Genomic DNA, 62,695 nt, shown 5'->3' on the forward strand with positions numbered 1-62,695 from the left:
AAGAAGAAAAATTATTCCGTATATGCAAGGGGCTGTCTCCTCCTCAACGCCTTGCTCCTTACGCTAAAGTTTGTATTGTTTTAAGAAGTAGAGTTGTGATAAATTTTCAAACTTTAGTGTAAAGAGCGAGGTGTTGAGGAGGGGACAACCCCTTTTATTTACGGAATAATTTCTGTTCGTTTCAAATTTCAATATCACTACTTACTTTCAGTTAAAAAAAGCTTATTTTTTAATTTAATTTATGTTAAAGCTACATCAAACTAAGTTGATTCATTGAGGCTTTAAAACTACGTACAGTGATGTAAAATAGTGAATAGTAAAATATTACATAATATTATATGTAAGATAGTTATATAATAGTAATATTCAAAATAGTAAAAGAGTTTGATAGTGAAGAAAAGATTTGAAAAATAGCGTTAAAAAGAGCATATCGCTTAGACTAGGAATAAATGAGGGTGACGAGGTGATGCTGGGCAACGAAAAAATTGATCAAACGGATAGCTTCACTTACCTAGGTAGTGTTATTAGCAAAGATGCGGTGAATTTATAAAAATTAAAAGGCGGTGGCGCGGATGTTTTTATCGAAGTTGAAAATAATTTCTGAACATTGAAAGATAAGACCGCCAACCAAGAATAGTATATTGGGAGCCCCCTCATATACTTTATAATTTCTATTTTTTTTTTTTTTTTTTTTGAAGTTATGATACTGCTCCTCACTTACAGTTGGAAAATCTTCTTTATTTAGTTTGCGATCGTTTGTTAAATAATACCAGGAGATCCAAATCCCCCTCTATGGAACATTCCTTCTCTACACGGAAAATTCCTCTATAGAAAGTTCCTCCAACGTAAAATACTCCACCACCCACGTCAGGAAAATTCCCTTGACAATTCTATTCTTGCTAAAAAATCCTCTCGAAAAATTTCTTGTGGGCAAGTCCAGCTGAAATTTTTTTCTTATCATTCGAAAAATTTATCCTTGATCATTGAAAACTTTCATTTTAAAAATATTTTGAGTTCTGATCGTTTCTCAAATCATAATGAAAATCCCCCCTCCTCTGTGAAAATTTTTCTCCTGGATCCGCCCCTCATAAAACATCCTTATGGGAAGGGTTGTCGTTTTTTCAATTGGAAATCAAAAGTTCTAATTCATTTTATAGGATTTAGGCTGCTTTTCAACCTGTTGCTACAGGGTGAGTTAAAACTTACTGAAGTGTTTTATAACAATTTCTTATTCAACGGCCCTTGTGTTTCAGCAGTCGTTTTTTAAGAATTGTTAACAAAAAACATCCAACTTTCGCGTAAGGACTGAGGTTTTGAGGAGGGGTTGGCCCCCTAATATACGTAATAATGTCTGTTTATATTAAGGTTTAACGTTGCTCTTCACTTATAGTTGAAAAAAAAATCCTATTTTTTTATTTAATCACATAATATACTGAATGAAAACTATCTAAAAATTATCTCGAAAAATGGAAGGATGCCGTCTGTTATGCTCAAAGCCCCCATCTCCTGCCCTTTGTTTTCCTCAAAGACATCGGACCAAAATTTTGAGACGGTCATATGATGCAGTATATTCAAACTCGTAGAATTTTTCCTGTGAAATTTCCTCCAGAAATCATTTTTAGAGTTTCGGTTACTATTGGACCGAGTTGATCACTGCTTACACTTCGTTGCCAAACATTATAATTGCAAATGATTCCGGATTGTTTTTGAGTGCGCCATCCCTAGTTGTTGAATACCATGTGTGCAAAAAAAAACAGTTTTCAGAAGAAGGAGAACAATGTTCACCAATTATTTTGTTGACCATGATTATGAATTTTTCTTAGAAAACCTGAAAAATTCACCAAGCTAAATGAAATTACATGCATGTGTTGAAGCTTCTCTTGAATGAATAAAGAGCTGAGTTTAACAAAAAAAAACTTTAAGGAGGTGGTTCCAGATAGACGCACAATGCTGAACAAAGCTGTTTCTAAATCTTTTTCCGATGGGTATCCTCCTTCATGTAGTAAGAGCGAGCAGTTTGCCTACGTTCTCATTTGAATTGCTTTAAGAACCGCTACCTCTTGAGGAGAAAACTGCTCAAGAGGAGGTGGGTTTACGTACTTTTATAAACATGTCATTAACATTAGCTGCAATATTCCCTTTAATTGCGTGCAAAAGTGCGTATTATTGGGCCTTGCTCTGGAATGTCTGTGAGTAAGGCAAATTAGTTTCCTGAGCCAAAGCATAAAGTGGGCAGGGTTACTTGGGTGACAGAGCTTAACCAAGACTTCTGGATTGGATGATCGAGCTAGATGGAACAAGGCTTCTGGAGAAAAAAATATCTACTCTCTAGTTACCAAAAGGGGGACAAAACTCAGATAAAATATTAGGTAAGCATAAGGACTGGGGAGTAGTAAGGTTAAATGATCATGGACCAAGCAGAAGCCAAATTGCGATCTGGTTCAATGAAAGACTAAACACGGACGGTTTTCCCCGTGTAATGGAAAAATTCAAACAAAAAGAACAGTCGGGTAAAGGATGATGAAATTCTGGCTAGCTCAGGTTAAGAGCACTTAAGCAAAATATTTGTTATGTTATCTAGGCAAGGGGATACAGTTGTGTCTAGGCTCCACTGTACGGGAGGTTTTGGTTATAAAATAATTTACTTGATGTTTCCATATGCCATGGGAAACAAGAGAATTCCTTATCCTCGTCATCGTTGTTGCAAAATTGATCAAATTTTTTTCCAGTGCCGAAATTTTCTCCGAAGAATCATGGACCTTATTTCCGTCAATTTTAAAAGAGGAAAATTTCTTGGCAAGTTCTAATAACTTTATAAAATTTCAGCGCTTCAGACCAAAGTAATTAAGACAAGATAAATTTTGCTTAAAAAATCTATACTAGCTCTACTAACTACTGACGGATATACCATGTCTACACCTCTTGGTCCTTTATAGCCCACCAGAATGCATTTTCTTAATCCGTTAGAATAAAAGCTTGACCTATTCTACAGAAATGACCTTCTATAGTAAACGATTGAAACGACATTCTATGGAAACGACGTGTATAGTTCTAATTGGTCAATGAGTTTCCTTGATTGAAATTGTCAAGAATCCTTGTTTTCATGTCTGAATAATCCAAAATATATAATTTTGGTTAGCTGTTTTAACAAGAACAGTGTAATGATTTTGCCATTATTATTTTTTTCACCAGCACAGAAGCATGAGTATTAGCCTTTTACATGTCAGTAAAAGTAATCCCTATACACCTTTCAGTACAATTTTATATTTCCCAATAGATAGCCAGAACATTTTTTAAGACTGGTCGATTGTTTACTTTCTAGATATACTGTCTGCCATTAGTTGCAAGACTTATTTATAGAATTTGTTTAACGAATGATGCTTGAACGTCTTGGGATGGTGTAAATAAGGAGGCTTTAAATATACTGGGAATGAGGAAGAGTGTGCGTAGCTGTGTAGGCCTCAGGTGGCTCGGTGCTGCAGTAATTTGTTAGTATTAGTAGTATTTGGAGTATTGATGGCTGAAAAAAGAGGGATATAATATTTATGCACATGGTGGTGTTCAGCAAGACTTCTTTCAATTAGGACAAAAGATTGAAGTGTCTTATATATTTTGTCAAAATGTAAATTTGTTTTCAGATTGACCTGATTGTCCTTATGAATAAAATCCTGATTTAGAAAAAATTCAAGAAAAAAAACATTCTGATGAAAAATCGGAAAACCAAGATTTATTTTGTTTCTGCATAAAATAAAAGTCTTCTGGAAAATCTCAATTAGAAAAGTTATAGGCGTAAAACTTCGTTATCAAACAGTTCGTGGTAACGAACTGGAGTAAGGACCGACCCCGGCTCAATAGTAACCAAAACTCTAAACACGGAATTTTTATGCTAATAGTTACATCAAAAGAATTATATTTTTATGCTGATTTTAAATATATAAGTTTTATAAAGTGTAGTTTTACCCATCAAAAGTTACGAGTCTGAGAATATTTGCCTTATTTTGGAAAATAGGGAAAAACACCCCCTAAAAGTCATAGAATCATAACGAAAATCACGTCGTCAGATTCAGCGCAGAGAACCCTACTGTAGAAGTTTCAAGCTCCTATCTGCAAAAAAGTGGAAAATCTATTTTTCAGAATACAGATCACGGATGTGTGTTCGTTTGTTTTTTTCTCCAGGGGGAATCGTATCGACCCAGTGGTCCTAGAATGTCGTAAGAGTGCTCATTTTAACGAGATTAAAAGTTCTAGTGCCCTTTTTAAGTGACCAAAAAAATTGGAGGGTACCTAGTCCCCCTCTCACGTTCATTTTTTCCCAAAGTCACTGGACCAAACATTGAGATATTCAATTTGATTAGCATAGTCAAAAACGTAATAACCATGTCTTTGGGGATAACTTGATCCCCCACAGTACCCGGGGGAGGGGCTTCAAGTTACAAAATTTCACCATTGTTTACATATAGTAATGGTAGTTGGGAAGTATATAAACTTTTCAGGGGACTTTTTCACGTTGAGGAGGGCGGGGGAAGGGGTTACGTGGGAGGATCTTTCCATGAAGGAATTTATCATGAGGGAAGAAAATTTCTGGGGCGTAGGATTTTATAGCCTTATTTAAAAAACAACGAGAAAATATATAAAAAAAAAGTGTGTTTTCAGCTGGAAGTAAGGAGCAGCATTTAAACTTAAAACGAACAGAAACTATTACATTTATAAAGGGCTTTCGTCTCCTCCTCAATACCTCACTCTTTACGCTAAAGTATTTTTAATAATATCAACTATTTATTCTACGGCCTTTGTGATTCAGGGGTCATTCTTAAAGAATTGGGACAAAATTCGAACTTTAGTGTAAAGAGCAAGGTATTGACGAGGGAGCGAACCCCCTCATATACGTAATAAAAATATACAAATATAGAAGTTCCTTACGTAATTTAATTCGTAAGTTTTATATTTAACGAGAGATTTCTTCATCCTTACCATATTTAAACATTCCCTATTATGTAGGCTTCCCCACTTGACTAGCGGACCTTAAGACCTAACCTATCATGCACGATTTCGTCATTCCCAATATATATATACCAAGTTACACAAGATTGCTTCACCCTCTCCATAAGTAAATATTCCTTATTATCTAGACTCCCCCTGCATGCCTAGTGGACCAATACCCTATTACGTAACATGCATCTGCGTCTTGAAGAAAATTTATAACAGCTGCGTCTTGAGGGGATAGGCGCTAAACTTTTTCGTCATCTTAAATCATTAAAAGAAGAAACGAGTAGTGGCTATGGCTGTCACAAAAACCATTGAGGCATTACTTCTTGCATGCAGGCTATCAAAAGGGTGTATCAACATTATCTCAGAGGCACCTGAGGCTATTACGTTGAATTTTTTCGAGACTGTTGAGGACGAGGTAGAATTAAGAAAAATAAACTGCAATATCTTGGGAATGGCTAAGGGTACTAAGCTGAAATTTGTAGGGCATGTTCATGGGGATTTTACACTACACGAATAGTCACTTTAGCCCCTAGACGACCCGATCAAAGGCACATTATTTCACTCATCGTATCTCAAGAATGGCTGGAGGGATCAAGTTAAAAAGTTCTGGGTATGCTTCGGGTTATGATGCTAACCACAAAGGTACTATTTTAATCCAGGTTTTCAAAAGAAGTTCAAGTTCAGACTTTTAGGAGATATTGAGAGGGATATTGAACTAAATCCAAATATTCCATATATACCAGGTTATGTAAAGGAAGTATGTGCAACATCTAAGGAATGGCTAAGGGTTATTAAGTTACAACTTTCCATCCATGTTAAGGGAGATTTAATACTAAAACAAAGGCACTAGATACCTAATAATTGATCTCAGATAAGACACCTTATCCCCCTCAATATATCTCAGAAACACCTAAGGGTATTAAGTAGAACCTTCCAGGACATGTTGAACTAAATCAAAGGACACTATGTAGATCCATGTTGTCAAAATAGCACTCTAGCCCCATTTCAGTCAAAATTACCGTTGGGTGAACAAAGTGCCAGAAATCACCCCTTTGGTGTTGCATGGTATTTTTTTTATTTTTTTTTTTTACTTAAAATTGCAACCAGATCTTTGAATTGTCCCTCAAACAAGCCCTTCTTCCAATAACTAACGACAACTGGTTTGTTATAATAACCCCTGGGAGAAAAAATGTAGAAATTTTATATTTTTGTAGGTAGTAGATTTATAGTTCTCATTAAAGTTGCTTTTGATGAAAAAATGTATGTCAAAAGCGATAGTAGATTTTAATGATTATAATTTAAAATTGATCAATTTGCATATTTAAAATCAGCACGAAGTGTAGAATCATGGATCACATATTGCAATAAAAAAAACTTTTTTTACCCTGATCCAAGGCTTGCTTGAACACGAGGAAGACTTCCGTCTCCTCCCTTTCCAACCATATTTTGAAGTCAAGTCTGACGTTCATATAAGAAATGATAATCATCTCTGAAAAACTGAACACCTAAAAATATTTCTTGGGCGGCTTCAAGATGTATTGGAAATGAATCACGGAGTGTTTCAAATAAATGTATGCACTAAGACTAATGCAGGGCTCCCATAGCCTCAATAAAGCTAATAAAGTTTTTCATGAAAGTGTGAACCATACAGTTTGTCCTACTCACACGAGGATTTCATCTATTTTACTTTAAAGCAATTTTTCATGGAAATTAGCTGAAATAATCAGACGTGGAGCTGAGAAAACAATCTTTTTGAGTACTTTTTTAATAATAAATGAAAATATATTTTTGAGTAACCCTTGTTCTTTTACCATTCAAAATATTTAAACAAGTATTCACTATTACTTACATAGACACTGATTTCTTTGTGGTTTATTGGGAATTTTCCCTCAAGTCTTTTGCTATTGGTTGAACTTTGCGAACTTTCTTGAAAAAGTTAAATAAAGTTCAACTCTTTTACGACAGCAATAAAGTTAACAAAGTTATGCGAGGAAAACGGTTTATTAGCATTGTGGACAGCCTTATTAACTTTATTGATGCCGTGATAGCCCTGCATTACAATGAAGCTATAATCCTAATCCAGGAAATAGATCATTTACCAGCAAAACCGTTACTGGTACTAGATATTGAAAGAAAATATTCTTTTCTGTGCATTCTTTACCTTTCTTCAGCTCCGTAGTGACCTTATCAGTCCATTGGATTCATTTCATCATGTGTATGTGATTGGTTGAATTATCAGCTCCGTTCAAATTATTTATAGCTCACGCCTACTGTAGCATTGAGATCTGATTTCAAGCCCTTAGTTGCGTGTCATTTTATATGGAACACCCCTCGTGATTCAGTTTGAGAATATCACCTGTTTGGACCTTCAAAAGACCTATAAAAATAATTTAGTTTTTGAGGTTTCTCCATTGGCTGCCGTTCTAGCTTTTGCTGAGTGATCAGACTAAGTTCTTGTAAGCTCCTGAAATCTTTCTCTCTCTCTTTTTCTGTCCCTCAATTGCCCCCTTCTCCCTCCCTTCCTTGCTTTTTCTTTTTTTATTTAGTGTTTTTGAGTTATTGTTTCAATAGCATTTATATCCCCCCTTGCTTACATTTCATAGAGCCTTTGTTGAGACCAGTGCATCACATTTGATTGAGGATTTTTTTATTAATTATTATTATTATTATTATTATTTCTTTGGACTGCATGTATCCTTTGGTACGAGTTCGCTCTCACTTTGCGGCCGCCTCTGAAACTGGGAAGCTGAATAGATCGCTGTGTTATCATTCTAAATCGGTCAGCTATCTCAAATTTCTCACTCGATAGCATTTGGTCCTGCTCGGGTTGCAATTATTTTTTATGCCACAAAATGGCAGAAAACGCAAATTTGGGGCTGTGCCATCTATTTTGTTTCTTGAAAGGGCACTACAACTTTTGATATCCTTTCCTTAATACTCAAGGACTCCTGGAGAAAAAAAATGAGATAAAATAAATGGGCACACGTGACCAAGTTTCTCACAAAACCGCAATATTTCTTATTTTGCGTCTTGGAATTTAAAAATTAAGACGGTGAATACGACAGTACAATTTTTATTAAGCCCTTTAAGTGGATACTTTTCCTCTTTTTCCAGAAATAAGCAGCTTTCCGCAATGATAACTTTGACAAGTAACTTTAAATTTAGTAAATTTTGTCTATTTAGAATCACCATAAAAAATCATTTGATGTATATATTGTTGTCAAATAGTTATTTTAATGATGCATTTACCATAAGCACGGGTCACTTTTTGCATACAGATCGTTGCCGCCAACTCCTGTGCCATGTATGATTACTTAATCTGGAGTTACGGGTTAATGTCAGACACCGTACGCGAACGAAATACCGTAAATAAAGTTGTTTTTTTTTCAAGCCTATACCACCTGAAAGATTCATAAAAGGGTAAGGGCAACTTTTACGACCACGTCAGGATCTAGAAAAAGTCTTTAAAAAAGTGACTTATATTTATTAATATTTAGGGAAATTCCAGTTGTGAAAAGAGAAGAGGCAACAAAACAAGAGAACAGGAAGCCCCTTTCGAATGCGACTAATTAGGAGATGTCATCCCATATCCTAAATGAGCGCTCTTCCATCTTTGTTGAAAAAAATGCTATAATAGTTCAATAAAAATCAATTTCATGCCTTATAGTTCTACTTCAAAATTGGCATATACGGTGTCATTCAAATAGTTCATGGTAATGAACTAAGGAGCGATATCTGTTATTAGTAACTAATACTCTAAAAAATAGTTTTGCTAATGCTAAATACAGGAAGTGGCTTTTTATGGTGACTCTAAGTATATAAAATTCTTGAAGTTTAAAAATACTTATGAAAAAGTTACGAGATGAGAAAACTTGCTGAGTTTTTTCGAAAAGACGAGAAGTAACTCCAAGAACAGGGGTGACCTCAATGAAAATTCCAGCACCAAATTAAGCCTTTAGGAGAATTCTAGTACAGGGTATCAAGCCCCTACATATAAAAATGCGAAGTTTTTATTTTTTGAGAAGGCTGGCTGTCAGCGTTAAATTATTTGTTTGTTTTTGAAAATGTATCTCCTCAGAAGATCAGTGTCCACGCTACGCGGGCGACTGATCTGCATGCAAAGAAGTTTTTTTTTTATTTTGTGTTTCTGCAATCATGGCAGAACATTGAGCACCAAATTAGAAACGATAAACTAATACCCGAGTGCCCCATCTATAGTTGACTTATCAATGGTGAGGACATACAAACCAAACGTCAGTCTATTTTGAACCATATGTTTTGGTGTTTGGACTTTTTTTTCTCACTATAATTTATTTCCATAAGTTGAAAATTTCAGAGTTTAGTCAAGATCAAATCCACCTTATGAACTTGTACATCATCTCTTGCATTTATAGAATCCAATGGTATCAGTTTTTGTCTAATTTATTTATAAGATCAAACTATAGCTGACATACTAATTCCCATGTGCCGAATACTTATTTGACTTGTCAGTAGTAAAGGCATGCAAACTAAAATGTCATCTATCTAGAACCAGCTTTACATTTTCACATCTTGTTTTGGTGTTTAGACTTGCTTTTTTCTCTCTAGAAATTATTTCTGTCAGTTCAGCCTTTTAGAGTCTAATTTAATATAGTCTGTTTTATAAATTTGTATATCTTTATAGATTCAAATGACATAGAATTATGAATAATTCATTTTCCAAAATCAAGCCACAATAGCTAAAATAATACCAAAAATTTTAAAATATTTTCAAAACTCTAGCACATAGGCTGAAGAAAGCTAGCTAAAGATTCTCGTAACTATTTCTCCGGATTAAGAAAAAGCCTGATTCTTTTATTGCCAAATTGTGAATCAAGCCTGATTCTTTTATTGCCAAAATTCGTTTTTCTGAAGATATCAGAACAAATATCATCTTTTTTCAAACTAGTGCTTATTTTATGGACTTCATCAAATGATAGCAAAGTTATTTCACATAATTGACATTTCCAACTAATATACTTTCCTTTTATTTTTCAGGGCCACATTGGACCTTATCAATACTGTTTGTATCTCTGGCTGCAGGTGTTCTCTCACGGTGACAGAATATGATTTAGTTTTCTTGAAAATAATCAGAACTGTCAGCATTCAAAATAAATTATATTTGTATAGCTGTATCATAAAAGACAACATTTTGAAAATAAAATGTTTATGTTTATAAATAAATTGTGATGTTTGGTACAAGGGCTAATGCGTTTGAAATTATTCTCTTCTTTACTTTATAACTACAACAAAGAGCTTTTTGTTGAATTTCTGATTGTTTTTTCTTTTTTCCTTTTTAGCGATAGCACCGAAAGCTTAGAGAGTAGAAAATAGCAAAAAAATATTGGAATCCAACAACTCAAAAGTATTGAAAATCTAGTAATTTTAAAGTTCAACAGCAAAGCTGTTGCTAAGAGCAAGCCCTATCTACTAACATAGTTGAATTTTCATTTTTATAAGGTTTTATTAGGATGAAAAAACATGTTGGATGTCTTCAACTGTTGTTGAATTTGCATTTGGCTGGGGTCAGATTCCGTCCATCTCTGTAACATTTTAATTTTTGTTGACCAGAAGGCATAGATAGATAGATACTTTATTTCGTGATTAAACCAAAAACAGGCATTTCACAGAAACAAGAACAAAAAAAAAACACTACAAAAAGAAAAAAAAATGAAAAGAAGAGTACACACTATCTAAAGCAAAACATAAACACTAACTAAAAGTCGAGTCTCTTTGTGCGGGATAAGAATCTGTTTACACTAGTCCGGACTCAATTATTTCTAATTATCAGCGATAAAGGAAACGGCACACTTATTTCATATTCACTTAATTCGAACTCCATTACTAAACGTGCTCTACAATAAACAGGGCAATCAAATAGAAGATGACTACATGTTTCCATTTGACCGCACAAACACAAAGGAGAGTCAGCTTTCCCGATCCTATTTAAAAAAATGAAGCAATCTACTATGACCTGTAATAAGCTGAGTTATTACAGGTATTTTGCAGGTATTTTGTGAATTTAAATCATGGTTGTAGCGACAGGTTTAACCTAATAAAAAATGATGCAGATAAGGAACTTCAGGTGCATGTCTCGGCATGAGGTTCAACATCAAGGAAATCCACAAACATTAAGGCTTAGGTCAGAGTATGGAGACTTATAAGAGTGAAAATCTGTGCTAGTGTCAAAAAGAAAAATCATCAATGACATCTAGCGTTCGGCGACTTTGCTCAACCCGTGGCATGCTTGTCTTTTCAGATGCTGTGAGATGCAGAAGTGGGTAGAAAAGCAGTATTACATCCCCAGTAGATCTACCAGCTTAAATTTAACTAGTCTGTTTAACCTACTTAGCTTTTCCTCTGGTATTTTAGGCCTACTTTGTGCTCACTGGATTTTTACTTAAAATTTTAAATAAAAAAAATGTTTTTCAACTGAAAATAAGGAGCAATATTAAAACTCAGAACTAACAGAAATTATTACGTATATGATACACCCCCTCCTCAATAAATCACTTTTTACGTTAATATTCGAATTTTGTCCCAATTCTATAAAAACTAAAAGAAAAAAACAAGTTTTTTGTAACTGAAATTGAAGATCGACATTAAAACTGACAAAGAATAGAAATTACTCCTTATGTAAAAGGGGCTATTCCCTCCTCAATGCCTCGCTCTTTACACTAAATTTTGATTTTTTGTCACAACTCTACTTTTGAAGCTTTAGCGTAAAGAGCGAGACATTGAGTAGGGGACAGCCCCTTTCATATATACGGAATAATTTCTGTTTCTTTTTAAGTTTTAATGTCGCTCCTTACTTTCATTTAAAAAAAAAAATGTTTTTATTTAATTTCTGAACGTTTCTCAACTAACAAAGGTTTGAATTTGCCTCACCGTACATAAAAAATTAAAACAAAATTTATATACTAATTTTGGTAGATTTGTTCTGGGTTGTCTGAAGGGTTGTCCCCTCCTCAATACCTTGCTCTTTATGCTAAAGCTTTTATCACTTTTAAAAAGCTTCCTATTCTAATTAATCGGCCTCCGTGTTTCAACTTTAGTAAACAGTCAAACTTGAGAGTAAAATGTAAGGTTTTGAGAAGGGAACAGCCATTCATATATGGAATAATTTACGTTCGTTTTTCAAATATGGCCGGTATATCTGGCTCACACTCTATGAAATACCTCCCCTTCACGGAAAACTCCTCCGTGAAAATTTCATCCAGCGTGAAGTACACCCCCCCCCCCCGTCAAATTTCCTCCAGACAGTTCCATCTTCCCCGAGAATCCCCCCTCCCTGTAAAATTTCTTGCTGACAATTCTGCCTGAAAAATTGTCCTTTGCATTATTTTAGTTGAATAAGACTTTAGTCTTCAAACTGTTTCTCTCGATCACTCCAGAAATGCCCCCTTCCGTGGAAATTATTTCCCTGAAATTAAAATACACGAAAAAAGGCCTCTAGGTAATTCTCCTGGAACATCTCCACATGAAAAATTTGACAAAGAGAACGTAAGACATTTAAAAAGAGTTTCGTATAACTACTATGTCATATACCCCCAATGTAAAACATCCCCTGGAATATTTACCCCTCAGAAATTTCCCTTCCCAAGAAATATCCTTCTATAGAACTCAATTCCAAGCACAACCCCCCCCCCCAAAAAAAAACAAACTTATCTGTATACTTCCCGATAACAAACACAATACGTAAACAACGGGTGAATTTCATAACTTACAAACCTCTCTGCACAGACTGTGGGGGTTTATTCTATACCTAAAGACATAATCATTTGACCTTTCAACTATACTGAACAAAATGGCTATCTCAGAATTCTGATCAGATAATTTTGGGGAATAGTGGGCGTGGGAAAGCGCCCAATTGCCCTCTAATCTTTTTGGTTAATAAAAATGGGCCATAGAACTTTTAATTTCCGTTCAAATGAGCCCTCTCCCAAAATTCTAGGGCCACTGGGAAAATAAAATCACCCCTGGGAAAAAAATAGACATACATCCGTGGTTTTTTTCTGGCAAAAAATACAAAATTCCACATTTTTCAGATAGGAGCTTGAAGCCTCTATAGAAGGGTTTTCTAATGCACTGGATCTGATGATACAATTTTCATTAAGATTATCTGATGTTTAAGGTGTGTTTCCCCTTTTTTCATAAATAAGGCAAATTTTCTCAGGCTCTTAATTTGTGATGGGTAAGACTAAACTTAATGAAACTTACATATCTGAAATTGGCATAAAAACCCAATTCTTTTGATATAGCTATTGGTATCAAAACAGAGTCTCGGTTACTATTGAGTCTGGTCGCTCCTTACTTACAGTTCCTTACCACGAAGTAACAAAGCGGTTTAATTAGAATTTAAAGCTCTTTTAAAAGTACTAAAAAAAAACTTTAGCATAAAGAACATTCAAATACACCCTAATTAATGGGAAACTTGAACCAGTAAAATGGCTTCGCATCGCACCACTATCTTACCGACTAAAGTTTGTTTATAATCTGGCTTACCATTTTTAGAGAGAATAGAAGAATGATATTTATCTTCTTACAAGGTAGGATGGTCCTGGATACTTTCTTACAGAATAATAAATCTTAAATATATATATATATATATATATATATATATATATATATATATATATATATATATATATATATATATATATATATATATATATTGCAAATTCCCACCCCAGATTTACCAGGGGGCCCAAGCTTCCACCACAAAGGGCCCTTTGCCGGCCATAATAATCCATTATGTCCAACATAATCCATTCTGTCCAATTGATTTGAAATTACTGCACGCCTATTAACCAAAGAGCGTAATTACTTGACGACCCTTGGGGTAATTACGCTATTTGCTATTAATCATAGTAAACTTTGAAAGTAGGTAAGATATATAATAAAATTCTCGAGTTCTTTCAAATGCCCATTTCCTAGATGATTACGCGACACGAAGTGAGTCGGGGGGCCAAGATGGAGTTCATGCCCACCCCAAGATTTGGTCCAAATGGCGCCTCTGGAGTGAGGGCAGGATTTTTGAAACTAGAAAACAAAAAACGAAAAGTGGAGTAATATTTGACTTTGAGTTCAGGCAACAATAATCAATATGCTTGACTTTTTGTCCTAAAGCTACAATTTGTCTTTTTGTCCCAATCCTTTAAGAAAAACTTAAAGACTCCTAATCCTTTAAGACTCCTGAAACACAAGGATAGTTTAATTAAAATAATATAAAAAAAAGTTAATACATAAAACCTTTTTGTGTAAGGAGTGAGGTACTGAGTAGGGGGCAAGCTCCCTCGTATACATAATAATACATTTCTGCTCGTTCAAAGTTTTGATGTCACTCCTTACGTTCAGTTGAAAACTAAACAAATATGTTTCAGATAAAATTCCACGTTTTAAAATCCGTGAATTTCAATTAAAGTTCTTTGTTTATATGACTAATAAACAAAATATTAAAAAATGAAAAAGTTAAATAACTCAAAATATACTGCCACAGTATATTTGCCACAGTAACTGTGTCGTTGAAATTATTAAATTTGGCTATGCATCTAAATAATGCTTGAATGCTAAGCCATTGCATCTAATACCAAGTATATTTACAGGAATTTGTTCCTAGGAAGACAATGCTCGGTACTACGGTATACTTACGAAATTGCTCATAAAATTTTGATACGAAAGATTTTCCAGCTAAGACTACTATTGTTTCGATTTGAATAGTACCAATTCAAGGGCTTCAGTTTGTCAATCTTTCTCCTCTACCCTTCTCCTAACAAAAGAACGATTTACTGTACTTGTGAAGACTGGAATATGATGTTCCGAAATGAAATAACTGTGGCACTTATTATCGGCTATACTTCTGGGGGTTATTTAGCATAAGATCGTTGTTTTTCTAAATGTCTCTCAGGAAAACTTTTGTTACGTCAACCATTCGCTCGACAATAAAGCCATCGGTTAATTGTTTATCGAGTCAGTCTAATTTTCAATGTTCAAATCAATAAACTTTAACTCTCTAGAGAGGTATGTGTTCAAACAGTTGGTGGTAACGAACTGTAGTAAGGAGCGACCTGGCTCAACAGGAAACGAAACTCTAAAAAACTGTAGTTTTATATCAATAGATACATCAAAAGAATCGAATTTTATATGTTGATTATAAATATATAAGTTTCATCAAGTTTAGTGTTACCCATCATAAGTTACGAGCCTGAGAAAATTTGCCTTATTTAGGAAAATAGGGGGAAACACCCCCTAAAACTCGTAGGATCTTAACGAAAATGACACCATCAGATTCAGCGTATCAGAGAACCATACTGGAGAAGTTTCAAGCTCCTATCTACAAAAATGTGGAATTTTGCATTTTTTGCCAGAAGACAAATCACGGGTGCGTGTTTATTTTTTTTTTTTTTTTTTCCCAGGGGTCATCGTATCGACCAAGTGGTCTTATAATGTCGCAAGAGGGCTCATTCTAACGGAAATGAAAAGTTCTAGTGCCCTTTTTAAGTGACCGAAAAAATTGGAGGGCATCTAGGCCCCCTCCCACGCTCATTTTTTTCCCAAAGTCAACGGATCAAAATTTTGAGATAGCCATTTTGTTCAACATAGTCGAAAACCATAAAAACTATGTCTTTGGGGATGACTTACTCCCCCACGATCCCTGGGGGAGGGGCTGCAAGTTAAAAACTTTGACCATTATTTACATATAGTAATGGTTATTGGGAAGTGTACAGACGTTTTCAGGGGGATTTTATTTTGTTTGGGGGTGGGGCTGAGGAGAGGGGGCTATGTTGGAGGATCTTTCCTTGGAGGAATCTGTCATGGGGGAAGAAAAATTCAATGACAAGGGCGCAGGATTCTCTAGCATTACTATAAGAAAAAAAAATGAAAAATAAACATGAAAACGTTTTTTCAAATGAAAGGAAGAAGTAGCATTGAAACTTAAAACGAACAGAGATTATTACGCATATGAGGGGTTCTAAAAATACTTTAGCATAAAGAGCGAGGTATTTAGGAGGAGATAAATACCTTGCTGTTTATGCTAAAGTATTTTTAGTAATTTCAACTATTTATTCTACGGCCTTTCTGATTCAGGGGTCATTCTTAAAGAATTGGGACAAAACTTACGATTTAGTGTAAAGAGTGAGGTATTAACGAGGGTACAAACCCCCTCGTATACATAATAAAAATATAAGGTTATGAAAGTTTGTTACGTAAGTTAATTCTTAAGTTACGTATGTTTTTTACTAATAAAAACGTTCGTTAAAAATTAAAAGTTCTAGTTGCCTTTTTAAGTAACCGAAAAATTGGAGGGCAACTAGGCCTCCTTCTCCACCCCTTATTTCTCAAAATCGTCTGATCAAAACTAAGAGAAAGTCATTTAGCCAAAAAAAGAATTAATATACAAATTTCATTTTAATAATTTATGTGCGGAGAGCCAAAACCAAACATACATTAATTCAAAAACGTTCAGAAATTAAATAAAAAAAACTAATTTTTTTAGCTGAAAGTAAGGAGCGACATTAAAACTTAAAACGAACAGAAATTACTTTGTATATGAAATGAGTTGCCCCCTCCGCAATCCCTCGCTCTTTACGGTAAAGTTTGACTCTGCCACAATTCTACTTTTTAAAACAATTTAAAGCTTTAGCGTAAAGAGCAAGGGATTTCGGAAGGGACAACTCATTTCATATACGGAGTAATTTCTGTTCGTTTTAAGTTTTAATGTCGCTCCTTACTTTCAGCTAAAAAAATTAGTTTTTTTTTATTTAATCACTTGAAGGAATGGATAATTTTACGATAAATCAAAATAAAGATACAAAAAAGGCGAAAATTAGTGTATTTACCACGATGGATAGCTTTTTTAGGACCATCTTATCATAGTCTACACGTTAATGTTGGCAAAAAAATTATAATAGTGACTTGTCTTAATTGTTATCGTCACATTATTTACTAACCCATTTTTAATAGCCACAGTGAAATGATGGTTTCTGTAAAGAAAGTGATGTGCCACTTTTTGACGGATGATTTTGAATTCGATGACTTCAATACAAGTGAACTTGAAACAAAGCATTTTCACTGTGAAAACTTGCAACTGCACCCCTATTCATGTTAAATTCCAGTAGGACAAATGTAAAATGCTTCACAAGAAGGCTCTTAAGTTGTTTCAAATATATTTTGCTGGCATTGCTCATTCGATATTTCTTATTGAAATCTTGGTTACTTTTAAAATTCTTTTTGACAGTCCAAGTAATGGCCAATGTTGAACAAGATTTAGTAGACTATTAAAAATTTAACTTGAATGAATTAGTGAGTTTAGCCAAAATCAGTGCCTTTACAATTCAAAGCCCAGAGTATTTTCTTTTATTTCTGATTTTGACTGGAATAAGACTACAGAGCTAGAGTTGAAGGGGTAAATTTAAGGAGATATGAATGAAGATTAGTGGCTATATAAAAGCCCAAAAGCATATTCAATAATTTGCAAGCTTTCTCAACCCAAAAGAAATCAAAGCAATTTCCTAGGACACCAAGTAATTTTGCCCTCCTTTCCTAAGAGTGTGCCTTAGATTTGCCAGAGTTTCCTAAAGCGGGGTGACAGTTTGTGACACTGCCTAGGCTAAAGCTGAAGCAGCTAAGACTAGGCAGAAACCAAGAAAATTAGAAAAAGTTTTTTATTGTCCACTATATAAGATTTACACAGTTTCTTTGCAAGCCAAAACCAGAGTGGTAAAGACGCTGGTGTATGTTGGTGTTGCTGGTGTATCAATAAAAAGCCTAGCAAACAAATCTAACTAAATTGGACACAAAATCTATTATGTCATGGGCTATGAAAGACTGTTACAAGTTTCTCACTTTCCATATTTTTAGGTCTAGTATTGGTATCCTACCCCCAAAAGAGGAGAGCGTAAGCATATCGGCATACGTGCCAGTTTCTGAATATAGGCAAGTGTACAGAGAGGAACAAACAAATTTCTCCCTGGGGTACAGTCTCTAGTCTCGACTAACCTATTAAAATCTAAGAAAATGACAATTTTTATTTTGAAACACTGAAATAATTTGCTTAATCCAGAAAATGTAATTAGATTAGAGACCATCAGTTATGAGGATTCTTTCAATTGACTTGTACTACTTCGTAATCTGTATGAAACGTTGTAGTTTGTTCTGACGTCAAAGGAAAAGGGAAGAGCTACGATTCATGCAATACATTTCTCTCTGTAGTCAAACCTAATATTCTACTTTTAACACAAATTAAAATAAACATAAACACAATATCAGATTTTATTTCGCCAATATCATCAAATTATCTTAATGAAAGTAACAAATACGTTTTTCAACGTAAGAAAGGAATAATATTGAAGCTTAAAATGAACAAAAATTATTCCGTACATAAAAGGGGCTGTTCCCTCTCAAGACCCCACTCTTTACGGTATTGTTTTTAGAACTTCTAAAAATTTCCTGGTTCTAATTGTGCGGTGCTTGTGTTTCAGGATTAATTCTTAAAGAATTAGGACAAAAGGTCAAACTTTAGCTTAAAGAGTAGGGCATTGAGGAGGGGACAGCCCCTTTCATTTACGGAATATTTTTTTTTTTCATTTTAAGTTTCAACATTGCTCCGTGCTTTCAGTCAAAAAAATTATATTTGATTTAATTTCTGATCGTTTTTAACTAATGCTAGGAAATCCGCCTCCCTCTTAGTGGAAAATTTCCCCTCCCGCACAAAAAAATCCTCCATGAAGGATTTGTATGTGAATCCTTCACTGCAGATATCTCCCTGAAAATTTCTTGTAAACGATTCTGTCTGAGAAATTCTCCTTAGCATAACTTCATTTGAAAAAAGAGTGGTTATTTATTTTATTTTTGATTGTTTTTCCAAGTCATACCAGAACTCCTCTCTATGTGGAACACTTTCCTCTAAAATCCTCCCCCCCCCTTCCCAATGGAAAGTTTCTCCCACGGAAAATTTTCCCATGGAGAATCTCTCAAGGTGATAATTCCCCCGTGGAGAAGTTCTGCGGTAGGATAAACCCTAACCCTTCCCATCTTCATCAAAATCCCCAAGAGCACTGTGCTTAGAATTTCCCCGGACAGTTCCTCCAGAACATCTCCACATGTAAAATTAAGTCACTAAAGAGAAAGTAAGACAAATAAAATAGATCTTAGAAAATCTTCACCCCCCCCCCCTTTGTAAAGTATTCCCTAGAAAAATCACCACGGAACCTTTTGTTTTATTGGATCTTTCAATTATATTGAACATAATTGCTATTTTAAATATTTATCAGACGATTTTGAGGAAAAAAGAGCGTGGGAAAGGGGCAATATGCCCTCTAATCTATTTGGCCACTTGAAAGGGGCATTAGAACTTTTGATTTTTATTCAAATGAAGTATCTTCTGAAGTTCTAGGACTAATGGCCGAATACGATCGGCCTTGGGAAGAACAAAAAAAAACAAATGAGCACACATCCATGACCTTAATTCTGGAAAAAAAAAGTCCAAATTTTTATGATGAGAGCTTGAAACTTCTACAGTAGGGTTCTCTGATATGATGAATAAGATTATTCGACTTTTAGAGAATATTTCCCCCTTTTCGAAAATCAGGCAAATTTTCTAAGGCCCGTTACTTTTGAAGAGTATAGCCAGTTTCTGGCTACTTAAGGAATCTTTTATATTTAGAATCAGCATAAAAAGCAAATTCTTTTGATTCATTTTTTGTCGTCAAAATTCTCTTTTAGAGTTTCGGTTACTATTGGGCCTAGTCACTCCTTGGGTTAAATTCTTCTTGACCCGGTTTTGTATTTTGTCAACGGAAAAACGATGCTTTTTCCGTTTTCGTAAACTCTTTTAAGTTTACGTTTCAGATACATTTTCATTTCATGGTTAGAAATTCAAAAAAGTTACGGTAAATTAATGGAAAAGAGTAAAAATTTAATGAAATTCCATTGTAAAATAAAATCTATGGCAGAGTTAAAAAAATCCGTGTTTGCCTGGATAATTCTATGGCTGTGATACCCTCTTTCTACAAGAGTACTCTAAATACAGGGCATTATTTTAAAAGCTAGTAAACGAGTCTGGCTTCGTTTGGAGCCCTTGGAGAGATTCCCAATGATGTTTGTAACAAGCAGAAATCTATTAGACTATCACTCTCAAGAAGAAATAAATTGGTTAGACTCAGAAAGCAAACCCAGTCCTCCAGGGAAATTATTCTGGTTCTTAGTTTTTGGCCCAAACTTCGAATTATACCGTCATAGCCATTTTAAAACTGCAAGTTTGGACTTGTTTGTCTATTTTGTAATTTTCAAATTTTTCTTAGAAACCTTGAAAAATTCTCAACTTCTACCCAGCGACATTCTAAAGGAGGATCCCAACCACCTTGTCACTGGCAAAGCTAAATTATTTTTAGGAGACTAATTATTATTCGCTATAATTTTCCGGAAAAAATCTGATTAAGTTAATTTTCAAATGGTATACTTTTCCTGTGGTAGTTCCAATAATAAGGAAAGACATTCGCGATAATTTTAACTAGTCAGTCTTATAAATCAACTTCGCTTTCTATTGTTTTTTTTTTACTTTATTTCCGCCAAATAGCCGATTAAAAGCCCTCTAGATTCATAGCCTCAAAATTTCACCTCTTAATAGATGTCATTGGTGACCTAGCAATTAGCATCACCTTTATTATTAAACAAACACTTTTAATGTCAATTATTCCAGGAAATACCTCAAACAAAAATAACTTGGCAAGGAAGTGAGCATTATTGCTCTGATCAATTGCTGTCTAGGCAAGTAGTTTATATTCACCGCCCATTATTTGCTACTAAATTATGGACATTTTGCTAGACCTATGTTGGAAAGCATTTGAGCTAGGCCTGGTTGAATGAGATTTTTAAGAACGATAAATTGTCCAATGTTTGGAGTAATTTGCTAGCTGAAAAAGGGGAATATCCTTTGGTGTATCTTTTAATACGATTGGTAATTGTAATGATCAGGTACCTATTTCGAGTAGCCTATTCCCCCCCCCCTTCAAAAAAAATGAAGTCAGGAAACTACTCTAGAAGAATCATAAACTGGTTACTTACTGAACTCCAGTGGTGGCTCTTGGTTTGAACAGGAAGGGACTGTGAGGGACCCATGCCTAGACCAAGCCCATTGTTTACCATTTTGGTAAAATTCTAGTTTAGGGACTTCTTGCTAGGCTATCTCAGAAGGGGGTTAGGTTAAGAAAAGGAAACTTTTGGGAATGGGTCTACAGGCTAAAGCATATCATGGGAAGGTATTTTAAGGTACCTACCTCCACTCCTTCTCCCTCTAGAGGGCCCTGAAATTTGCCTACAAGACAGGTACAAGATTATACCTATTGAAATTTTTTTGGTAAAATTCTAGTTAATTGACTTCTTGCTATCTCAGTAAGGATTTAGGTTAGGAAAATGAAAGTTTCAGGGATGACTCTACAGACTAAAGTATGTCCTAGGAAGGTATTTTGAAGCAACTACCTCCACTCCTTCTCCCTCTAGAGGGCCCTGACCTTTAAAAATGTGTGTGTTATAAAGGTGAAACCTTGCAAAAGAGATCTTCTGCTTAATTGAAGTACAACAAAATTGTTTTCAGCTTCATAACTTTGCTCAATCCCATTTTATAAGGTTTTAAAGATATGCAAATACATTTCCTTAATTTTGAAAAAAAACCATTGATATGGCTAAAAATTCTACTCAAATCACAGGAATTGTATTTTCAGAACTAGAGGCAGAGAAAAAGCAACTAGTAACTGAAAATTAAGGTAAAATGTTGTTTTGTCAAAATTTTAAGAGGTATAGACCTGTCATGTAGGCAATTTTCAAGGCCCTCTAGGGGGACAAGGTGTAGAGGTAGGTACTTCAAAATACCTTCCTAGTAATACCCTTTCCAAGATAACAAGAAGTCAATTAACTTGAATTTTACCCAACATTTTACCTTAATTTTCTGTTATCAGTTGCTTTTTCTCTGCCATTAGTTCTGAAAATGTGATTCTTGTTATTTGAGTAGAATTCAGAGCCATATGCTCAAACTTAAGTTAAGTTCAAACTTAAGAGTCATTAGCTTGAACTTAAGTTCATTTTATGTGTCAGATATTGTGGAAAAACCTGATTATGTTTGGTTAAGCTGAAGATGCTACTTTTTCATCTCACAGACAACAAAATGACACCAATTGCCAATTTTTCAATGATAAGCTACTTGTACTTTGCCCTGCAAAATGTAGCTACTCAGTTAGACTTGGTAAAAATACACCTGGTAAGATCAGGCCTATTAAGATGATGTTCAAGACACTGGTAGAACATGATACAGCTTGTTTCTTTCCGATGTCTGAGACTGCTAGTATCAAAGCTACATACCCCTTGTTCAAAGTCTCTCATGATCATACTACAATTGAACTGTTGGAAAAAAAGAAGTACAATGCCCTGAAACAGGAGCTGAAATTGAAATTGGACACTGGCAAAACTAACTGGAAAATAAAATGTAGCAAAAACGGACTAACCCTCGTGAATAATAACTCTTTTTGTAAACTCTTTTTTTAAAGGTCATCATAGGTCAGGACCCTCTAGAGGGAGAGGGAGTAGAGGTAGGTACTTCAAAATACCTTCCCAGGACATACTTTATTTTCTAACCTAACCCCTTTCCAAGATAGCAAGAAGTCATTAAACTAGAATTTTATCTTTTACCTTTAGCTGTGTCAGCTAAAGGTAACATTCAAAATAAGTGCATTGAAAACTGACCTAACACATGCTGAAAAGGATCTAAAGTGGAAACCAAGTGCTAGCCATTTCAAGAAAGGAAAGGTTTACAAATTTGTTTTAAATCTAGATGATTCATTTCACCAAATTTTACAAATCAAAGAGTTTGAAGTTTGCTTTTATTGGTAAAACTCTAGTTCAGTGACTTCTTGCTATCTTGGAAAGGGGTTAGGTTAGGAAAATGAAACTTTTGGGGATGGGTCTATGGGCTAAAGTATATCCCAGGAAGATATTTTAAAGTATCCACCTCCACTCCTTTTCCCTCTAGAGGGCCTGAAATTTGCCTACATGATAGGCCTATACCTATTGAAATTTTTAACAAAACAACATTTTACCTTAATTTTCAGTTACCAGTTGCTTTTTCTTTGCCTTTAGTTCTGAAAATGTAATTCCTATTATTTGAGTAGAATTCTACTCAAATAATTTTCCTTAGTTGTTATAATGTAAGAACAAGTTTGGGAGTTTTTGTTTGTGAAACTCATTTTTCTTTCAGCAAGGACTAACTTTTGTGACTAATTTTATTGTGTCAATATTTATATATTTTCTTATGGTATAGATTGATTTGTTGAAAACAAAAGGATATATCCCACATTTACATAGGCCAGTGTTAGCTGAGAAAAAGGGTATGTCTTTAAAGTTTTCCTGGAATCAGGTCCTTTTTTTCTTTCTTTTTTTTTTACAATAGGATCAGAAAAAAAATATGCTTTGCAGCTGGTCAGTGGGGTTCTATTGAAGTGCTGCCACAATATCCCTAAAATTGAGTGAAGGTCCCTATTGGTCCCTTAAATTGATAAAAGTCCGTCCCTTTTCTTGCTTTGATTTAAAGCTCTGTGTCATGAAGGCTACCAATATCCTTGTGAGTATATGGTTTCAAGTATTTTGTTTTATTGAGATCCTTGGAGCATGTTTTTGCTTGTCCAAGAAAGACAAAACTTGCTTTTACATAGGCTGCAGGATTACTGTCTGGACAGAGCAGAAAGACTAGTGACAAAAAGGAGTGACTCCTTTTGCCTCTTGAGTCAATATGTTAGGAAGCAGTAGGATTTGGTTTGGCTTTGTTAGTTACTTGAGAGCTCTTTTCTGGGTGTCACTTTATTATACACAGGAGGTGGGAGGAGTAAGAGAATGGCTCAAAGTATAAGATGCAAAGGATGTAGTGTTAAAACTAGGTGTCTTGCACTGTTTGGAGCTTACATACATTTCTTAAACTATTAGACTACTTCCAATTGCCCTTCTTTATCTTAATTAAATACAAAAAAAACAAGTTTTTTCAACTGAAAGTAAGGAGTGACATCAAAACTTAAAACGCACAGAAATTACTTCGTATATGAAAGAGGCTGCTTCCTCATCAACGCCCCGCTCTTTACGCTAAAGTTTTTTACTGTTTTAGAAAGAAGAATTGAGAGAAAGAGTCAAACTTTAGCGTAAAGAGCGGGGCGTTGATGAGGAAGCAGCCTCTTTCATATACGAAGTAATTTCTGTGCGTTTTAAGTTTTGATGTCACTCCTTACTTTCAGTTGAAAAAACTTGTTTTTTTGTATTTAATTTCTGAACGTTTTTGAATCAATGCATGTTTTGATTTTGGCTCTCCGCAGAGGAAAAATCAAAACGAAATTTGAATTTTTTTTTTGGGGGGGGGGGGGGGGGGCTAAATGGCTTTCTCATAATTTTGATCGAATGATTTTGAGAAAAAAAGAGCGGGGGCGAAGCCTAGTTGCCCTCCGATTTTTTGGTTAATTAAAAAGGCAACTAGAACTTTTAATTTTTTACGAATCTTTTTATTGGTAAAAGATTTACGTAGCTTATAAATTAGCTTACGTAAAGAACTTTTGTATTCTCATGTTTTTATTACATATATGAGGGGATTCGCCCCATCGTCAGTACCTCGCTCTTTACACTAAAGCTTAAATTTTATCCCAATTCATTAAGAATGACCCCTGAATCACAAAAGCCATAGAATAAATAGTTGAAATTACTAAAAATACTTTAGCGTAAAGAGCTAGGTATCATAAGGAGGTGAGCCCCTTATATGGGTAATAATTTCTGTTTGTTTTAAGTTTTATTGCTGTTCCTTACTTCAAGCTGAAAAAGCTTTTTCACATTTATTTTTTATTTTATTTTTTAAATAATGCTAGTAAATCCTGCTCTCCCTTCATGGAAGTTTTCTTTTCCCATGACAAATTCTCGATGGAAAGTTCCCCCAGCATATCCCCCTCTTCTCAACCCCTCCCCCCAACCAAAAAAATCCTCCTGAAAACGCCTGTATACTTCCCAATAACCATTACTATATGTAAGCACAGGTCAAAGTTTGTAACTTGTTGCCCCTCCCACGGGGACTGTGGGGGAGTAAGTCGTCCCCAAAGACATAGTTATAAGGTTTTTCGACTACGCTGAATAAAATGGCTATCTCAGAATTTTGATCCGTTGACTTTGGGAAAATAATTAGCGTGGGAGGGGGCCTAGGTGCCCTCCAATTTTTTTGGTCACTTAAAAAGGGCACTAGAACTTTTCATTTCCGTTAGAATGAGCCCTATTGCAACATTCTAGGACAACTGGGTCGATACGATCACCCCTGGGGAAAAAAACAAACAAATAATCACGCATCCGTGATCTGCCTTCTGGCAAAAATACAAAATTTCACATTTTTGTAGATAGGTGCTTAAAACTTATACAATAGGGTTCTCTGATACGCTGAATCTGATGGTGTGATTTTCGTTAAGATTCTATGACTTTTAGGGGGTGTTTCCCCCTATTTTCTAAAATAACGCAAATTTTCTCAGGCTCGTAACTTTTGATGGGTAAGACTAAACTTGATGAAACTTATATATTTAAAACCAGCATTAAAATGCAATTCTTTTGATATAGCTATTGGTATCAAAATTCCATTTTTTAGAGTTTTGGTTACTATTGAGCCGGGTCACTCCTTACTACAGTTCGTTACCACAAACTGTTTGATACATTTCTTGCAATAGCCTATACATTTTTCTACTAACTTGTTTTCCTTTTTTAAGATTTAGGGATTGAAGTTCCAGTTCAAATAAGAATGGGAAAGTGTAAATTTAAGGAGACTTGGTTGGAAGAGAAAGATGCAACAGGACGCCAAATGAAATTGAGATCTAGAGCTGTTCTGGCAGATCTGTTTTCTTTCTACTGTTCTATTAGCAATACATCACTTGTCTGCCATAAAGGCTCCTATACTTCATTGCAGCATGGCAGAACTGCTGAATATAAGAAGAATGTTATGATAAAGCTAACACCAAATCAGCTTTGTCTCTTAGCAGCCTCTTCCATGGAGAGCAGTAAAACTGCCCATGTGCCTAGGTGCTTATATAGTGCAAGAGGAAACAATAGTAACAGAAATTATGTCGGCTATGAAGATGATTAAGTCTGATTATTTTAGGAAATCTGCAGATGGAATAGCAGATGTATTTGGAAAAATGTTCAGAGATACAGTGGTCAAAAACTTCTCCCTTGGGCAAACTAAGTTTCCTTATTTTTCACTGAATATTATGTTGTTGAGTTTGATAAAACTATAAACTCATAAAGCAAGAAAGAGCTTCAAATGAGGATCCAAATCTGGAAAAGATGAAACAAATGGTAGAAAGACATCCAAAAACTGCATTTATTGGACATCCCAGAGCTAAAAACTTGAAGTCAGAATGATCAAGGAGGGTGGTTTATCTGTCTCTAAACTACTAGTGTTAATTTGTAATGATCCGAAAATTAACAGAAAACTTTTCCAACTGATTAACATCAAAAACATGAATTGACAGGTAGCAAAGGTCTCCATGGTATTGGTAGCTGCAAGAGCTATTTGGTTCATGATGCTTTCTAGAAGAGTTTGCAGGAAATTGGCTTGAATTGTTCCAATCTGATCATTAGGGTGTACTGCTTTTTTAGTGGGTGGCTGGCTAGACAAGAAGACTATGGGAAGATTCCAGACAAAACTGGTGTTCCTAAGTTTTGCTTTTTGAAACATGTACCTGCCAAAGGGTTAAAAATAGGATCTGCTGCTTTAAGACTAAGGGAACAGATGCCAGCTCTGTTTTGAGTACTTTGTTCTCTATATTCCAAAGAAAAACCCTAGTCTTATGAAATGACTTTGAATGGCTTCACATATTTCACCAAAAAGTTTCAATAGGAAGAGCCCTTAGTGCATGAACTCTATACAGAACTGAATCTCTTGACATTGGCTGGACAAGTTTTAAAACCTGAAGCAACTGAAGAACTTTGGGATGAAGTAATGCTTCAGTCATTTGAAGATGAAAAGAACTTCGTACCACTTCTACAGACAGTTCTGAGTGACAAGAATGTTGACTGTCATAAGTCAGTAGTCAAGCTTCCAAAATGCTCATTCATGCTGCTATCACCGAAGACTTGATAAAACTGGCCAATTCCACTAGAAAGAGCTATGATTTGATTTGTACCTACAGCAGGGAAAAGCCTCGAAAGAAAACTAAGAAAGAGTAACAGGATTTGGAGACAAGAGAACTACTGAGAGAGCAGCAAGTTGCTGAAACCCGTTTGAAAAGATATACAATAGAAAAAAAGAAGCATTTGGTTCCAAGCAAAAGGCCATAGATGCGTTGCTGGAGGAAACTTGTAATCAGATGAAAAAAGACATTAAAAGAAGGACATGGTAGAGATAGAGCTAGTGCAGGCCATGATATATAGGACCCTGTCAATATGTACTGAAAAAAAGGCAGTTGCTACTCTTGAAACTGCTCAGCAGCAGCTAGACTCAAAGAAACAGTTTCTGATCACATCTCTGTTCCAGCAGAGGACAGTAAAAAAAATGGAAACAAATAGTTTGCATGTTCTAGTTGATGCACCCTTATCTCTTTCATTATGTTTTTGTATTCAAAAGTAAAGCATTCAAAAAAAAAGAGGAAAAAGCTCTGCTAATGATATGATAATTCAGATTGTCTATTTCTTAATTATCACTTTGCCTCTGATCATGGAGAGATGTGTGCAAATGATCATTCCCTTTTTTTCTTAGTCATCATTTGTGTTGTGTCACTGCTTTTTCTTTCAAAAACTTTCTGAAAGCTATGTTTTGGGGTCCATTTTGCATCCAGAATGATCCCTAAGTCCTTTTTTTTACTACTTGAATCTTTGGCAGCTCTGCAGTTTATAAAATTATACCAGGAGGTCTTTGGCCAGAAGGTAACTTATGAAACAGTTGTTGTCCAATGGCAGCTGATATTTTCTGAAGCCTGGAGTTCATGCACTAATGACAAATCTGATCATTTGATAGAGATCAACTAGAGTCATAGTTATGGAGGGCCTGCCTTCACAAAAGACAAAGTTTTATATAATGTATAAATATTTATTTTTAGTAGGCTATATTAGTATTCAATTCAGAATGAAAAGCCCTGTTTGGCAATTTGAAAACTTTTTGCAAACATAGCCTATGGTTAAATAGTATTATTAAGTAATGGAATTTTGGGAGCTACTAAAGTATTGAGAGTCAATTACCAATTAATATCACGCATACATAAATCATACCAGAATTTTAGGTGTGACTAGCTATTTAAGGGAGTGGAGTCCTCCCTGAGTCTTTATAGAAAGTATGCTATTAGGAGGTGGGGGAATTCAAATTCTCATACAATTTGAATTATGTTTCAGTTATTCTTCTTACCACAGTGTCATTGGCTATGTGTATGTCTATGTCTGGCAAGATCAATAGAGTATCCTGTAAGGGATGAGAGCAGGGCAGGATGTTATTTACCCCTTCTTTTTTGTGTACATGTATAACTATCTGTTTTAAAGAATGAGTGTTTATCTCCACCAAGGAAATTGTTTTGGTTCTTTTAGAAACCCATTTTTGGTTAACTTACATTTGCACATACCAGGTTTTGTAGAAAATAAGGTAAGTTTGCTGAATGATATAAAGTAATAGACAAATTTACCAGGTTTTGGCTCCCCAAACATGGCGAGGGTAGTTACTCTAGACCCTTATTGTAATATACTTGCCCACTATATGGTCTATTCTAGCTTGAAATCCCATCCTAACTATTTTGAATTCAAATTCTGAGGGTTCACCCACTCTCAGAAATCATGTCCACAAGATTGCACATGCCAAGAGTGGTGGAATGATGTCAAGTGTTATGAGGAGTGTGCCAAGCATGGTAAAACTGTGTAGCACACATGATGTTCCAAAATGTATAACAGTTGGTGGGGAGTGGGCAACCACTCATCAAATTCTACTTCTGCTGTTTTTCTTTGATTTTTTTTCACTTAATTTTTCTGTTATGTAATCTGATTACCATCACTTGGTTAGTTTGCATTTTTTCCAATTTTGTACTTTACCATTTTTTTGTGATTATTCATCTCTGTTTCTGCTGCCATTTTCAGCAACAGGTTTTATGTATGGCCATCAAAGAGAGGATTGAACCAAAGGGAAGAAGACGTTTGGAGTTAAGTATTACTTCCAGCTATTTAGTAAATGAGGGTCAAATCATCAAGGGAAGGCATTCAATCTCCTAACAAATTCATTATCAAGATTGAAGTCAGGATGACAATACAGGATCTTTGATCAGGGGACATTGACCACTGATAGATGGAAGAATGCCCTCAACATGGCTGGCTGGCAATACATCTAGGAACAATGAAAACTGGCCTGTATATATGTAAATAGTGATTTTCCACTCATGAACTGTGACATGAATATTGAGTTAATTTTACCTGGTGACATCTACAGGTTCTTTAACCTTAATCGCTAGAAGATGGGATGTAAGGTAATGAATTTAACTCCCTTTGTGGGCTTACAACCAGGATCAGAAGATGATAAATCCTTTGAAGCAATGATGATTCTTGTAATTTCTACCGTAGAAACTGGTTCTAGGGCCATTTACTTCTGGCAAGATGGGCAAAATAAGGTTGCAAAGGAGACTGAAGAAGTAGTTGTTTCCCCAGTCTGAGCTAAGTAAGAGATGAATGATTGTTAGACTTTCAGTGTATCCTGAACTAGGGATGTGGAATTTGCAGGTTACTTGAATAGATAACGTGTCCCCTAATCGAACTCAATCCTTTTACTTCATTAAAGTAGGAGGGCATCTGAACAATTGACTTGTCTGATATATTTTTTTTGTATGGATGCTTTTAGTTTGTGTTTTTTTTTGCCAGTTTTGCTTTTCGTTTCCTCATTGTTCTTCTTTAATGCTTTTAAATACTACTATAAGCACATTTTAATCCTATAAGTGTAGTATCATTTTCTACTGAGACTTAAATTAAATTATTCTTGGCAGTAAACCTGGACAAAAATTTTCCAATTAATTCTATTTGATTTTAGGATCCAAAATAATGGGAAGCAAGGACTATGCATTAAAATGGACTGACTATACAGAGGCTCTCAAGTCCATGCTAGGTCAAATTCTCTCTACAGAGAGTTTTACAGATGTCATACTTTATTGTGAAGGCAAAAGCATAAAATGTCATAAAGTAATACTTACAGCTTATTCAGAATATTTTATGACAATACTTGGAGCCAATCCCCACCCACAGCCTATTATTCTAATGAAAGATGTCAGATATGATGATATGCTTGCTTTGGTTAGATTTATGTATACTGGCGAAGCAATTGTTTTGGAAAACCAAGTGACTACATTAATGAATTTGGCACAGTTTTTGAAGTTAAAGGGTCTTAGTGATAGTCCTTATAATTCCTCTATTCCTGAGGAGCCTGAACCAGTGGCTGCTATTAATAGGAGACAGAGGGTGACAAGTATTGAGGAGTCATCTCTTTCACAAGGAATGCAGCAATCACTGAACATGGTTTATTCTCAGGAAGTTCCTTATCAAGTTAGTTCTGCCAACGTTGTTATGCCTGGTGTTGCAAGTACTAGCAGCCAGATTTCTATTGGTAGTCTATTGGTAAGTCTATATAACTTTAAAATCATAGTGAGGAGGAGCTAGGAAACAACCACCATATTTTTATTTCATACTCTATTTAAATTTACTCGAATGATTATATTTACGGTAATGTGGTTTTTTTCTTATTTTTTTTTATTTTCAGATTATATTTGTCCATTTGCTTCTTATTATAATTTTTAATATGTAATAAAGCATAACATACAAATAGGCTATGTATATAATACAAATATATATAATATAAATATACATTCACAGTGCTAAATCTTTAGGGGGGTCATAGGCACATTATTTGAACAGTAGGGGCTTAAAATGGCAAAGAAGCCCATTTAAGCCACCAATCAAAATAATTCCTTACACACTCTGTGGAGGCCAGTATAGTTGTGAAAATTGTCTGCTATCTGTCCAACTTCCCTCTGCACGAACTCCAACCAAATTACTTAAATGGTTGTAGTTTTTTTTTTCTCCTCTTTTTTTCCAGTGCCTTTATTTTATTTTCGAAGATCTCTTGATAACTGCTTGTGTGTGACAAGGATAGTTCAGACATATTGGCAATTCTATAGTTGGGTTTCAAAAACCTAAGGCTCATTTTGGGATTTTCAAGGATATTTTCAATTAAATTCTATCGCTTGGAGATGTCTTAATATTAGTCTACTTCATAGACTCTCCTCAAGAGAAGGAAAAACCATTTGGATCATTTTGTCTACAAGAATGACCCTATCAACATGATAATTGCCTTTTCTTGATGTCTTTTTTTCCTGATACTGCCAAATTTGTTTTCTTACTTGTGTTTCTCTAAGTGTCCATTTAGAGTGTATTGTCTTTTTGAGGGACGGTTGGGGACTTTTCATGATTAAATTCAAAGACAATCTTGGATTTTTTTCAATATCAAAATTTATTACTTATTAATCAGAATATTTTTCCTGTTATTTTTTATTTGTATACGTAGTGGTTTTTTTTTTGGGGGGGGGGGTATAAAATTGTTTCCATTGCAGGTTGGTGCTCATTTTGCCTGCAATTTCCGGAAATCTGAACAATTAAGCATTTCTTGCTCGAATTAGGGTAGGCATATTCCTTGCATGGTTTTCGAAAAGTAATAACCCCTCTTTCCCCGTGTTTATAGTTTGTATTTGTCTTTCTTAATCAGGGACATTTTTGAAATAGTTTTTAATATAATTTTTTGCAACAGTTAAAGATATAGTATACAAGTAAGGTGAAGCAACAATATGACAATATTGCAAGATACTTTGATCACACTGTTTTTGGTGATAAAAAAAAACGATTATATGTCGTATAGAGATGGTTATCATTTTTTCAAAACTGTAAATTGTTGTATGAAAGGCTGTAAACTTGTTTTTTATATTCTTGTTCTTAGAATCTATTTTTACAACTTTTAAGAAATGTCTTTCTACTCATGGACTCTGCACTTATGCATGTATGCTGCAATTTATTTATCTTTTTATTTTTTTACAATTATAGTTGAATTATGTAGGAAATCATTAGGCAAATGCTTTTGGTAGAAAAGGGGGGGGGAGCCCTTCATTATACATTTTTAATCTAGAAATCGTCTAGAATAATCTATAAATATCTGGATTATAATCTAGAATTTATCTAGGGGACCGAGAGACTCTTCCTAATATTTTGGTTGAAAAGGGTTGAATAATCTAGAAATCATCTAGGGTGCCAAGAGCCTCTTCCTAGTATTTTGGTTGGAAAGGGTGGGAGAGCCCTGTTGTAACTTTTTCATTAGACATATATTTGTGTACATGCACATGGTAGGAATCGCCCCGAAATTAGTTCAAAGAATAAAATTCTAATCCTAAATCATAGCTTTGATCACAAGAATCACAAAAGAACCATTTCTGGGTCGGTCAACACTGTGGCTAATCGTTGTTCTTGGGGGTATTTCTTTGTTTTGACTTATCATTTCATGGGATTTCTTTTTTTTTAACTGTAGAACTCTATTAAGCAAGAAGCTCCGTTGGACTCGTATGTGGATGATAATGATCTTGGAATGGACACTGGAGATTCTACTATGGATGTGGTGAGTTTTCTTTGTTTATTCTTTTTCGTTTTTTATTTTAAAAATAAATCTTACTTATGATTTTAATTATCTATTAAGAATTTTTGTGAGCCTAAAAGAAGTATGGATTACTGTTTACTGTACTTATAGAAATTGAATTGGTCTATTCATCAAAAGTTATTCCAACTTTAAGTTGCAACAATTGTTAGTAGATACTTCTTCTGTATATTTTATTCAATTCTATTGATTATAATATATTTTATTATCTATTCTATTAATTTTATTTTATAAGGAGAGTCTGCAATCAACGTGATAGGTTTTTAATCATTATCACGTAGAAGAATCATTTAATGTTTGTTTTTATACAACATATTTATCATCCTATTTCTTTTTGTTTAGCTTAATAAATGGGAAAACATATCCCTTTTATCTTAGATGTTGACTTCCACAATAGTCTTTAATATATATATATATATATATATATATATATATATATATATATATATATATATATATATTTATATATATATATATATATATATATATATATATATATATATATATATATATATATATGTATATATATATATATATATATATATATATATATATATATATATATATATATATATATATATATATATATATTTGTGTGTATTTATGCCAAACAGTGATTTGTCATGCTGTTCAATGTCGATTCTCTCTAGTATTGTCTTTATTATCATTTATTGTCATTATGTTTTTTTTGCCATTTCGAGTTGATCTTTTTCTATATTTAGTGTGTTTTTATTCATTAGTTTTTTTTATAACGGTTTTAAGTCTTTTCTATTTTGAGTTTTCTTCTATTTGTTTGCCATTTCGAGTTTCTGTATGTTTTCTGCAGGTTTTGAAAACATAGTGTAGCTTAATTTTTAGTAAACAGATATGTCCTATTATTCAAGAATCACAGAGTAAAAAGTCGATCAACAATCAATTATTTTTTGTTGGTTTTTAATAATGAAGGCTAATATGTACTATAGAAGGCGAGTTTTTTATCTTATATTTTTTATCTGAAGACTTGTGCGTACTAGTTATTTTGTATATTTTGAGTTTAGGTTAATTATTAAGTTCTTTGCAAAACAAAACTTTAACAAACTTATGTGTTAAAGCTAAGAGTGAGACAAAGGTTGCATTTTATTGCTTTCGTATTAGTATATAAACTAAAAAAGAAGAGGAAATTTAAATTAAAAAAGAAAAAAAAATCACGTTTGCTACAGTTTTTGCTACAAAAATGTAGTAAAAAACAACAAAAAACGAACAATATGAAAGCAAATTATTGCTTTCATATTAGTGTCTAAACTAAAAAAGAAGAAGGAGTTTAAATTAAAAAAGAAAAAAAAACATGTTTGCTACAGTTTTTGCAACAAAATTGTAGTAAAAAACAACAACAAAAAGAACAAACTAAAAAACTGTTAAGTAATAGGAGATGCCGGACTACCAAACGTGCTGATTATGCTTTCTACAACTTTACAAGTTTTGGCATAGCCTATTTTAATTTATTTTTAACATCCTGTAAAATGTGAGCTCGAAACGCAGAAATACACTTGCAATCAGATGCTAGATTGAGCCCTTACATTGGAAGCAAGATCGTCGCATTTATTATCGTTAATCTCCCATTGTACCATAAAAGCAAGCCATGCACCTAATACAAACTGAAAGTTTGAACTTATATTTATGAATAAGTTAAAGATCTTCACCAAAAGTTATACACAACATCTCAATAAGTTCCGTATTCAGACAGTGTATATTACCCAATAGACAGTGGGTATTACCCAAGAATTTATGTAAATTCTCCTTGCATAAATGCTTCAGTATGCTGACTGTTGCCAGTTGTGTTGATTCACGAAAATTAAAGGGGGGGGGGTATATTCTTTTCAAAATCTATCGTCTTTCCAGTTTTTATTTTTAAATAAAAATACCAAAAACGCAATTTTGTTAATGAGAGTGCACCAAAAAAGGTACTTTTCAAGATTGGGGGCCCTCCCACCAATTGACGCCATCACATGTTCCAAACTTAAACCGCGTTTGTGAAGCCTGTATTGTATTAATGACGATTAATTAGTCGGTATTATTTTCGTTTCAAAATGCTAGTTGACAATCAGTTTTAATCCAGATCTATTATTGTAAGTGCAGAAGAGTTAGGCGAGAGTTTCTTTATTCTGTATAAGCAATGGGGGGGGGGGTTAGTCAATTGTCATTAACCATTTTAAGTCTAAATTAATAACAACTAATGAATGATTATTAGTTTAAATCGATTCTGGTAACACACTCTTAACCTTAAGTTGCCCAAACGTCAATTTTGTCATAAAACAAAGATCTATGCTTTCAGACTCCTGAGATGTTTTTGAATCCTACCAAAGCCGCATCGCCAGCTAGGAAAAACTCGACTCACACATGCGTTGACACTTCATACCTACACGAAAGAAGTGTGCAAAACGAAATGCTTCATCGAGATTGGCTTCAGTATGATAGATTCCAGAAAAATATCCAATCCTTACAGCCACCACCCCCTGCTAGACGAGTGTCCATCGATGCTTCACAACACACTCAACAGATGAGCGGTAAATGTTGCTAAACTTTTAAACGAATTTATTGTTTGGTAGTTATCGTCACATTGAAGTTTTCTTCCAAGTTTGAAGTTTTCTTTGAAGTTTGAAGTTAACTTCACATTGAGAAGTTTTGCCTCTGGTTAATCTACAGCCGAGTGGTTAGCACTCTAGACTTGAAATCCTAAGGTCAAGGGTTCGACTCCTGGTGTCATCGGTTATTTGGTTTGGAACAGGCCAGGTAGAGTCGAACCAGCTCTAAACGGGTACCTGGAGATACCTTTTGGGAAAAATACGAGGAGTGTCGGATAATTTGCCCCCAACCATACATTGCACTCCCAGCCGAATACATCAAATCAGGAGATCGGTACTTGCGCAACGCAGACCATTGGTCGGCATGCGAAAAAGTTTGATTTTTTTACAGTTAATATGCAATAAGTGCCACTATCCAGACGAAGATCAATATTTCCTTTGAATAATTGAGAAAATTGTTTTATATTAAATTCTGTTTATCTCTTCGGCTGTTACGGGCAACTCATTTCAGTACCAAGTTGTCCGACAGAACTGTGGACACTCCTCCTCCACCCCAGTCTGTTCAAAGCTTTATTCTTTACCCTTTCCCACAAAATGCCCTTTATATCCATCTTACGACGTTTTCCCACCTAATTTGGAACTATTATAATAGGTAGCGCTTCATAGATAGGCATTGATCGAAGCAGCTTAATATACACAACATATGAACAGTATTTGTACTGAACTCTGAAAGAAAAACAAGTATTTCATTTTGACTAGTTAAGTAATTATATCTTCATATTTAATATGTTGTGTCAGCTCAAATTTTGTAATAGGTATCAGCAGCATAAGAAGCATCTATTGATGTGGTTGATAACGCAAAACATATCTGCAATAATTTGTACTGAAGTCTCAAACAAATATTCTTGTTGACTATTAAGGGTATAAGCTTTTTATTAAAATTTCTGTATCAGTTGAATTTCTGCAATGAGTCATAAACGTAGGACAACGATGAAAAGCGAGGTAAAGTACTGTCGGTGAAAAGGGAGAACAATGCAAACATTTCAGCCTAGACCTCCGCTGAGCCATCCTCATTACAGGAAGAAAAAGACAGATTAGAACCCAGGACAATATAAAAAGACAGATTTCAAAACCATTATCTAAAATAGAAGAGGCCTCTCTCGAATAAAGGCGAGGACAATTGAACAAAACACCCGAATGTAAAATTTTTTATTTTTAATTGTCGAAAGAAATTTTTAATTGGAAAGTTGTTTACATAACTTTTTTGAATGCTAGTCTTTTCCAAGTACAGTATTATTAAAATCCGAGTGGAGATCTTGGTTTAGAATATTTGCATCTTTCTATTTATTTTTGCACTGGCTGGGATTTACCTTGTTTTTCTTTGTTGTTCAACGTTACCTCGTTTTGTTGCGATTACCCAACCAGGGTCTCAGAAATTATTTTCTGTGATAGCTTTCAACTCTAGCCGAGATGGCCTAAACGCATGCAAGCTGCTTATATCTATTGTTTAAACTTTATTTTGATAGTTAGGTTGCTCAGTTCAGTGTATTAATTTTGGAGTGTTTTTTTGAAGAACGTATTTAAGATGACATCAGAAGGTAAAACTTGCTATAGACTAGGAAATGAACAAAAAAGAAAAAGAAATTATAGGAATTAAGCAAAGACGTATTATTTTTTTTGTCAAATTGTCCTCTTAGATTATATCATAGTTTGACGGTTTGACCTGCTGAAAGGTCATTGGTCATGTTATCTGTTGGCTTTCTTTCTGTTAATTATTTTAATTTATTTAGCTTATATATATATATATATATATATATATATATATATATATATATATATATATATATATATATATATATATATATATATATATATATATATATATATATATATATATATATATATATATATATATATAAATAAGTTGTCTGTCTGTCTGTGGATCAGGTGACGTCATGTTTCTGTGTTGACTGACGTCATGAAATTAGTTGTCGTCATTTTTGCTTTGACGGTGACGTCATTAATGGTATTTAAGACATGCGTTCACGGAAAGCTGATAGAGAAAGTAAGAAAAGAAATCGTGCCGAGGAATCACAAGAACAGCAAGAAAACAGGCTTGCAGCTGATAGAGAAAGTAAGAAAAGAAAGCGTGCCGAGGAATCACAAGAACAGCAAGAAAACAGGCTTGCGGCTAAAGAACGCAAAACCGCGCAGGTAGATGAAAATCCACCTGGAAAGCGAGAGTCAAAACATATCAAAACTGAAAAATGATAGCGATGATGATTGGGTTTGGGATTTTGACTTGGATAAGGTCATCAATGCCTACCAGATTTAAGTTAAAAAACAAAGGTTCGGCGATATGTACTTCATAGTGACGCTGAAAAATAAAGAAGAAAAAAAAAACTGAAAAAATGTAAAAAACTAAAAAAAACTAAAAAGAAAAAACACTCAAAGATAAATTACAGACCGGGACACAAATGACGACCGACACAGAGGGAATATAAATGACGACCAGGAACCTCAAAGAAAAATTACAGACTGGGACACCCGGACACAAATCACGACCGGGAATATAAATGACGACCGGGAGGCAGGGACACAACTACAACGGGGACGCCGGGGGCACAGGCGGGATATATAATTGACGACCGAGACACAGGGATTGTTTGAATAGAAATTACAGACCGGGACACCGGGACACAAATGACGACCGGGACACTGGGACAGAGGGAATATAAATGACGACCGGGACACTCAAAGAGAAAATACAAACTGGGACACCAGGACACAAATGACGACCGGGACACAGGGAATATAAATGCTATTTATATGCACAGAATGTTGTACATTCGCATGTTTTACGTAGTTAAAAATATATATTTATATCTATCTCTATTCACAGGTGGGACACAGGGACACAGCTACAATGGCGCGTAACGACTTACGCGCGCGGGGGGGGCTTGGGGGGGCGCGAAGCGCCCCACCAACTAGGTGTTGGGGTGGCGCGAAGCGCCACCCCAACAGCTAGTATATATATATATATCAATCTATATAAAAATAAGTTGTCTGTCTGTGGATCAGGTGACGTCATGTTTCTGTGTTGACTGACGTCATGAAATTAGTTGTCGTCATTTTTGCTTTGACGGTGACGTCATTCAAGATATTTAAGACATATGTTCACGTAGAAATCTATTAATGTTTAAGTTTACAATGACTGATGAACTTACAATGGCAAAAGCCGATGAAGATGCTCAAAGAGTCTATGCCAAAAAACTTGCTGCTGATAGAGAAAGTCAGAAAAGAAAGCGTGCCGAGGAACTACCAGAGCAACGCGAAAGCAGACTTGCTGCTAAAAGAGAAAGTGAAAAAAGAAGGCGTGCCGAGGAATCAAAAGAACAGCAAGGAAACAGGCTTGAGGCTGATAGAGAAAGAAAGAACAGAAAGCGTGCCGAGGAATCAAAAGAACAGCAAGGAAACAGGCTTGAGGCTGATAGAGAAAGAAAGAACAGAAAGCGTGCCGAGGAACTACCAGAGCAACGCGGAAGCAGACTTGCTGCTAAAAGAGAAAGTGAAAAAAGAAGGCGTGCCGAGGAATTACAAGAACAGCAAGAAATCAGGCTTGCTGCTGATAGAGAAAGTAAGAAAAGAAAGCGTGCCGAGGAATCACAAGAACAGCAAGAAATCAGGCTTGCTGCTGATAGAGAAAGTAAGAAAAGAAAGCGTGCCGAGGAATCAGAGCAACCTGAAAGTTATCGCCTGGCATTCAGGTACAACCCAGTCGATGATTATAGCTTGAGTAGATGTGTTCAAATCGGGACAATGTCTAAAATTTGTCCCTATTGCAAGGCCTTGAAATTCAATGGTGAAACAATGGGAATGTGTTGCGCCTCAGGAAAAGTTAAACTTCCTCTATTGGCTGCACCACCAGAGCCATTGAAGACTTTCCTTACTGGAACTACGTCAGAATCTAAGCGTTTTTTGTCAAAAATCAGAAAATACAACTCATGTTTCCAAATGACGTCGTTTGGAGCCCAAATCGAAAATCCAGATCAATTTATGTCTACTTTCAAAGTAAAAGGGCAAATTTATCATAGAGCAGGGTCCCTTCTACCATTCTCAGGCGAGAATCATAAATTTTTACAATTGTACTTCATCAGTGATAGAAATTCTGAATTGAATGCACGTTGCGAAATTTCTCCCAACGTTGAAAGGACAATCGTTTCCCAATTGCAACATCTTTTCCACGAAAATAATAATTTAGTGCGTCTGTTCAAAACAGCCATCGATTTGATGCCTACTGATACGCATAAAATTGTTATTTCCGCTGACAAAACGCCTCCTGGCCAGCATGTGCGTAGATACAATGCTCCAACTATCGACGAAGTGGCAATCGTTATGGTCGGTGATCAGTTTTTACCTCGAGATATTATTGTTCATAAGCGAAACGCTCAGTTGTTAAGAATTGCTGAAACTCATCGATGCTACGATGCCCTACAATATCCTATCATTTTTTGGGATCGAGCCGACGGCTATCACTTCAATATTAAATTGATGAATCCAGCCACTAACAAAGAAATGAATAAGAAATGCAGTGCAATGCATTATTATTCCTGTAGACTAATGATTCGGCAGGATGAAGAAAATTATATTTTAAAATGCCGTGAATTGTTTCACCAATTCGTCGTTGATATGTATGCTAAAATTGAATCAGAACGTTTGCTATATATCCGCCTGAATCAGACCAAGCTCCGCTCTGAACAATACATTCATTTGCGAGATGCAGTTATAAATGACGGTAATACCACAAACGTTGGAAGATTAACAATTTTACCTTCTTCATATGCTGGCAGTCCCCGTCATATGCATGAATATGCTCAAGATGCTATTGCGTATGTTCGTCTCTATGGTCGTCCAGATTTATTTATTACATTTACATGTAATCAATCTTGGGACGAGATACTGCAGCTTTTACTTCAAGGACAATCGGCGGTTCATAGGCATGACATTACGGCCCGTGTCTTCCGGCAAAAGTTGAAATCACTGATAAACTACATTGTAAAACTTGAAGTGTTTGGGTCAGTGCGATGCTGGATGTACTCAGTGGAATGGCAAAAACGAGGTTTGCCACACGCACATATACTAATCTGGCTACATAAAAAAATTACTTCGAACGAAATTGATGATGTGATTTCCGCTGAAATCTATATATATATAAAAATAAGTTGTCTGTCTGTCTGTGGATCAGGTGACGTCATGTTTCTGTGTCCACTGACGTCATGAAATTAGTTGTCGCCATTTTTGCTTTGACGGTGACGTCATTCAAGATATTTAAGACATATGTTCACGTAGAAATCTATTAATGTTTAAGTTTACAATGACTGATGAACTTACCATGGCAAAAGCCGATGAAGATGCTCAAAGAGTCTATGCCAAAAAACTTGCTGCTGATAGAGAAAGTCAGAAAAGAAAGCGTGCCGAGGAATCAAAAGAACAGCAAGGAAACAGGCTTGAGGCTAAAGAACGCAAAACCGCGCAGTTGATGAAGATCCACCTGGACAGCGAGAGTCAAAACATATCAAAACTGAAAATGATAGCGATGATGATTGGGTTTGTGATTTTGACTTGGATAAGGCCATCAATGCCTACCAGATTTTAGTTAAAAAAAACAAAGGTTCGGCGATATGTATTTCATAGTGAAGCTGAAAAATAAAGAAGAAAAAGAAAACTGAAAAAAGAAAAAATGTAAAAAACTAAAAAATACTAAAAAGAAAAACACTCAAAGAGAAATTACAGACCGGGACACAAATGACGACCGGGACAGAGGGAATATAAATAACGACCGGGACACTCAAAGAGAAATTACAGACTGGGATACCGGGACACAAATGACGACCGGGACACAGGGAATATAAATGACTACCAGGACACAGGTATTTAAGAATATCGTTCAAAGACAAATTTTTAATTGTAAGAAGATCGTTGAAAGAGAAATTTCTAATTGTAAAATGACTGAAGAACCTACAATGGCAACGGTACCACCATCGAAGTAGATAACCAGTGGGTTGTTCCATATTCCCATATTAGTCACCCCAATCCGGTCACCCCAATCAACATGAATGCTTCTTTCTACGCCTGCTTTTGGTGAATGTACCCGGTCCGACATCCTTTGAGTATTTGAGAACTGTAAACGGTACTATACATGACACTTACCGTAGTGCATGCCAAGCTCTGAATTTATTGGAGAATGACCAACACTGGGATAACTGCATCAATGACGCGTGCGAAACGTCAACCCCAAGTGAAATTCGTGCATTGTTTGGCATCATTTTAACAACTTGCTCTCCATCAGCTCCTACAGAGTTATGGGGAAAATATAAGTCAAAAATGTCCGTAGATATACTCCATCGAAAACAGTTAGAGACGTCAGATATGACTTTTGATTTTACATCAGAAATTTATAACTACACTTTAGTTATTATAGAAGATTTGTGCGTACGTATGGCAAACAAACCTCTTCAGGATTTGGGAATGCCTTCATCTAACCGTATCGCTGCTGTTTCGACAAGTGTAGAATTGGATCGTGAACAAAGTTACAGTACGAGTGATCTATTGTCGTATGTACAAAATAACATTTCCAAGTTAACGTCGGAACAAAAAGACATTTATGATACGATACTCAATTTCAGGACGTATACAACTACCTGCTGATTTCTGTAATTTAGTGACGTCCAAAAATGAATTGATTGAAAAAGTATTTCCGAATATTCTAAAAAATTATAAAAATAATAAATGGCTAAGTGAAAGAGCGATTCTCGCACCCAAAAATATAGACGTCCACGAAATCAACAATATTGCTTTGACCAAGATTCGAGACCAGGCAGTCCTTTACAAGTCAATCGACACAGTTTTGGAACCAAATGAAGCGGTTAAGTATGCATGTTTGTTTGTTGGTAAAAAGAGCGTTTGTATATGACGTCATTATTAGTACATACGGCTTTGTATATGCACAGACAATGGAAAAGCCAAGAATGTTGTATATTCGCAATTTTTACGTAGTTTAACTCCTGCAGACGAAATGAATGCTTGCCTGAAAAATTCTAATTTATGGGCACACGTAAAAATATTAAAATTAACTACAAATATGCGTGTCCGATTGCAAAACGATGACTCTGGTCAAACATTTTCAGATCAATTGCTGGCAATTGGAAACGGAAAGCTCCCAGTAGTGGGAAAGCCAAAAATGTTGTATATTCGCAATTTTTACGTAGTTTGAAACACATATATAAATCTATCTATATTCACAGGTGGGACACAGGGACACAACTACAATGGCGCGTAACTAATATGGCGCTTAATATGTTGATTGGGGTGACTCGTCATATGCATGAATATGCTCAAGATGCTATTGCGTATGATCGTCTCTATGGTCGTCCAGATTTATTTATTACATTTACATGTAATCAATCTTGGGACGAGATACTGCAGCTTTTACTTCAAGGACAATCGGCTGTTCATAGGCATGACATTACGGCCCGTGTCTTCCGGCAAAAGTTGAAATCACTGATAAACTACATTGTAAAACTTGAAGTGTTTGGGTCAGTGCGATGCTGGATGTACTCAGTGGAATGGCAAAAACGAGGTTTGCCACACGCATATATACTAATCTGGCTACATAAAAAAATTACTTCGAACGAAATTGATGATGTGATTTCCGCTGAAATCTTCTATATATATAAAAATAAGTTGTCTGTCTGTCTGTGGATCAGGTGACGTCATGTTTCTGTGTCCACTGACGTCATGAAATTAGTTGTCGCCATTTTTGCTTTGACGGTGACGTCATTCAAGATATTTAAGACATATGTTCACGTAGAAATCTATTAATGTTTAAGTTTACAATGACTGATGAACTTACCATGGCAAAAGCCGATGAAGATGCTCAAAGAGTCTATGCCAAAAAACTTGCTGCTGATAGAGAAAGTCAGAAAAGAAAGCGTGCCGAGGAATCAAAAGAACAGCAAGGAAACAGGCTTGAGGCTAAAGAACGCAAAACCGCGCAGTTAGATGAAGATCCACCTGGACAGCGAGAGTCAAAACATATCAAAACTGAAAATGATAGCGATGATGATTGGGTTTGGGATTTTGACTTGGATAAGGCCATCAATGCCTACCAGATTTTAGTTAAAAAAACAAAGGTTCGGCGATATGTATTTCATAGTGAAGCTGAAAAATAAAGAAGAAAAAGAAAACTGAAAAAAGAAAAAATGTAAAAAACTAAAAAATACTAAAAAGAAAAACACTCAAAGAGAAATTACAGACCGGGACACAAATGACGACCGGGACAGAGGGAATATAAATAACGACCGGGACACTCAAAGAGAAATTACAGACTGGGATACCGGGACACAAATGACGACCGGGACACAGGGAATATAAATGACGACCAGGACACAGGTATTTAAGAATATCGTTCAAAGACAAATTTTTAATTGTAAGAAGACCGTTGAAAGAGAAATTTCTAATTGTAAAATGACTGAAGAACCTACAATGGCAACGGTACCACCATCGAAGTAGATAACCAGTGGGTTGTTCCACATTCCCCATTATTATCAAAAACATTTAATGCACACATAAACGTTGAATACTGTAACTCCGTAAAGGCAATCAAATACATATGTAAATACGTCAACAAAGGCAGTGACATGGCAGTTTTTGGCTTGCAGCCCGAAATCAAAGATTTCGATGAAATCGTACAATATCAGGCTGGAAGATACATAAGCAGTAATGAAGCTGTTTGGCGAATTCTTTCATTTCCGATACATGAACGTAGTCCAGCTGTTGTTCACTTAGCGGTACATTTACAGAATGGTCAACGTATTTATTTCACGGAAACCAACGGGCAACAAAGAGTCCTGAATCCACCGGATACAACATTAACAGCTTTTTTTTCGCTTTGCAAAAATGATTCTTTTGCAAAAAAACTGCTGTATACTGAAGTGCCTTAGTATTACACGTGGAATACTAAAAATAAAGTATTTGAACGTCGAAAACAGGGTAAGTCAGTCGACGGCCAACCTACCATCTTCAAAGATACCACGATAGGAAGACTACACCGTTCACCCCAATCAACATGAATGCTTCTTTCTACGCCTGCTTTTGGTGAATGTACCCGGTCCGACATCCTTTGAGTATTTGAAGACTGTAAATGGTACTATACATGGCACTTACCGTAGTGCATGCCAAGCTCTGAATTTATTGGAGAATGACCAACACTGGGATAACTGTATCAATGACGCGTGCGAAACTTCAACCCCAAGTCAAATTCGTGTATTGTTTGGCATCATTTTAACAACTTGCTCTCCATCAGCTCCTACAGAGTTATGGGAAAAATATAAGTCAAAAATGTCCGAAGATATACTCCATCGAAAACAGTTAGAGACGTCAGATATGACTTTTGATTTTACATCAGAAATTTATAACTACACTTTAGTTGTTATAGAAGATTTGTGCGTACGTATGGCAAACAAACCTCTTCAGGATTTGGGAATGCCTTCACCTAACCGTATCGCTGCTGTTTCGACATGTGTAGAATTGGATCGTGAACAAAGTTACAGTACGAGTGATCTATTGTCGTATGTACAAAATAACATTTCCAAGTTAACGTCGGAACAAAAAGACATTTATGATACGATAATGCATTGTGTCGATAACAACGTTGGAGAAATTTTCTTTTTGGATGCGCCAGGAGGTACTGGTAAAACGTTTGTGATAAAACTGATTCTGGCATCAATTCGATCAAAAAATGATATAGCGTTGGCAATTGCGTCGTCCGGAATAGCCGCAACATTGCTGCCTGGTGGAAGAACTGCTCATTCCGCTTTGAAATTGCCTCTGAACTTGCATTCTACAGAAACTCCCACGTGCAATATTTCCAAATCATCTGGGATGGGTAAAGTATTGCAGCAATGCAAACTTATTATTTGGGATGAGTGCACAATGGCACACAAAAAATCGCTCGAGGCTCTGGATCAATGCTTGAAAGATTTGCGAGGGAAGTCGAAACCCTTTGGCAGCACATTAATATTGCTTGCGGGAGATTTCAGGCAAACATTACCTATAATACCTAGATCAACTCCTGCAGACGAAATGAATGCTTGCCTGAAAAATTCTAATTTATGGGCACACGTAAAAACATTAAAATTAACTACAAATATGCGTGTCCGATTGCAAAACGATGACTCTGGTCAAACATTTTCAGATCAATTGCTGGCAATGGGAAACGGAAAGCTCCCAGTAGACTCAATTTCAGGACGTATACAACTACCTGCTGATTTCTGTAATTTATTGACGTCCAAAAATGAATTGATTGAAAAAGTATTTCCGAATATTCTAAAAAATTATAAAAATAATAAATGGCTAAGTGAAAGAGCGATTCTCGCACCCAAAAATATAGACGTCCACGAAATCAACAATATTGTTTTGACCAAGATTCGAGACCAGGCAGTCCTTTACAAGTCAGTCGACACAGTTTTGGAACCAAATGAAGCGGTTAATTATCCATCTGAATTTTTAAATTCCATAGATCTTTCAGGGTTTCCACCACACGTGCTACAACTAAAAATAGGCGTACAAATAATACTTTTAAGAAATATCAACCCACCAAAGCTTTGCAATGGCACGCGACTTGCCGTAAAAAAAAACAATGGAAAACCTAATAGAGGCCACAATCTTGACATGGCCTTTTGAGGGTGAGGCTGTTCTTATTCCTCGCATTCCCATGATTCCAACGGATCTGCTTTTTCAATTTAAAAGATTGCAATTCCCAATTCGATTAGCATTTGCAACCACCATCAACAAAGCTCAAGGGCAATCACTAGAAAAATGCGGTATAGATCTTAATACAGATTGCTTTACCAATGTACAATTGTATGTTGCATCTTTGAGGGTCGGTAAACCTGACAATCTATTTATACGCACAGACAATGGGACAGCGAAGACTGTTGTATATTCACAAGTTTTACGTAGTTAATTTGTATTGTATCTATCTATCTATCTATCTATATAAAAACGAGTTGTGTGTATGCATGTTTGTTTGTTTGTAAAAAGAGCGTTTGCATATGACGTCATTATTAGTACATACGGCTTTGTATATGGACAGACAATGGGAAAGCCAAGAATGTTGTATATTCGCAATTTTTGCGTAGTTTAAAACACACATATAAATCTATCTATATTCACAGGTGGGACACAGGGACACAACTACAATGGCGCGTAACTAATATGGCGCGTAACGACTTACGCGCGCGGGGGGGCTTGGCGCAAAGCGCCACCCCAACAGCTAGTATATATATATATATATATATATATATATATATATATATATATATATATATATATATATATATATATATATATATATATATATATATATATATATATATATATATATATATATATATATATAATGCATGTGTATTGCATACATTAATAGTATTTATGCTTTTGATGTGCGGCTGGGTGTCTTTTGATTGCACTTTTTTTTCGAAACATAATTTTTTGCCTTTAATGCTAAACAAATAAATAAAAAGGAATAGAGATAGTTAAGTATATTTTTTCTGGAGCTGTTATTTAAAGACGTGAATAACTAATACAGTTTGACATAGAACCCCAAAGAATTAATTGTTTCATACACTTGTGATTTGTCTCTGTTTTTGTCAAATTGTCCTCTTAGATTATATCATAGTTTGACGGTTTGACCTGCTGAAAGGTCATGTTACCTGTTGGTTTTCTTTCTGTTAATTATTTTAATTTATTATGCATATATATACACATATATATATATATATATATATATATATATATATATATATATATATATATATATATATATATATATATATATATATATATATATATATATATATATATATACTAGCTGTTGGGGTGGCGTTTCGCGCCACCCCAACACCTAGTTGGTGGGGGCGCTTCGTGCCCACCCCCAAGCCCCCTTGCGCGCGTAAGTCGTTACGCGCCATTGTAGTTGTGTCCCTGTGCCCCACCTGTGAATATAGAAAGATATATATATATATATATATATATATGTTTTTAATATATGTAATATATATATATATATATGTTTTTAACTACGTAAAACTTGCGAATATACAACATTCTTCGATGTCCCATTGTCTATGCATATAAATAGATTGTCAGGTTTACCGACTCTTGAACATGCAACCTAAAATTGTCCATGGGAAAAACAATCCATATACAGATCTATACCCGATTATTCTAATGATTGCCCTTGAGCTTTGTTGATGGTGATTGCTAATCGAACATTCCCTGTGTCCCCGTCGTCATTTATATATCCCCCTGTGCCCCCGGCGTCCCTCTTGTAGTTGTGTCCCTGTGTCCCGGTCGTCATTTATATTCCCAGTATCCCGGTCGTCATTTGTGTCCCAGTGCCCCAGTCTGTAATTTCTCTTTGAGCGTCCCGGTCGTCATTTATATTCATTGTGTCCCGGTCGTCATTTGTGTCCCGGTGTCCCGGTCTGTAATTTATCTTTGAGTGTCCCGGTCGTCATTTATATCTCCCGGTCGTTATTTGTGTCCCAGTGTCCCAGTCTGTAATTTCTCTTTGAGTGTCCTGGTCGTCATTTATATTCCCTGTGTCCCGGTTTTTAGTTTTCTTTTTCTCCTTTATTTTTCAGTTGTTTTCCTTTTTTTAGTTTTTTTTTCTTTTTCAGTTTTTAGTTTTTTTAGTTTTTTTTGTAGTTTTTACCTTTTTTTATTTATTTTTTTTTTTTCATTTTTAGTTTTTAGTTTTTTACCTTTTTTTATTTTTTTTTATTTTTTTAGCTTTTTTAGTTTTTTTAGTATTTTCTTTTTAGTTTTTTTTTGTAGTTTTTACCTTTTTTAGTTTTTTTTCTTCTTTTGTTTTAATGCTAAAGCCAAGGTTCGAACCTGGAACCTCTCGGACCTGGAACCTGGAACATAACGCTTTACCAACTCAGCTACTTCGGCTTAAATACATTCGTTTTTGAATTGTTATATGATGAAATAATCAGACGTCATATAATGACGTCACTCGATAGACAGACAGACAGACAACTTATTTTTATATATATAGATATATATATATATATATATATATATACTAGCTGTTGGGGTGGCGCTTCGCGCCACCCCAACACCTAGTTGGTGGGGTGCTTCGCGCACCCTAAGCCCCCCCGCGCGCGTAAGTCGTTACGCGCCATTGTAGTTGTGTCCCTGTGTCCCACCTGTGAATAGATATATATATATATATATATATATATATATATATATATATATATATATATATATATATATATATATATATATATATATATATATATATATATATATATATATATATATATATGTTTTTAACTACGTAAAACATGCGAATATACAACATTCTTCGCTGTCCTATTATCTGTGCATATAAATAGATTGTCAGGTTTACTGACTCTTGAACATGCAACATATAATTGTCCATGGGAAAAACAATCCGTATTCAGATCTATACCTCATTATTCTAATGATGTGTCTCTGTGTCCCGGTCGTCATTTATATTCCCTGTGTCCCGGTCGTCATCTGTGTCCCGGTATCCCAGTTTGTAATTTCTCTTTGAGTGTCCCGGTCTGTAATTTCTATTCGAACAATCCCTGTGTCCCGGTTGTCATTTATATATCCCGCCTGTGCCCCCGGTGTCCCCGTTGTAGTTGTGTCCCTATGTCCCGGTCGTCATTTATATTCCCTGTGTCCCGGTCGTGATTTGTGTCCGGGTGTCTCAGTCTGTAATTTCTCTTTGAGGTTCCCGGTCGTCATTTATATTCCCTGTGTCCCGGTCGTCATTTGTGTCTCGGTGTCCCGGTATGTGTCCTCGGTATATGTATGCAATACATACATTAATAGTATTAATGCTTTTGATGTGCGGCTGGGTGTCTTTTGATTGTACTTTTTTTTTCGAAACATAATTTTTTGCCTTTAATGCAAAAAAAATATAAAAAGAAATAGAGATAGTTAAATATATTTTCCTGGAGCTCTTATTTAAAGACTTGAAAAACTAATACAGTTTGATATAGAACCCCAAAGAATTAATTGTTTCATACACTAGTGATTTGTCTATGTTTTATGAGAAACAAAAACGAAAGACGTTTGTTTCGCCAAATAACTAGCAAGTACTTTTAGTGAGATTTTTTTAAAGTGATCAGTGGCTGATAAAGCGCTTGGGAACTGACAAAAAGCTGAAAGTAAAGCCATTGGTGTTCATTTGCCATGAAAACTGCTGGAAATAGAAAATATAGATACTAATACTTGTCTATGTACTATTGTACTTTGACTGTTTAGACAAGTAATTCAACTTGTCTAAGATTCGTAAAAATTGTTTTCCATTTCATTAAAAATTCTGTTTTCTAGTTTCAAAGAGAATAATGACTCACTTTCAGAAACTCAGTTTTTGAAATTGAAATTTCCATGGAAAATACACGTTAAAACAACTTCTTTCAACTAAATCTTCTGTCCTGCCTATGAACTTGCAAAAGCAAGTTGTCTTAGGAGCTTGCCAGGAATAAAAATTCCCTTGAGACGGATTATAAGCATGAACCAACTACACAATCAATGCTTATAATGCAAACAAATACATCCTATTATCCTCGCTAAGCTGCTTTTGAAGCCACTCACAATAATTCTAACAAAAAAAAATTCCACTATACTCCTTCACTCACCTTGAACAATATTTGTTTCTGCACTTTATTTCTAAATTCTTCCAATGTTTTTATTTTAATAATCCTATGATCATTACTATTCCATAACTTTACCGGAGCTGGTAACTTGCTCCTGGCGGGAGTATCATAACTGTGACAATCAGACCTAACCCAAAACATGCCTGAGAAACAACGCAAGTCATTATTATTGTATTTAACCATAAAGAGCAGATGATACAAATCATTTTACTCGATTCATGAACTGTATGTACCCTTATTAGCACTAGTCGAAGTAAGAAATCGCTTACTTATTTTTTGTTTATTGTACCATGCCCATTGTGTTTACTTAGTGGGTTCGTTTGGTCTTCTCTGTGATTGGCACCAATAAAATCAAGAAGTTAAGTTTTATATACGAAAGTTCTTACTATATATTTCTAAGTGGTAAAAAAGTTCGTGTCGTAAAATGTTTCCGATTGTCAGTCCGATCAAACAATAGTTGAACATATGTGGGAATTAGTCGTCAAAGGCGTAGACCTATGAAATTAAATCACCCTTTAAGCCATAGAACTATGAGAAAATGATTTTTGAGTTGTACTAAACGATTTTTGATGTGGCACTGAATGAAAAACAATTTAGAGTAGCACTTTTTCCCTTAAAAGAATTTTACTATGAATAAACTAACGCGATTTGAGCTTGAACATTCGAATCAGTGGACATTCTATTGCTATTATATTGTTTTAATGAAATATTTTATTTTTTAGATCCAAAAGAGCTCCGTAATATATGGGAAGGAGAATTGGATTGGCAAGAATCTCTTGTTATACCTGGCTCCATCCAACGCACTACCAAGACTGTCCGAGGGCAAATATCTTCGTTAATGCTAGACGGGGACCCCACTGTGTAAGACTGAATTTTTGTTGTTTACTCGTATATCAAAGATTTTGAAAAGGAACACGGAATATACCCTCAACGAACCTAAACGGCTTATAATTAATCAAAAAAAAAGTATATCGATATTATTTAGTTAAACTGGGCGCGTTAGAGGGACCCTAATTTTGCATGACAACGTTTTGATCTCTCAAGCACTCGACACATCTAATGCTTCAGAATAGGAAATGTAGCTCAGTATATTACAACTATTACTAACTATTGACCGCAGCACTTAGCTGCTCAATACCAACACCGCTACGCACGATCCTTGTCTATCAATCTATTTTAGAACTCCCTCTTTACACACTCCCAAGAAAGTTCAGTTTCCCTTAAATCCTTTCTTGCCATGTCCTCCCACCCAATCTAGGGATGACCTGCCTTTCGTTTGGATCTAGATGGTCGGCTGAAAAGTTTCATCATTGGTAATCTGTCTTCTTTCATCCACAGAATGTGTCCTAACCATCTAAACCTTTTTTCCCCGTTATGGCCCCATAAAGGGGTATAAAACCAATGTTTTTCTTACAGCTTACTCTTTGCAATACAGTCAGACGGGTACCAAAAAAACAAATCCGTAGATAATTCCTCTGGAAAATATCTTATAAATACCCCTCTGTCTTTCGGAGTGCCCACGTTTCATAACCAAATTTGACCACTGTCACCATTATAGCTTTTAATACTCTAACCTTGTATCGCAGACTTATCTTCTAATTCTTCTAAACTTTTTCCATCTGTTAAGAAACTACCCTGGGTCTTGGGTTTTCTACTTTTAACTTCTTCACTGCACCCACCCTCTTTGCTTATAATATTACGTAGGTAAGTGAAACTGTCAAATTGATCGATTTTGTTACCTAACATTAGGTTTTTACCTTCACTTCAGTCCAAATGACTTAACCTTCTTACGTTAATTTTCAAGCCTTTTCTTACGCTCTGAACCCTTAAAACATTGGAAAATCATTCATTTTGATACATTTCATCTAGGATGTTCAAATCATCAGCATCATCCAAGTCTAGGGCAGTTTTAGTTTCCCATTGGATTCCATACTCTCCCATAATCTTTGACGTGTTCCTCTGGACAAAGTTCATCAGAATAATCCATAGAAATGTGAATAGGACGCAACCCTTCTTAGCTTCTGATTTTAAAACGAAACCAGCTACTAACCTCATTTCCTGCCTCAACGGCGGCAATATTTCCTACATAGTACTAATCACTATGGTGTATTTGCCTGGATATACCATACAAGGATAAGATCTTCAATAAAGCTCTTCTGTCGACTGAATCAAATGCTTGCTCAAAATCTATAAAGCTAAGGACTAACAGTGTCTGATGACTCAGACACTTTTAAATTGTTAATCTAAGAGTAAAATTTTGGTCACCATATCCTCTTCCTTTTCTATAACCACACTGTTCTTCCCTGAAAATTTTATTGAAAGTTTCTCTAAGTCTAAAAACGGTCATCATACTAAGTAATTTACGTCCTATAGAAACAGGGTAATGCCTCTATAAATACAACAATCACTCTTATCACCTTTGTTATAGAGGAGTCTAATTAGGGTTTTTCTAAAATCGCTAGGGATTTTCGCTATTCCAAAAATAAATTAACTGTATTATAAACCAATGTTTATAATTATATAATTGTTATTGGAATATATTTTTTTTACTTATAACTTATTATAAGTAGGAAATTATATAAGTATTATATGAGTAGATAAAAAACCTAAAAATAAATGAGCAATACAAAAAATATAACAGAAAAGAGTTCAAGTTCATTTATTTATTAATCAAACATGCATGTATATATATGACATAGGCCCATGGGGAGACAAGCTCGAAAAACTAGGCCTAGACAAAGATACAATAGCAAATTACACTACAATACAAAGATGAACATGACGGCAAAGATACAATAACACAACAATAATATGAAAGTAGCAGCTAGCCCAGGATCTTTCAATATTATTAAAAAAATTGAAAATTTCAATATTATTAAATATAAATTAATTCTTGAAGATAGCTGAGAGGCCCACAATCATTCAGAGCAACAAACCATACAAACAACTTTGCCTTATTAAAAAGATGCTTAATTAAAAATAATCCTGAACTAAATGAAATTTAAGTCTCCTTTTAATTAAATGGATAGAGGAAAATCTATCAATAATATCCTTGTAAGGATCCCAGCACCGAGCTATTGACACAAACGGAGCGAATTTAGATCTCTCAGTAATATACTTGTCAATGTAGATGCTCTTTTTTTGTCGAGTGACAATAACTTTCTCGTTTCACTCAAATACATATTCTTCTATTACCGTCTCCGTCTTCTATTATCGTCTTTGTTTTGCAGAATGAATCAAATTGCTTATAAGTATTTTCTTTCATTTTTACATTCAAATAGATATTTTATATTTATAATATTAATATTGGAATAAATATTTTTTGGTTTACATACGGTAATATAATATAGAAAATAATTTTTATAATGATGTGATTTTTGTTGGTCCTGTTTCGATTTATGCACCCGATATTCGAATTTCACCCTTTGGGGCTTGTGATAGCAAATCTTTTGAAATAAATATCGTATTTAATTATTCATTCTGTTTATATATATTTTATTCATAATATTCATTTTTTTATTATTTTATATAATTGGAAACCGTCAACGCGTTTTTAGGTTTAGAATATCCAGTTGAATAATCACTTTTTTGTATCGTTCAAGGGTCTCCAGGACAGTAGCCGCTAAAATTCAGTCGGAGTGTATCTGGATAGATAGATACCTTATTTAATACACTTGAAAATACAAAAAAAAAACCATTAAGCCTCAACAGAGAGCAAAGCTTGTAAGGTTGGGTGTGTAAATAATAGGACTTATACATGACAAGACAAGATATTCTGTTGACCAAATTACATAATAAATAATTTTCTAAACTGGATGAAGAGAGCAGGGCTCGATGTGTTGGCCATAAAACAGAGGTAAGAAAATGCCGAAATAACAAAAAAAGAAAGAAAGGAAGACAGGAAAGATAGGAAATTCTCCTATCTCCTATAGAGATAGGAGAATTTAATTTTAACATAGCAAGACTTTGTAGAAAGTAACAACTATATTTTGGCTTCAAGTCTGGCAGGAATGTGACAATTATGTCAGTAAAGAACTTTTAATTTAATTTTCAATTTCGGTCCCTGATAGTGCGCAAAATGAGCTTCAATTTTCTATTGTTCGTAGCTATTTAAGAACTTCAGTTCTGCTATTAATTTCGACCTAATTCAGTGGCTTCTGATAAAGCAATTTTAGTTAAAGTGCTTATAGCCCTATTCTTCTTTTTTCTAGTAAAGCAGACACTTGGCCTTCTCGGCTAGAAATGCAGCTAATACCCAAAGCTCTTGTAAGCAGTGTTGGAACATCCTATTTTCGTCACTGTAGATCTGTTCTCCTGAATCCCGAGCCGAGTGAAAATACCGAGTCTTTAGCACGTGTAATGAGCAGTGGATATGCAGGTTAATTTTTTTTTTACTCTCATTTACCAAAATACTAAAGTTAGTTGCTAAGAACAAGAATTTAAGCAATATAGAAATAGAATTAGTTGATAAAAGATTGTTTAGGTTCGATGAAAAAATGAGGTATAGTATAAAATAAAATTGAGAAATAATATAAACAAAATTAAGTATTGGTGATCATCAAAAAAAAAGATGAAAATCCTATAAAGAAGTGCGTAGAATCAAATAATAAATAACCCAGTTTTACCAGTTTTTACAGTGCAATCGCAGTATTTCTAGTACTCTTTTTTTCTAAGATGGTGGCTTGACAGAACATATATACAAAAATGTATTGCTTCAAAACCTTTTAGTACTATCAACTCGTAGCCCAGTTTCTAAGCCTACAATGGAAGAAATGTCGAGATGACTAGGACATGTTTAATGGATGTAGACTGACAGATTGCCAAAGATTGTTCTTTTGGCCCATCCATCCGAAGCCAAACGAACTACGGAGCTCTGTTGGCCTCGGACGGCTTGGTGCTACTGTGAGCTGGTAGTCTACCGCTTTCGCTTTTTTTTTTACGAAGAAACTTTTTTTCGCTACAGTGGAGGCCTTCCCACTTTTCTACAGAATTTAGTTATTAGGTTGTGATTTTGAAAAGTTTAGTATAAAAACAAATATATGACTAGTGCATTCGCTTTTGTTCCTTTTTTTACCAAGAATCACACTTCACGTTTCAATATTTTATAAGTAAGAGAGGCCACCATTTCCGCTACGTCGGAGTGTTATCATTAGGATACTCTTTTGGGGCTCGATAACGATTTTTTTTTTCGTTAAATAATAATCAAAAATATATATAATCGTGAATACAAATAATAATAAGCCTTAAGTAAAAAGTTTTAGAATCAAAAGTATAAATAGTACTAAGACCAACTCGCAAATAGGGATTAGATAAAAGATAACAAAATATGAATAAGAATAATAATCGACGAGCAATTGAAAAATGAGAAATAATAATGATAGCTAATGATATCCCCCTTTGTTTTTTAGCGTGTATTTACTTTGACGAAATGGAACTGGAAACACCGTGCAATATTAAGGTGCTAGTAATCATCTACAGCATAGAGAAACAAGCATACGTTGGTATCATACCAGATGATCAAACAGGTTTTCTAGATAAAGTAAATGAAGCCATTCGAATGCAAAAAAATCGACAGGTGATAATTATTTATATATTATTGCTATTTAGATTACAACTATCGGATACGACCTTAATTTTATCTTTTTTAGTTTTTGTTCATTCCATTTATGTTTTTCTTAATCAAAAGTTCTTCATTGAAATAAATTGAGCCCATAAGCGTAAGCTAGATGGGATGCAGGGGTGGATAATTTTCTATAGAAAAATCTTAGCCCCCTCACCCTTATAAAGATTCTCCAAGGCAAGTGAAAACTAATTTATGGCGGACAATTTTAAGTTCGTCCTCTCCCCTGCCTATTACCTACCTACTTTTGGTGGGAAACAGACGATGAAGAATCCTGCCCAGCATTTGGATCAATCTCGGCGACAACTTCTACTATTAGGTGCTGCTTTCCTGGCGATCCTCAGCCAGTTTGTGTCTCATCTCCGACCATGCCTCCAGAAGCCCCGTCGTCCTTGGTCGTCTATAAATTTTTGCTTAAGATTGTTCTCTCCCCTTGGTTTTCATTTCTAGGATTCTGGCTCGCGTGGAAAAGCCATGCGAGCCATAGCTGGGTAGCAGAGCCAGGACAGCCATGAAAATCTCGCCATGGAGTAGCCAAGGAGCTTTAGACGATGTATTTTGATGACGAAGGATAGCTCCTCACGTTGGCTGCAGCAATATCTTCGCTATTGAAATTTCTTGACCACCCACAAAATCAATGTATATAATGAAGGCAATAGTGATCAAACACTTTAAACACTTCTCGTTTAAAAAATCTTCCCTCTTCTGCCTCGAGTGGCCATGTCTTGCAATCGTTCAGTGGTACAGGATTAATAGACAATCCTTTGACTCTGACTTTCATTTTTGTCAAGATCTGGTGTCTGGTCCGTATAGCCTTTTTTAGACTCATAAAGACTCCCACAAGCCTTTGGTATGCGTGGTGAAATATATTTTTGAGCTCCTGCATCTGATCTGACAGTTCTCAATCGGTTTACCATTTAGAATTACCTGAAATGAAGGACATCTTGGAGCTGCCAATTAGTTTTGAGATCATAGAGACAGCATTGATCATGCCAGGGAAGTCGTCAGTGGGGTTTTCCAGCAAGGCAACGTCGTCGATAAAATCCAAGTATGTCAAGGATTGGAGAAAACCGTCCTGTTGTCCAAAGACGAATTCATTGTAATTCCTTCGGGTGTTGTTCATTATCCAACCTATTGCGTAGTTGAACAATATGGATGATAGGGGACATCCTCGTTTGAACCCTGAGTTCACTGGAAACTTCAGTGTCGTTGCCAAAGCACGTGAGACAGCTGGGCTTGATTGTTTATTTTAAGAACCATCCAGCTTCATTATCCCTTTGTTTCAGTCACGCAATGGGTATGTTGTCGAATATGATTGCCTGGTTATTCTAAGGGCTCCTCGAACCATCTGTTACCACTCCAGAATATCCAAACTAGGGCCTCAAAGATGGGTTGTAGCACCGATCAGGTAACTTCACAACCTCTCACTGAGAGATATCACGGGATGCCACAACTATTTACTAGAAGTACATCAATCCCCCTCTAGAAGTACCTATTATCTCTACTTGTACCACTGCCTGCAAAGTCAAAGCGGCAAAGACGCACAAAGTTGACAAACACAAGCTCGATTGGTAAATACACCAAAAGCCAGTAGTGTAAGATAAATACCACAAACGTAACAAAACAAAGAGAAAAACAAAACAGAGAAAAACAATCAAAACACAGTGACGTGAATGACGTGATTAATGTGAGAAATTTTGTCAATTAATTTACTAGTCCCTGTACATCCACCTGTGCCACCTTTTTGCAAAGCCAATGCGGCAAACACGCCTAAACTTTGTATGGTTAGATTACCTACAAGAGGACACTCCCCGCACTGGGTTTTGAAGTATTACTTGTTAAGAGGCTACACCTTTCGGAGTCGCCTTGTGAAAAATATTGTCCCTGATAATTCGTCTAGTGATTCCTTTGAAAGGAATCAAATTGACGCAAATTTAGAGAAATATCTATGGCATATCTGAACGTAAGTATTAAGCAGCCTGGAGCCATAAATATTCTAAAAAAAGCTGAATCTCATTAAGTACATATTTTTCAAATGGTGTTTAATTTCCTCTGACGCTGCTGTTGTTAGAGGTCATTTGTAAAACCTGTAAGCTGCGTTCAGTCAAAAAAAAAATTAATGTAGATTGAGAATTTAGTATAGTATTGATAGCAGTGCTGTCACTTACTTGAAGTACTTTTACTTGAAGTACTACTTAAGTAAAATTTTCTATTACTTGTACTTGTACTTAAGTAAAAACTCTAGGGTGTACTTATTACTTGATACTTAAGTAAGATTACGAAATACTTCTTACTTAAGATACTTTTAATGTACTTGTTTTTCAAATACTTTACCTCTGTCACGAAAATTTTGTGTGTTTGTGCTTCGGAAATGTACAAGAAAACATCACCTTTAGATTTAGAGCAAACTCAGATATAGCTTTTGTGTGTCCGTGCTTTGGCAATGTACAAGAAAACATCACCCTTTAGATTTAGAGTAAACTCAGATATACCTCCATGCCCTATTTTTGGATATGAAATAAGGTATTTGTTTTTGACAAAAAAAAATTATAGTATTATTAACACTTGGTTTAATTTTTGTTTAAAAGTTATATAACAAAGAAAATTGAAATTATTTCGCAGTTCACTGGTCAACAGTGAGTTAAAATCCCTTGTTTTGTGCTAAATGTTGCATGCTATAGTCCATTAGGGCTTATATTTCTACAATTAATGTTTAAGTTTTGTCATCTCGTCAACTGAACCAGATTTCTACCATTTCATCATCTTCAGGACCATATTATTGGTAAAACTACTGAAGCTATGAATCTTTGCCCATCTAAATGTTGTCTGCAATAAACAAGTCTAGGTAATTCTAGCAGGATCCAATGCAGTGGTATTTTGTCAAATTCGTTTCAGCAAATTCAGGTATTCAGACGAATCTGACTTCAGATTGTCACTCCATTCCTAAGTTATAGGCCGTACTAAATTAAAGGAAAACTCAACTTTCTTAAGACTTGAGACCCTCTCCCTCTCGCCCTATTTGAGATAGGGTTTGTGATACCGGAACTTGATATGAGCCCCGATCTTAGGCATCTTTGGTCCAGTTTAGATTCGGATCCGTTACTCCATTTGCAAGTTATACTAAATTAAACAGAAAACTTAAATTTTTCAGGAATTAGAACCCACTCCCCCTTGTTATATTTAAGCTAGGGTCTTTATCTCAAAACTTGATATGTGTCATGGTCTTAGGCCTCTTTGGTTCAATTTTCATTCAGATCCATCACTCCATTCGTAAGTTCCTCTGAATTAAACGAAAAACTGTTTTTTAGCTGGTAAAGCCCTCTCCCCCCGGTTTTATTTGAGCTAGGGTCAATTTTCATTCAGATCCATCACTCCATTCGTAAGTTCCTCTGAATTAAACGAAAAACTGTTTTTAGCTGGTAAAGCCCTCTCCCCCCGGTTTTATTTGAGCTAGGGTCTTCATCTTTCAACTTGATGTATCTCATGATCCTTGGCACCAAATCTGGCCATCAAAATTTTCATCCAAATCCAACCAACGTTCCCCCCCCCCCCCCCTATACGTGATTACACAGACAGACGGACAGACGGATTTTACAGCGTCTTAGGTAGCCATGTTGGCTAATTGGATCCAAAACAAGAAAAACAATGGCATATCATCATGCAGGTATCATCACCTATTTGGACAGTGGAAAATATCCATCAAGATAGGTTTTTGAGATCTGTCTGTCTGTCCGTCCGTCTGTGCAATCGAGTATAGCGGATTTGTATTGAAATTGAACTATTTGGATTAAAACTAGATTTGTGTTGCATGGGCAACGTGAGGTATTGCGGCAACCTTTGCTCGGCTTCGCCGAGTAAAGTGTTGCGAGAGCAACACTTTGGTTTTGTTTCCTCGCTGCGACTAAACGCTGAAGTTGTTAATCTGTAAGGATGCTAAAATACATACTAGGTACACCAACTCGCAAAAGTTGCAAACTCCTCATTGCTAAAGATGATTGTAGCCTTACAGCCGATTATTACTTACAAGTCCCCTACATGTCTTACCACTGGAACCAAATTGGTCTTACCATCAAATACAACGGAAACAAAAAATAGGTACACCAACTAGTAAGAGTTGCGAACCCCTCATTGTCGAGGATGATTATGAGCTAACAGCCGACTGTTGCTTACAACTCCCCTATATGTCTCACAATTGTGTATCGGCCTATTTTTGGTTTCAGTGTGTACCTTACTACTGAAGTTGTCAACCCCTTTAAACTTTCAAACTGGTATATCCCATGAAGGAATTTTTGTACAAAAAAATGGATGACATTTACTTTGATCAGCTCATCAAGAGCTATTGACTGCCGTCGAAAAAAAATCTATCTGTCTTGGTTCAAAAGTTGACTTTTTTGCCGTAGACCAAGTTTATAACGTTATCACTTAGAAAGGAGCAAAGGATAAACTCTAATTTCTTTAGCAATGAGAGAACTTTTAAAGTTTAAGAGGCACATATGATACCATTTCTCTGCCGCAATCCAAGTGCGAAAAACCGAATGATAAACTCAGCTGAAATCACGAACAGAAATGGGTAGAAACAATAGATGGCAGCACTTTCGGACCCGTGGGAAAATGCCGCTTTTTTGCTTCTCTAAATTTTTCTATTTATCACTCAAAGAAGATATATTGGCTGTGGGGCAGGGTAACTGTCGCATATATTTAACACTTATAGATTTTAGTCCATCTTCAATTTGAAACTGGTGCCTGCCTGCTTGCCTGCTAGAACGGAGCTTTCCACTCGAAAGCAGAAACATGGTTTGATGAAACGAAAGCTTGGCTGCATAACTTAAGATAGTCCTCTCTGACATAGGCTATACAACTCCTCTTCACTTCACACACTATAGGCTCTGGCTCAAGGACAAGCAAAAACCATCCTTTTTGGCCCCAGGCAAGAGTTCTACGAAGCTTTCCAAAATGTAAAGTCATATTCATCAATCCGGCCTAAGGTCCACACTTTCCGTAAAAACCGCAGAGGTTAGACCCTTACCACTTTCTAGGAATAAGCTGAAATCGGGGTGCTAGGAACAAAAAAAAAAAAAAACACGACAAAACCAAAGTGTTGCTCTCGCAACACAATTGAGCTTAATTAGGGCGATGGGGCTTTAAGTGTTAAAAAAAATTCGAGTTTTTCATTTAATTCACTGTAACTTGCATATGGAGATGAATTTCGATGAAAATTGAATAAAGATGCCTAAGAGTATGATATGCATTGAGTTCTGGGATGGAGACCCAAGCTTAATTAAAAGTTGAGTTTTTCACTTAATTCAGTGTAGCTTGCGAGAGATTGATGGATCTCAGTGAATATTGAACCAAAGTAGCCTAAGACCGTGACAGGCTTCAAGTTTTTAGATGAAAACCCTAGCTCAAATAGAACGAGGGAGAGAGGGTTTAAGTGCTGAAAAAAGTCAAGCTTTTGGTTTAATTTAGTATAACTTGCGAATGGAGCAATGGATCCAAATGAAAGCTAGACCAAAGATGACTAGGATCAGGGCTCATATCGAGCTCTGGTATCACAAGCCATATCTAAAATAGGGCGAGGGGGAGGGGGTTTCAGGTTTTAAGAAAGTCGAGTTTTCCTTCAGTTTAGTAGGGCCTATAACTACTTCTACCCATGGCTTGCCCAAAGCCTGGAAATAACCCTTTTCCAAAATAAGTCATACTGAAGCCAACCTTCAACCAAATATTCCGTCCCCAGAGAAAAATTATTTTGTATGGCACTTGGTATTTACCAAGTGACATACAGTGATCGCAAATTCTGTAGGTCTGTCGGTCTGTCAGCTCCGGTCTTGCTAGTTTAGGCTTTTCCAGATAAGCTAGGACGATGAAATTTGGCAGGCATATCAGGGACCAGACCTGATTAAATTTGAACTAGTTGTTTCCCCGATTCGACTATCTGGGGGGGGGGGGGGACTGGGAGGACGGTTAATTTGGAAAAATTAGATCGGATCTTAATTAAATTTGATATTTAGATGGATATCATGTCTCAGAGCTCTTACTTTAAATTCCGACCGGATCAGGTGACATTCGAGGGGGAAACCTAAAATCTTGAAAAATTCTTAGAGTGGAGGGATCGGGATGAAACTTAGAGGGAAAAATAAGCACAAGTCCTAGATACGTGATTGACATAAACAGAACGGATTCACTCTCTTTTGGGGAGTTGGGGGAGGGTTAATTCTGAAAAATTAGAAAAAATGAGGTATTTTTAACTTACGAAGGAGTGATCGGATCTTGAATTTCATTGTATGAAATTTCATATCAGAAGGACCTCGTAACTTAGATCTCATGTTTTTAAATCCCGTCCAGATCCAGTGTCATTGGGGGGGATTTGGGGGGGGGAATCTTGGAAAACACTTAGAGTGGAGTGATCAGGATGAAACTTGGTGGGAAGAATAAGCACAAGTCCTAGATACGTGATTGACATAACCGAAATGGATTCGCTCTCTTTGGGGGAGTTGGAAGGGGTGTTAATTCGGCAACATTAAAACATTGAGGTATTTTTAACTTAAGAGCGGGTGACCGCCCGTGAGGTATTTTTGACTTTGATATTAAGAAGAAACTCATGTCTCAGATCTCTTATTTTAAACCCCCGACCAGTTCTGGTGACATTGGGGGACAGTTGGAGGGGGAAACCGGAAATCTTGGAAAACGCTTAGAGTGGAGAGATCGGGATGAAACTTAGTGGTTAGAATAAGCAAATGTCGTAGATGTGTGATTGACGAAACCGGACTGGATCCACTCTCGTTGGGGTAGTTAGGGGGTCCAGTGCTTTGGCGAGTTCGGTACTTCTGGACGTGCTAGGACAATAAAATTGGTAGGCGTGTCAGGGACCTGCACAAATTGACTTGATAAAGTTGATTTCCCCGATTCAACCATCTGGGGGGGGGGGGGGCTGAAGGGAGAGGAAAAATTAGAAAAATGAGGTATTTTTAACTTGCGCGTGGGTGATTGGATCTTAATGAATTTTGATATTTAAAAGGACCTTGTGTCTCAGAGCTCT

General features: G+C 35.5%; 2 protein-coding genes across 2 annotated transcripts in view; both read left to right on the forward strand.

Annotated features, from left to right (window-relative positions):
* Positions 1 to 10,209, forward strand: part of LOC136043666 (suppressor of lurcher protein 1-like) — a 99,903-nt gene extending 89,694 nt beyond the window's left edge. The window contains exon 3 of the mRNA XM_065728565.1: positions 10,006 to 10,209. Coding sequence (XP_065584637.1) covers positions 10,006 to 10,067 — 62 coding nt within the window. The 3' untranslated portion in view covers positions 10,068 to 10,209. The remainder of the gene's footprint in view (positions 1 to 10,005) is intronic.
* A 10,447-nt stretch (positions 10,210 to 20,656) lies between these two features.
* Positions 20,657 to 57,620, forward strand: LOC136035239 (uncharacterized). Its single transcript, XM_065716897.1, has 9 exons — positions 20,657 to 20,775; positions 30,056 to 30,636; positions 32,591 to 32,677; positions 35,025 to 35,256; positions 50,762 to 50,900; positions 54,251 to 54,417; positions 55,448 to 55,614; positions 56,802 to 56,880; positions 57,376 to 57,620. Exons 2-9 carry the CDS (start codon positions 30,067 to 30,069, stop codon positions 57,618 to 57,620), a joined length of 1,686 nt encoding a protein of 561 aa, XP_065572969.1. The 5' UTR covers positions 20,657 to 20,775; positions 30,056 to 30,066.
* Positions 57,621 to 62,695: the final 5,075 nt, after the last annotated feature.

Source organism: Artemia franciscana, chromosome 2 (assembly GCF_032884065.1).
Source record: "Artemia franciscana chromosome 2, ASM3288406v1, whole genome shotgun sequence".
NCBI lineage: Eukaryota > Metazoa > Arthropoda > Branchiopoda > Anostraca > Artemiidae > Artemia > Artemia franciscana.

Excerpts from the sequence above, each read along its gene's own strand:
- LOC136035239 (XM_065716897.1), top strand. The coding sequence starts at position 30,067 with ATGGGAAGCAAGGACTATGCATTAAAATGGACTGACTATACAGAGGCT. Across the intron at positions 32,678-35,024 it reads GAGATTCTACTATGGATGTG|ACTCCTGAGATGTTTTTGAA; the intron begins GTGAGTTTTCTT and ends CTATGCTTTCAG. Across the intron at positions 56,881-57,375 it reads CAGTGTCGTTGCCAAAGCAC|TCCCTGTACATCCACCTGTG; the intron begins GTGAGACAGCTG and ends TTAATTTACTAG.